This window comes from Coptis chinensis, chromosome 1 (genome assembly GCF_015680905.1).
Source record: "Coptis chinensis isolate HL-2020 chromosome 1, ASM1568090v1, whole genome shotgun sequence".
NCBI classification, from domain to species: domain Eukaryota; kingdom Viridiplantae; phylum Streptophyta; class Magnoliopsida; order Ranunculales; family Ranunculaceae; genus Coptis; species Coptis chinensis.
In genome coordinates, this window is record NC_141456.1 from 18,495,895 (window position 1) to 18,567,370 (window position 71,476).

Genomic DNA, 71,476 nt, shown 5'->3' on the forward strand with positions numbered 1-71,476 from the left:
ATTGTAGACCGTTCATTTTCACCATTTTTGATACTATATTTGGCAAGTTTAGATTTTTTTTTTTTTTTTTTTTTAATTTGTGACAATGTTTAGAATAGTTATAAAATCATATATGCAAAAAATTAGTCTAATCTAAAACTTACAAATGCCCTAATGATTTTGAGTTTGTTTATGTATTAAGATAAGATATGTCCCTAGCTAGAACCCTCCCTAATATCTAACCTCATTTGGTTTTGCATCAAATGAGAGATGAGCAAAGCTGAAGTGGAATTACAAAAGATTAATTCTTGAGATACAAGAGCAAACTAATAATATCAAATAGAAATAGCAAAAAATTCCTTAGCAACAAGTATAAATAATGCTTTGGTAACAATATAATACTGCCACCCACAATTATATAATTACACTTGGCAAACCCCCATTAAGTGAGCAGAGCATTTTGGGCCGAGGGGAATATGTGGGCAAAATGTGTATGTGATTTGGTTGGTTTATGTATGTTTGTCCCTCGTTTTTCTTCTCTCCCTCTCCCTCTCCACTCTCCACTCTCCACACCCTCCTCCCTCTCCCTCTCCATCTCCAATTCTCAATCTCCAATCCTTTGTTTCCAGTTCTCCGATTCTTCGCTCACGCCTCCACTGCTATACAGTATATTGTTAGAAAAATGGATTTGCACAAATCCATTGAGATATAAATGAATAATTTGTCTTCCAAATTATCCCACTTGAGATAAAATTGGTTTCTCTTGAAACATTACGTAAAGTGAGAAAAACCTTTTCGAAATTGTGCACTGGTTCGAAATAGTGTATTATGCCGAAAAGGTGCGACCTTTTGAAATGTGCACTGGTTCGAAACAGTGCATCTTGCCGAAAAGGTGCGACATTTCGAAATAGGCACTGGTTCGAAACAGTGCTTTATGTCGAAATGGTGTGTCATTTTGAAACATGTGGCTTTTCAAATAGTTGTTTATTTTTTCCCACGAGTCACTGTATTATTTCGAAAAGGCATCACTCACTTATAAATAGTGGATGAATTTGGAGAGAGAGACACTAGATCACACAAAGTTCTAATCTTTCTATTCTCTCTCTGTTCTTAGTCAAATACTATATTATGTTCGCTGATTCTATAGAACTGAAGTGCTAACTTTCTATAAAAGGAAATCTATTATATCTTGGGAGACAGTTTCCCGTCAACCTTCAAGCACCGTGAGGGGGAAAATATGTCTTAAGGACATAGTGTATCTACACTAGACTCGAATTTAACTAAGAAGTACAAGATACTTATAAGACAAAATATTTGTATAGTTTGGTAATTGGTAAAGAGTAAGTACAATTAAGTTGTATATTCCTAACATATATTAGTTTAACCAAACATGACCACCAATAAACATTCCACCGTTTTTAGGAACAAATGCCACTAGCAAATTCGGTAAAACCTTTGGGTGATAATAACAGAGGTCTGGGTTCTAACCCGCCGTCATCAAAGAGTTACTCAACAGGCTTACCAATAAAAAAATGCCACTAACAAGCTTACTGCAGTTGTCAATTCATATTCAATCCAAAGATCGACCCATCTCTCTATAACTGCTATCTCAACACCTTCGACAATACATGGCGTGGCATTCTGCCTCTGCCATAAAACTTTGTTGTTGGATGAAGTCCTTTACTAATAGCACCAAGAATGTTAGCAACACCATCTCTAATACCCCAATTCCTACAGGACCAAGGTTCCCTCTTACCTAGCCATCCATGTTCATTTTAATGAAATGCAAAGGGTGGGGGAGCAAAAACACATTATATCACATGAGCACAAAAAACTCTCCCACCACCTCCACCCAACTCTCCACCTCTCACCCAACTCTCCACCTCTCACCACCCCTCTCCCTAAGCCCATACCCAAACATCTAAGCCCAGATCCAGCCCAGAGAGCCAGCTACTGTTTTATTTCTTTGTCTGGGGACTTGTTTTTAAAGATGCGCTAAGTAGATTTTGTTTCATACAAGTGTTTGTTTTTTCATTGGTTTTGAGTTTAATCTAATAGGACTGACGCTAATCATGATTAGCCTAGTAAAGCACGAGCATAGCAGAACGGCGGAAGATGCGTTTTCTTGATGCAGTTTTGTGTTGGAACTCTAAGTTTCTGGTGTTTTTCCTTGCTTGATTTGGTTTTTTGTGTTTTTGTATGATGAGTTTTTACCACGCGAGCTGGAGTCGGAAGCTGATGAGACAATGGAAGTTCTATATAAACAATCCTTCACTATTTCTTCATCATCTCAACCCCAACTTTGCACTATCTATCAAAATAACCATGCCCAGTTCCAAAGATCAAAACACTTTTACCCAAGACCACTCAAACAACATGGAAAACCTTTCTTTTGATTTTGCCCAAAAAGTTCGTTTGCCTTATAAATCAGCCCCTACTATTGTTTACTCAGACCGTATGAAATCAAAACTGTTGGATCATAATAAACTAAGCATTTTTATTCGTGTCTTGGATGGAAAAATAGTAGCTGGAAATCTAGCGTCTTTGGTCGGAAAAACTTTGGCCTTTCAAGATTGTTAAGATGGAGCTTTATAGAAATGAAGTCTTTCAGTGCGGCTTGAGAACCAACACCAACTGAACTGATCCTCAAAAGGCAACCTTGGATTGTGTCGCAAACATATCTTGCGATTGAACCTTGGATAGATGTGAAGGAAAACAAGGAACTTGATTTCAATAAGTTCCTTATATGGGTTCAATTACTAAACTTTCCCGAGATTTTTGGGACAAGGAAATAGTTGAGAACAACCTACTTGAATCTGGTTGTTTGGACCAACCCAACCGATGCACTTAGAACTATACCCAAAACATAAAGAAATGGTGAACTAACAAGAGTCAAGGTGTTGCTTGATGTTAACGACCCCATTCCACCGGTTTTAAGCTTCGAGGAATTGATTAATGGGCGGAATGGATCCAATTTGCTTATGAGTATCTACCAATATTCTGCTTTCGGTGTGGTTTCATTGGACATATTCAGGCCTCTTGCAATTACAACAATGCTGATTTCTGTGCTGAACCTCAATTCACCTCAACTGGTTTGAAGTTTGAATTCTACAACGCCAAGAACCGCATTTTCCCAAAACCAATTGCTGAGCGCCCCCTCCAAGAATCTCAAGTGATATCGCCAACTGAACCACCTTGAGGACATTACCCTTTTCTCACCAGGAACTCTTTTAATGAAGAAGGGCTGTATACTTCAATGAAAGGACCAAATGACGATGGTTACAACCCAGGACCACCAGGTAAAGGTAAAGGTAAAGGACCGATGATTCTGGAATTAAACACCCCTGACTCTAATCTGGGCACAGGTCAACATTTTAATGAAGACTGGATGATCAATGACAACCCTGTCAACTCTGAAGTCATTTTTCCTGATCAACTTGTTTTTAACCATCAACTCCCTGCCATTCATTTTAATACACTTCCACAACAGACTTTCTATGCAGGCGCATCACAGATAGAACCATCTAATCCTAATGTGGTTCCTTTGGTTGATCTTACTACGCAGTTGGATGGCAAGAAAGCGAAACAGATGAACCAGTTCAAAAGGCAAGAAATTAGTCAAGGAAAAGCTGCTGATACTGATGGAAACTTTACCCAAGTCCAGACTGAAGTGGTGGATAGCTATAACATGGACAGAGAGCAGCGACGAAAGACTCCTCTTCATGTAATTATGGAGGATCATGAAAAATCCATGTCTTCAAATAGTAATACTTTGTGCCTATCTAGCGTAAAGAGAAAGCCGACGGGTGAAGGCAAATGCAGAAGCAGACTCCACCCCAAGCAATGAATTGCTTCAGCTGGAATTGTCGAGGATGTGGCCGTCCCTCGACTTTGGAGGAGCTTAAAAAGAAGATTTCTTTTATTAGGCCTTTGTTGATTTTTGTAATGGAAACTAAATGTAGTAATCTAAATAAAGCTACTAGTATGATACGTAGATTGGGTGACTATAGTTCTTATATGGTGCCAAGTATATGGGTTTGTCAGGAGGTATGTGGTTGTTGTGGGAAAGTTTTGTGAAGGTTGAAGTGTTGGGAGCTGACAGTTGGTTTATCCATTGTAATGTCGACTTATCTATGAATGGAAAGGAAGAGAGTTTTGTTTTGTCTTGTGTATATGGAAATCCAAAACTGGCAATTTGAAAGATGCAATGGGCTGTTTTACCTCTGCTAAAGCCACAAAATGATGAAAAATGGATTGTGATGGGGGATTTTAATGAAGTAACAACCCAGACTGAAAAGAGGGGTGGTCGACCTTTCAACTTTGTACAAGCCATACTTTTTCTGGATATGATTGCTGCCTGTGAATTGATCGACTTGGGCTTCATTGGGAACATTTTCACATGGACAAATAAACAAGTTGGACGACGACGAATATGGGAACGACTCGATAGAACTCTGGTTAATGCTGCTTGGATTCTTCATTTTGTGAACACAAAGGTTTACTATCAAATGTCTATGACCTCTGATCATAAGCTCTTGGTCATCAAAGTTTGTAATGAATCAAATCACCTTCCAAGACCTTTCCATTTTGAAGCCATGTGGTTACAAGATAGGAGTCAGATCTTGAACAAGTTCGGTTGGCCTTCGAAGTTGACACTGCGGGCTCTCCCTCTTTTATCTTGTGTAATAAGCTAAAGCAATGCCAGAAGAACCTCAAATGGTGGAATAAGAACATTTTCGGTCTTTTGGACACCAAAATGCAAGATGCACAGCATAGACTTGAGCAGATTCAATATGAAATCCTTTCTCAAACCAACCCTGGGGATGATTTGTTTGCGGCTGAGCACACTCAAATTCAAAGATACAATGATCTTCTTGTCCAACAGGCTACTCACTGGGGTCAGAAATTTTGCTCTGACTGGTATAAGTTCGGTGACCTGAATACCAAGTATTTTCATGCTCTAGTCAAATGTCATCGGCAAAGATCTTTCATTCACCAGATTAGTGATCCTACAGGGGCTATACTCACTGAAAGGCGCCAGATTGGAGATAGATTGACGGAATTCTTTGCAACTTTAATGACAACTTCTGAACCTTCTTTTGATTCGGAGATTCTAAATGTAGAGACACCAGTTTTGTCCACTGAGGATCTTCTTTGTCTCGCGAAGCCAATTGACAATAAGGAGATCTTGTTTGCTTTAAAACAAATGCACCCTTTCAAAGCTCCAGGGCCAGACGGTTTCCAAGCAATTTTCTTCCATCATTTCTGGCACCTCGTCGGACCACAGGTGTGTGATGCGGTAAACAGATTTTTTACCCAAGGATCTTTTTCACTACAACTCAATCATTCTTTCATTGCTTTAATCCCAAAAATTTCACATCCTACACCCCTGAACGTTATCGCCCAATCAGCTTAACTAATGTCGTGTACAAATTAATCTAAAAAATTATTGTAAATAGGTTACGCCCTATTCTGAGGAAAATAATCAGCCCTTATCAAACCGCTTTTCTTCCACATAGAAGTATCCATGACAATGCTCTTCTAGCCAATGAGTTTTATCATAAAATTAGAGGTCGTGGAAATAGGAAATCCAAGTTCTTTGCTTTAAAGATTGACATGCAAAAAGCTTTTGATAAACTTGAATGGTCTTTCCTTAGAATTGTTCTTTCCAAATTTGGATTTCCTATTGATTTGGATTAACCGTGATTATGTTTTGTGTGGAGAAGTTTCGTACTCTATTCTCTTAAATGGAGCTGCTCATGGTTTCTTCAAACCAACAAGGGGTCTCAGGCAAGGAGACCCTTTATCTCCGTATCTATTCATTATATGCACTGAGATTCTATCTTTGAATTTTCTGAAGTTACAAAGACAAGGTTTAATTCATGGCTGCCGTCTTGCAAGACATTGTGCTGCTGTTTCCCACCTTATGTATGCCGATGATCTCTTTGTATTTGGGAAATGTGGTGTGCCGGAGCAATATCACTTGAACAACTTGTTATCAGAATACTGCAGAGTATCTGGCCAGACAACTAACAGAGACAAGTCTCAGATTCTTCATCATCCAAAGCTACACAGGAGGCTTGTTTATTTTATCCGCAAATCCTTCAGAATGCCTTCCACTAGCTGTATGCCGACCTATTTGGGAATACCAAATCTTACTGGCAGAGGCCGCATTCATAAATTTGCTCCGTTACTCCAGCGTTTTCAAAATAAGCTTGCTGGCTGGAAGTCGAAGATTCTATCTAAAGCAGGCCGTTTGACCTTGGTAAATTCCGTTTTATCTTCAATACCGACTCACACTATGTCTTGCACTTTACTACCGGCAAAAATTGTTGACACTATGGATGTAATAAGAAGGTCTTTTCTCTGGGGGCACTCTCCTTCTGAACGCAAGATGCATTATTTTTCTTGGAGGCTTGCATGTACTGCCAAGGGTAATGGAGGACTTGGCATCAAAGACCTACAACTTCAAAATTATGCACTGTTTGCCAAAAAAGCTTGGGATTTGCTACAACAAAATTCCATGTGGGCGATACAAATGAAGGGCAAGTACTTCCATTCAACAAGTTTTCTCAATGCAAAAATTCGAAGCAATGACTCCATCATATGGAAGCAACTTTGTGCGGTACGAAAGGTGATTAGAGCTGGTTGTTTTTGGAACATTGCGACTGGTTCATCAATTAAAGCATGGGAGGATTCTTGGATTTTAAATGCCAATGAACCTCTGTCGATGCCTCCAAAACCACAGGCATGTGATTTGGAGTTAGTTGCTGATTTTATAAACCATTCAAATAACACATGGAATTTGGAATTGCTTCGTCAATTTTGGCCGACTGATTTTGTTCATAAAATCACTTCCATTCCATTATTTCACACGACTGATAGTGATAAACTTGAATGGAAGTGGACCAGTTCGGGATGTTTTTCTGTCAAGTCAAGATATATAATGGATGTCTACATTTGGTGAATTCTAGGTAGTAGTTTGGTGTGCGAACAAAGGTTTTGTTCAAATTTGTATGGAGACTCAAGTCACCTTTTGAATTAGATTTTTCTTGTGGCAATGTTTGCGTGGTGTCATCCCCACGGTGGATCATTTGGCATCCCTTCATTTTCAAGTTTATCGCGATTATGTACTCTATGTGAGACTACTTCGAGAGACTCCATTTCATGTTTTTTGAATGCGACTTTGCAAAGGTCGTATGGTGTGGTACAAATTGCATGACAATGATCGACGACGCCCTCTACTCTTCGTTCGGGATTTTAAACAAAGAATTTTCCAAATGTTTAATACAAAGAAGGAAGCGACTGAAGGGGATATTCAAGTTTGCCCGCTAGGATTTGGGTTTGTGGTTCATTTGGCTTGCAAGAAATGATTCACGTTTCAACCGCTTGATCCGGATCCTATTTTTACATCGTAAAGATTTATGGACAACCTGCATATTCTTTAAGACATCCTAGATGGAAAAGAACACAAGGAGCTCATCACTATATATATTAAGTGGCATCCACCTATTGAAGGATGGGCAAAACTCAACACATGGCGAATTTGCCCTTGCGAATCCGGGATTCGGAGGTGTCTTTGGTTGTGTTTTACTTAATGGCTAATGGTCGGTTTATCATGGGTCTTTGCGATCCCAATACTTCACACCTCCAACAATTTGGCTGAGTTTTTGGCTATGTTATATGGTATCCACTTGGGGGAGAGACTCGATCCCATAAAATTGAACTGAAACTGATTCTCAATTACTGTACAAATACATGACTGCTACAACCGTCGATACAAATTGGCTGTTGGCGAAAATAAACAGGGAAATCATGTCCTTGTTACAAAATTTTGAGGAATTCAGAATTCTTTGGTGCTACAGGGAGGGAAATTCAAGTGCTGACTGTTTTGCTTCTCATGCTGTTAGTTTGGCATCGTCAGATACGTGGAGGGCACACCCAGTTGTAGAAAACACTTCTTGGTCTTTAGATGACTTAAGTTTTTTACCTCCTTTCTCTTCAGTTTGGTTACATCGCTCACCTGTTCTTGCTGCTTCAGTCCTAGCTTTTGATGCTTGGGGTTTTTGTAAATATAGAATTATAAATAAATAAATAAGATTTTAGCTTTCGAACAAAAAAAAAAAAACATTACTAAACAGTGAAATACTTACACAGTTACACCTCATCTTTTATCAAAAAATTTGTAAACCTTCACCAGTTATTTGATCAAGCTCCTGAACCAGACTCAAAACCGTACTTAACAGTCCACAGTCCACACATTCTTTTCGATGGCACGAAACCACAAGTTGAGTGGTTTCTACGAATTGTGATCATGGTTTCCATGCATGGGAAATCAGCTTCTAGTTTCATAGCTTAGACTGATGCTTTGCTTCGAAAAAACCTCACTCTCCAGGTCTCTTTCTCATTGCCCATAGACCATGTGTTTCCATGGGTAACATGGCCATCGCATAAATATTCAGGTTGGTTTTTATAGCAAAGGGAAAAATTTTCATTAGGCTAATATCAAAGCGGGGAGGGTTGCTGACGTTGATATTATCTTTTTGTTTTTTCATTCTTTACAAATAAATGAAATTTACCTGCTTTATGCATAAGATACGCATAATAAAACAACAAAGCACTTATTTTCAAAGACTAGTGTTCGTGCACTCTTAAGACTATATGTCGAAATTATGCGATTATTTGAGGGGCCTATGTATTTTACTTTGATGGAGGTGGATAAAATAGGAACACTGTATCAACTGTTTAGTTGTCATTAATTAAAATGTTGGGGTCTCCTTCCCTAGCTTATTAAAAAAAGGTTACACAGATGGCATACCAATTTTGTAGTAGTACAAACCGTGAACTGGGAGAGCGACGGGTTGAGGATTGAGAAGGATATGGGTTTGGTCGCCTTTTCTCTTCTCCTAGAACTTTATTACTTGACAATCCCAATTAATTGATTTATTATTTGTTCATTTCTCTTCGATGATCATAATATGTACGGAGAACAGATTGATAAAACTATAGTGTATGCGATATTATTTGATTTTTTTCTTTGAATTGTGTCTTGATATTCAATACTGGCTCTAGTGCCTGCTTATGTACCATTTGTACTTCCTTTCATTTCGTAGATTGCCCTAGTGTTCCTCGTGAAGGGTGAAATCTCTGTCTGTCTGTCTCCCTCTCTCCTCTGTGATTATTTACGTTATGCGTACTGAAACTTTACTTTTCTGGAGTTAGAGGCAAGATGCTTGCCAGTGTTGGGTTTGTTGGAACCGTTCTTTGCTCCGGTGTGATAAATTTGGAGTTCGATTTAGGGGAATAGGGGTTACATCGTTGAAGAAATGCTCGAGGAGAAAAAGCTCTAATGAGAGGCGCCAAGGCACACCTATGAAGCGCCAGCGCTCAAGCTCGAGAATTGCGGCCCAAGCCCATTTATCTTCCCCTTTGTCTATGTACACCTATATGCTCAAAATAGATTAGGGTTTTAAAGAACAACTTTGATGAGATTCATTTTAGGGTATTGTGGGAGCTCTGTTGAGCTAGTGGATGAGGCCTCTTCTTATTGATTCTTGATCTCTTTAAACTCTCCAATCTTTGTTATAAAGGAAACTTCGGCTCTTGTTGTGGATGTAGGTAACATTTACCGAACCACCTAAATCTTTGTGTCTCTTTGCATATTTACTTCCATTATTATTGTTGCTATGAAGGGTGATGATAAGTTAGTGGTTTTGCATTGTTGAGGTTGTTGTGATAACTACCAAAGTCTTGGGTGGGTGATTTCCTTGGTGTGATCTCAAGTTGAAATCATTTGGGATAGAAAGTAGCTAGATTGAGGTGTGACTTTTAGTGAAATCTTAACAAGTGGTATCGAGTACGGTTTTGAATCATTTGAACAAGGTAGGAAAGACTCCACTTTTGTGAGAGAGCTAGGTGTTTGAAGAAATTCCTCCGAGAAGTTCTCCACCGTTGTTTTGGTTCAGAAGTCATGTGGAAAAGGAAGCTCGAGTTGATTCATGCACAGGATGTCCGGGAACCTAATGTCTCTTCATGGGCAGAAAGTTATATTTTGTGACTTTCATTGATGACCATACTAGGAAGGTGTGGGTCTATTTCTTGAGACACAAGTCCGAGGTATTGGAAGTGTTCAAGACGTGGAAGGCCATGGTTGAGAATGAGATATGCTTCAAGGTGAAGAAGCCGAGATCCGATAATTATGGAGAGTATGTTGATTCAGGTTTGGGAAGTATTGGCTGCTATGGGGCATCAAGATGGAAAAGACTTTAGGGACACCTCGGGGAGAAGGGATATTCAGCGGATGATTAGAACTCTTGACATATAGGGCTAGGTGTATACTCCACACACCAGCGGACTGCCCCTGGCAATATCGGGGCAGAAAGTGTTATACAATGAGCTTTTTTCGATCAACCAGGGACCGATATACCTTTGGATTTCAGAATTCCGGAGGAAGTGTGGTTGGGAAGGATGTGAACCTTTCCCATTTGAGAGTGTTTGGGTGTGAGTCCCTATGTGCACACTAGTGACCAAGCTAGGAGTAAGCTTGATGTCAAGTGTACCTTCATTGGATATGGCGATGATGATCTTGGTTATCGTTTTGGGATGACCAAAACCGGAAAATTATTCGAAGTAGAAATGCCTTGTTCAGGTGAGATGGTTTTTCTACAAGACGAGAGAAAAGAAGCCGCGACCGTGGAGCGGTTCTGAGATAGTGACATTTAAGTATGTTGAGTTGGAAGGCTCTTATATGAGTCGTGGTGTTGTGGAAGTTCCACGGTCGGATGATGATAGTAGTGACTTCGGGTGAAGAGATACGCCACCAAGTCCATCTCCACCTCGTGCACTAAAGGAGGTTATCGGGCAAACCATCGAGAGCATGAAGTATCCTCCCTCCACCTATTTATTTATCGATGATGGTGAACCTCATTGCTATGAGCGGCATTGGAGGTTGGTGATATAGCAAGTGGGAGCTTGTTATGCATGATGAGGGGAGTCCCTCACCTTTAGTGTCACTGGGAGTTGGCCAAAGTATAAGGACATGACTCTCTGAGCAAATGGGTGTATCGAGTTAAGGAGGAACATGATGGTTCCAAGAAATATTTGGCAATGATATTCTCCCCAAATACTTTTCGGTGGTGTTTAGTATTGTTGTAGCGGAAGGTTTAAATCTTAAAGCGGTTAAATGTAAAAACCGCTTCACCTCCATTGTGACCATGTTGAGGAGATTTACACGACAACCTCTAGATTTGGGTTTCCTACCGGAAGGATAGAGAGAATATGGTGTGCAAAGTGAGAAAGAGCTTGCATGGTTCCCGACAAACCCAAGGCGGTGGTACATGGTTTGCACGCGACCGGATATATCCCATCGATTGGGAGTTGCTTGGAGGTTTATGGCTAACCTTGGCAAACATCATTGGGAAGCGGTGAAATGGATATTGTATTATTCATGGAGTATCACCGGAGACATGTCTATGTCATGGTAGGGGTGTTGTGAAGAGCGAAGTTGAAGTGTTCAACCCGGTTGGGTTTTGCTTGAGAGACCATGATGAATGAGCCGAAAGTGTTTCTTTAGTTTTTGGATTTGGATTGAGTTGTTACAATTGAGATGTGATATGCATGAAGAATCTCGAAGGTTCAAGTGGGAGATTGTTGGGTTTGTTGGAACCGCCGATTTGCTGTAGGTGTCCATGTTCGATGAAGAAGGTTCTATAAATCAATAGATCGTTGGTTTTGGCAACCTGTAATGGGACAAACACCATTCAGTAGATCAAAAGATGTCAACCACTGTTGATGCCTGGCTCTCAAGCTCCAGAATTGCGGCCCAAGCCCATTTATCTTCCCTTTGTCTATGTACATGTACACCTATATAAAGAAAATAGATTAGGGTTTTGAAGAACAACTTGAGAGATTCATTTCTAGGGTATTGTGGGAGCTCTGTTGAGCTAGGGTTTGAGTGAGGCCTCTTCTTATTGATTCTTGATCTCTTGTAAACTCTCCAATCTTTGTTATAAAGGAAACTCGGCTCTTGTGTGTGGATGTAGGTAACATTTACCGAACCACCTAAATCTTTGTGTCTCTTTGCATATTTACTTCCATTATTATTGTTGCTATGAAGGGTGATGATAAGTTAGTGGTTTTGCTTTGTTGAGGTTGTTGTGATAACTACCAAAGTCTTGGGTGGGTGATTTCCTTGGTGTGATCTCCAAGTTGAAATCATTTGGGATAGAAAGTAGCTAGATTGAGGTGTGACTTTCTAGTGAAATCTCCTAACAGCCAGACTTACTTCTGTGGCGCAAAAGTTCTTCAGTGATAAATTTGGAGGTCTTTAGGGGAATAGGGGTTACATTGATAGAAATGCGGAGAAAAAAGTTAATGAGATTGTCACAGGTTGGTCTATACATCTGGACCTTACATGCTCAACATGTCGGTTTTTAATAGAAATTTCTTTGATGAATACATGTTAGTTTGACTTAAGTGGATGATTCTTTGCAGCTTATGATTTTTAAATTCTGACAAGAATAACTTCAACGTGAATATTTGGATTAACTCGACTTATAGAAAGAAGGAGGAGATCACACGGCTGCATGCTCCACGCTTAGTGAATGTGGTATATCTTGAACTTCATGATTGCACTCTTTGTTTTGTTAAATTTTTGTTTATGCTCGAGGGCCAGACCTTACCTCATAAAACTTTGAAAAGTTAGCAGCTGATCATGGTTCTAATATTAAGGTAGTAATTGACACACTGTTGTGTCGCATCATGTGCTAATGATATTTCCTAGTTTCCTTGGGCAGAAATTTGTGGAACAGGGGTTAGGAGTCTGCCTGAGAACCAGGAGTCCAGGATGGACCAGACCAGAATCTGAACTTTTCGTAGAGCTCCTGATATCCGTATTGGGACCTGAAACCAAGTTGGGTTATATTAGCTGTACTGTATGTGAAAAAGAAAAATTAGTGTCTTCTCGAAACCGGATTTTTGCCCCAGATCCGTCTTAAATGCAGGTTTGGGATGTATTATATGGGACTAAAGGTGTTCTTTTATGAATAAGTAGGGATATTCAGATTTGAAATGGAAAAACTCAGACATATCGGAGCTATCTAGATTTATACTCCATGTGTGAAGCCTGATATGGCTGTATCTGTATCCGTATTTCATCGAACCAAAAACCGATAGCAAGCCGTTCTTCTCTCCTGGATTTGGATAGTTATTTAATCCAAACACGGCCTGTTTTAAGCCGTGGTAACAACGCGTAGGGGAACATGTTTTTGAAGAACACCCCTCTGTGCTTGCACTGTAAGTAGACTTATCAGTTAAGTCATAAAATTTCAGAATATATTGCTCTGAGACCTGACACCATCTTAACATATACTTGCTAAAAGGTCTTTATGTCTCTAGTTGTTGGAGATGTATATTAAGAGGATATCGGATCTAACATGGGGGCTGTCACCTAGGCTAAGTACCATAATGAGTTTTCAATAGAGTGTCACATTGTTATCACTTTTACAGTTATTCTTTGTGTTAAACGCCTTACATTGTCTTGGAAACTGAGTAAGTGTGTTAAGCTGTTTCTAAACCTACTTTCAGTTGGCCCGGACGAATCGAGACTGACACTCACTTTCATTACCTCTAGATTTTAAGTGAGTAAGACTCATTTATTACAGATGTCATGGGGACCAGATTTTTGATAATAACAAATCTTCAGCTATAGTACACACTTCATCATCTTCAAGTATGCACACCATCTGAGGGGTTAAACAACCTCATATCGAGGCTCTAAGATGTTTTTTTAGATTTTGGAGAGATGCACATGCATTTGACAGGAAAAATAAGCCTATTCATGGCTGCAGCTTTTAGGATGATCAGGTTGTAAAGCCTGGATTATGTAGGTTCCCATGGATTAAGAATGGGTTCAAATCAATAGATATTGGTTTTTGGTTCTGTAATGCTCAAACACCATTCAGTAGATCAAAAGATGTCAACCACTGTTGATGTCTGGAGTCAGTTACTTTGGATCTACAATGTTTCTCCTTTTTTTTATTGGGTATTTGTATCTCTTTTTAACACCAACTACAAATATCTGACTCCTTGATGTCTGAACTTTGACTATTGACTACACACTGGTTTTGTTTCTTCCCTCTTAGTTTACTTATCAATTTATCTAGCAAATATGTACACACGTATGTCAGTTTCTGGTATGAGTGGAACGTGTCAGGCTGTCAGCTTGTTACGAAACAATGTTATTTATTTTTGTTTTTGTTTTTTGTTGTTGTTGTTTTAGTCTTTGGTGTGTATGTGGCATCTTGTTTGGCTATTGAGCTAAAAGGAACAAGAAATAGTTATTTGAGAACTGATGCTCCTTGAGATGCACATTATTTATATGATTCATATCCACACATTTTGTTTCGAGTTCATTGTACTGATAGTGTAGTCTTTTTAAGTTGTTTACTTTACCACCACTATTTAGCATTCTGTAAAAGAGAAAACATGCTGTTGTTTTATATTCATGTGCAGGTTTCCAATGCTTATCTCGACTTTTTGAGAGGGGCTGGTGTGATGACACTATTTGATTTTGTCAAAGAAATGCCTCAAGATCCACCGAAAGAATTAGTAGATCCTGCTTCTTTTGTTGGTGCACTCTTTTACACATGGTTCATCTTGAACCTTTTCCCGGTAAGGATTATAAATTTTAAATTCCTATAGCAGTATAGCACCTTGTCCTGAATTCAATGTCTGAGAAGTTGGCGCTTTATGTTAGTATGAAGTTGATTTTGAATGTGCTTATTTATATATCTACAGTTTGGTTCCCTATATAATATATCAATTAAAATCTATTATTTGAAAATTTAGATTGCATGCTTCCAACATTAGAGACCAGAATTCTGTTATCTAGTCTCACATGCATGGACCCAATAGGTCTGAGTCTCTAGAGATTCTTCCTTATCAAATATTCAGCAATTTTGGGGTAAAAGTGTTCCTTAATATCTTGCATAAAGTGATGCCATCTATAGCCTGCCTTGCTTTAAGCTTGTCTTACACATGTACCACCAAAATAGGAATGTGTCTTTGAGACATGGTCATTCCACGAATCCACCAAAGTGAAGTTTTCTTTTTGGGGTTCCTGTGAGGGACTTGCTCACTTGTCCAAGAGCTGGACTTTGGAGCAAGTTTCACTTTCTGTGTACAACATTGTGACCACTTACTACCCCCCATGGTGATGGTAGATTACCTGTCACACTGTAGAATTTTATCTTTCTTGATGGTTAACTCCATGAGATATCTATATATTCATATGGACGGAAGAGTAATTTAATTTGTTTTTGTATATTCCAGAGGAAGAAAGTTGAACAGTTACTTCTCAGTCCCAGTACGAGCTATGCAGTCATATGTGATAATCTCGAAAAGATATATCCTGGAAAGGATGGAAATCCCGAGAAGTACGAAAGGGTTCTCTCTTGCTTTGCCTCAAGGGGAATGCTTTGGTATGCTTGGTCCTAATGGCGCTGGAAAGTCCACTTCTATCAGTATGGTAAGTCAGAACTGCATGTAACAAATAATATGTAGAGGTGGTGTTTCAAATAATTGCGTGTCTTAAACATCAGGGGATCCAACTCAAAACCAATTGGCGATGAGTGGAGACGCCAGCAACGTTTAAACTATACTGCAAGGCTTTAAACATGCCATCTGGGACGAAACTAAACATCTCAACAACATGAGTACTGGAAGAGAAGTCCTCTTATATTTGAATTTGTGTACATCCTTGTAATCTGTTCTGAAACAGATCGCTTGATCTTTGTCCGTATTAACTATAAGCAGTCCTTTTAAACACACACCACGTCAGCTAAAAAAATTGATGGGTGTCTTTAGACGGACCGATGATCAGTTGATCTTTGTTCATCCAGACTTTTAATTCATCTACTTGTTAAGAAACTGAGAAATGGGGTAAAAAAAGGACAAGCTGATGCTTCACAGAATCACATAAATCTTCATTTGTGCTTTCAGATGATTGGCCTCACTTTACCAACATCTGGCACAGCATTCATTCAGGGCTTGGACATAAGAACCGAAATGAACAGAATATATACCAGTATGGGTGTATGCCCTCAGCACAAGTAAGCAGCTAATATAAATTTTTTCGTCCAATGAAGTTCATGGGTTATTGGTCTTAAATGCCTAGCTACAACATTTTTTTCCGATGATTCTATTTCGCTTCCCACTTCTCCATTTGCTTTGAATATATCCAGCCTTCTTTGGGAAAGGCTGACAGGGAGGGAGCATCTACTCTTCTATGGAAGACTGAAGAATCTGAAGGGCGCGGCTTTAACAGAAGTTAGTTTCTTCAATCTCATTTATCTCTGGGAAAATATAATAAGGATGAACTTAAGTGAACCTCTTAACCTTGATATCTCTAGAACTCTGTACCTTTTGAGTTATATCAGTGGCATAAGATAAATATGGCACATTATAAGTCTGATTATCTGCTAAAAACAGTTACTTAACTGGTTGAATGTGAAGGGTGTTGGATCGTATAGTACGGCACAGTATGTCAGGTGTTCTCTAAGTGACATTGACAAGGGTATGTGTGGGGGTGTTCCACACGCCATTCTGAAAGCACTTGGATATGTATCTAACATTAAATATGTTTATCATTAGTATGAATGGTAATCTTTTTTTTCTAAGATGGTTTCAGCACATTCAATGGAAGAGGCGGAGGTACTCTGCAACTGGTTGGGTATTTTTGTTGTTGGAAGGTTTTAGTGCATTGGGAAATCCAAAAGAGGTATAAATATGTCTAATCCATGAATTTATTCATTTTAAACCGATTCCCATTTTTATGAAAGATCCCTGCCTAGATCATATATATCATCACCTTGAACACGGTCCTGAGGCACCATTATATAACAAGAGTTGAAAATGCAGAATGAGAGACTTTCAGTTCAGATTCAAGAGGTAATACACGGTATAGACAGAGAGGGAGCCTAAAGATGGTATAATATTTTGATTAAATCAACTCTAGTGTTTTTTGGTGGTTGAACCTTTTCCCAAGAGATGAAAACACTTGCAAGAGCTGGGTTCTTTCCCTCTCCATTTGAAAATCGTTCTCTGTATCAGAGGCATTAACTATGTGTCTAATTACTGGAGGTCCCTCTCAATGTAAATTAGGCGTAGTCATGTATTATTATACAAGTCTCCAGTTGAAGCGAAAAATTTCAATTGCCAAGTAAAAACTCACAATCTTGATATAGAAGGACAATTTCAGATTACACAGGCCAGTAAGATAAAAAAAAACTTCGTTTATTCTGTTACATTAGAATGAAGTCTGTAATCGAATATAGTGCTACTGATTTATAAAATATATAGTTTTATACGATGAGAACATAGTGTGACAGTGTGACTATCTATTTTTGGTATTGGAATCCACAACTATGTTTTGTTTATTATCATCTGTGCTTTGAAACCAAACCGCTGAAATCTAATTTAGTAATTTACAATATTTAAATGTACTGGATTCATGATGTTTTCTGTACATGTTATGACAGCTCATAGCTAGATATCAATGACAACATCTTCGGGTCTGGAGGGTGAGGTGGAAAACTTGGTGCGCTGATCTGTCCTAGTGCCAAGAAGTTGAACTGCCCAAGGATGAAGTGAGAATAGCAGATGTTTTCCAAGCAGTTGAGAATGCAAAGACAAAATGGGTCTAAACGATACCAGCCTAGAGAATGTCTTTATCAAGGTTGCATTGCCAAGGCACAAGTCAACTAATAATTTTTTACGTTAGGTGCTCAGTTGATTAATCCGTAGTATATAGTATTCCTTTTATCTTTCGAAGTGTTACAGAGCCTCTTTGGTAATCTTCATTTTGAAGTAAGTTCAGTTTCACTTAAAACATCTTTGAGCAGTCCTCTGAGAATACAAAAATTGTTAGCAGTAATTTCATCAATTTTCACAACATGGAACAAAAACTCATAAACCTTCTTCAATCATCACTACACCAAAGCCACTTGAAACAAATACACACCCTCATAATCACAAAACACGTTAATCTCACCCCACTTTTTCTCAAAAAACTGTTAAACCCACCCATCATTAACTACGCGCGCAAAGTGTTTGATCATATTGCTGACCCAGACTCATTTCTCTATGTTTCCATGATATCCACCTACTCAAAACTCTATTTAAACCATGAAGCTATACAGACATTCTTTTCCATGCATGGGAATAAAGTTGGCTTCACTTGTTTTGCCTTTCCACCTGTTTTTAAGTCTTGTGCTTTGTTGTTGAAGAGTAAGGAAGGTAGACAAGTACATTGTGTTGTGATAAAGAATGGGTTTGGTTGTTATATGTATGTTCAAAGTGGGTTGATTGATTTTTACGCTAAGAGTGGGGATTTGGATTCTGCCAACCGGGTTTTTGATGGGATTTTAGTTAAGGATGTTGTTTGTTATAACTGTTTGATAACTGGGTATTCCAAGTTAGGGGATGTTTCCAAGGCGGAGGAGTTGTTTAATGAGATGAGTGAGACAAGTATTGTTACTTGGAATACTATGATTTCTTGTTATTTGCATAATGGAGATTTGCATGCAGGGTTGAAAGTTTTTAAAAGAATGCAGGAAGAGAAGTGTCGGCCGAATGAGATTACTTTGGTGACTTTGTTGTCTATTTGTGCTAAGTTGGGGGATTTGGAGAAGGGGTTGGGGGTAATTAGGTTTATTGAGGATAACCATTTTTGTAGGAATATGATTGTTTCGACTGCAATATTGGAAATGTATGTGAAATGTGGAGCGGTAGATGAGGCACGTCAAGAATTTGATCAGATGACTCGAAGAGATGTTGTTACTTGGAGTTCCATGATTGCTGGTTATGCGCAAAATGGAAAATCGAATGAGGCTTTAGAGCTTTTTGATGAGATGATAAATGCAAACTTTAAGCCTAATGATGTCACATTTGTTAGTGTTGTATCTGCTTGTAGTCAACTTGGCTCAGTAGAAGCTGCTGAGCACATAGGCAACTATATTGAGAGTCTAGGTTTTGTTTCAAATGTTTATGTGGCCTCCGCTTTGTTGGACATGTATTCAAAGTGTGGAAACGTTAGAAAAGCTCGTCAACTCTTTGATCAGATGAATCACAGGGATGTTGTTTCTTGGAATTCAATGATTGGAGGGCTTGCAGTTAATGGATTTGCTAGAGAAGCTATTGATTTATTTATGGAAATGAAGGTTTCTGAGGTGAAACCCAATGATATAACTTTTGTAGGGCTGTTAACTGCCTGCACCCATGCTGGCCTTATTGAACTGGGATGTGGGTTCTTCAAAAGTATGACAACTGATTATAACATTGTACCAAAAGTTGAACACTGTGCTTGTATCGTTGCTCTGTATTGCAAGTCAGGACGGTTAAAAGAAGCGTACTGGTTTATAACTAAGATGGAGATAGAGCCCAATGTTGTTATTTGGGGCACGCTATTGAGTGCTTGCAGGATTCATTTGAATGTAGAGCTTGCTGAGCACTCAGTTCAGAAACTACTAGTGTTAGAACCTGAGAACTCAGGCAATTATGTCCTCCTTTCTAACATATATTCTAGCGTGGGGAGATGTGAGGATGCCTTAAACATGAGGAACTTGATGAGAGACAAGGGATTGCAGAAGACAGCTGCATATAGCTGGATAGAATTGGATGACTTAGTACACAAGTTTCTCGTTGGAGACATGTCACATCCAATGTGTGAAGAGATATACAATGTTGTTGATGGGTGGGGATTGCAGTTGCAGTTGACTAGTCATGTTCCAGATTTAGACTTAGAGCTCTCGTGATATAGGACTGAAAACCAAGTCCCATTTTCCTCGTACATCCTTCGCATATGGCATGTCACAATTTATTATGCATGAAGCAATAATGAGAAGCGAGATGCTCAAATTGCTTACAATCTTAACTTTGGGCTTTGCCCTTCAGTGAACCGCCAGAGGCGGCGAGGCCCCATTAACAACAAAATGAGTGATTTAAGATCAGAGAGTATTATCAAAGAGTTCTGGTACCGGCTTGACAATGGAGACGTATTGACTTCTGGCTAAAAGGAAACTCCCGAAGTCTCTACTTCTGGTGAGACAGGGTACACATCTTTCTTTACAGCATACACTGTTTTTCAATCGGCAACATCCATAGTCGAAATTAAGGATGTGATAAAACCTTGTGCCCAGTTTAATAGGTATGTGTTGTATCTTATATTCAGTTGAATGTATGTATACTAGAGATTAGTTGTCTAATTCATATTCTTAATTACTCAGAGAGAAGTTGGAGACACTCAATCACTTTCGTATATTCATCAGATGGCAGTCTCTTGTGTCAAACATACACCATTCAACCAGTCTATAGGATCCAGTGCTGCAGAACATTTGATTGATCCATTCTAGAAGAGGTTTGTCACATATTTGTCAAGTTCTTAATTAATTAAAGGATGGCATTGCTTAAACTTATACTTTTAGCTGATGGTCTCATTATCAAGAATATTTTTATGCCCAAAAATCCAAATCATTGCGAATTTTGAATTTTTTGAATTTGTGAAATTTGTAACCATTTTCACTATTCTTTTTTTTCAGACCATTGAAATTTACAAAAATTGCAGTGTACTTTCAACTTCATCTCACATAAATTACACCACTTCGGTTGAATACCTATGGTCCTCTGGCGCCAAGTAGTCAACAATTCTATTTGGAAAGAGCGCATATAAATGGTGCAAAGCTCTAAATGGCGATCCTTGAAATTTCGATCATTAAAGAGTACATATAAATAGGGATGACAACCTGGATTTATTTTCTATTTTCCTTTTCCTTTTTGTTTATGAACAAACTGTTGGCAAGTACAATAAATGTAAGGCAATTAAAACATAATTATGGAAACAAAATATTCTCCTAATAAGTCAACCAATTTTGTTTTGGAATGTAAACAAAATGGTTTAAAGTTTAAACAACTTCTGTACTATAGGGAATTAAAGTTTTATACACATATTTAGGAAACGAATCTTTTGCAAGGAAACCTTTTTCATAAAGTGAATGGAATATTTGAAAAAATGCAACCATTAAATATGGTGAAGAGTATTTGTATGGAGAAATTAATGAGGGAAAGTCTAAACGTGGAATACCATTGTGGTGATAGAGTAACATTTATGAAAAAATGTGAAAATGTTCAAATTATTAAAGAGAATATTTCCTTTGATAGAAGAGAGAAAGGCTTATGGTCTTGTAAATGTGATGATCAGATTAGAAATTTAGAACCACACGGTTTTGAAACTGAATGCTAGCAGGCAATCTACTAAAAGTACAGTTTTTATTAATTTTGATGATAAAAAGTGTCTTTTAGTAAGGTGGCATGTAAGCGAATGTGATAGCATTATTCTCCACTGTTTCCAATTTTGGTCTGCTGGTATTCTGGTACGTCAAGGTGTCAAACAGGGTCTAAATATGTTTCTCTTACTACACTACTTATGAGACGGTCCATTTCACTGGAGGTGTAACTGCTCTAGACACTGGAATAGCTTTGACACTTTGCCCAAACGTCCAAAAACAATGTCATTTGTTACGAGAATCTGATATATAGGCAGTGTGACTGCATTTCACATTCTGTCAAGATAAAAGAGGAAGAGAGGACTCTTTCTCTCTCACTCTCACAGTCTTATTTGATTCAGAGGACATCATCTTTTTTTTTTTTGGTTTTGTTCATCATGGATTCCATGCATGGGTCTTCTAGTTTCATGGTTCAAGCTAATGCTTTACTTAGAAAAAGTCTGACTCTCCAGGTCTCTCTACCTCTCTATGTAATTCTTTGTTTTTAAAATTTTCAGTGTTTTTGTTCTTGTAGATATTGGTTAACCGGTTCATGGTGTTCTTATGAGTCTATAGTCCCGTTATGGAATGGATGGAAAAGAGTCAAAAGGCAAAATTTTCATCTGTGAAAATAAGTTGGAAAAGTGAATTGGGATGCAAACTCTACTAGTTTAATATTTTTTTAATTTATCAGCATTTTAGTAAAAAAGAAAAGAAAAAAGTAGTGGATAGTTTTCCCGTTCTTCTTGACAAATTAGGTATCAACTATCAAGACAATGCTTAAGTAGATTAACAGATGAGAAAGGTTGAGGACTAATTCACTGATTATATGTCCATAATTCTGTAAAATGACATGACTAGCGCTAAATCTTGAACTGATTCTCATAAAAATTAAGTGACATTAAGTTTGAATTAATTTGGATGGTCATGATTTGAACTTACTGGTCACATGTTTTAGCCAATGGTGTGACTTTAGATCAGCCATCAGTGCAGTAGGGCGAAATTCCTCAAATTTTATATCCTGATCTTGATGACTGATAATATATTTTTTTCTTGCTCATTGTTTTTGCAGAAACGCAATTTCAAATCATATTGTGCGCTTCTTTTATTCCCCATTTTTCTGTGTGTGCTTCTTGCTATTGTACAAAATGTAATTGCTGGTCAAGCTAAGCAAAAATATAAGGGGGTCCAATGTGACTGCACTTGTATTCACACAAATGGTGATGGTTCATGTAAGAAAGTGTGCACACCTGTTTCTGGAGATGATAAGGATGCTGATCCCTGTGCAATACCTAGCCCTCAGGCATGGCGTCCTCTGCTGCAGTTACCCGTTGAATCTTGCAGGAGGACGTGCCAAGCAAAAATTCTACTGACTGGTGGTAATCAATCTTTTGGAGAAAGTACGGCCCCTTGTCCCCTTCTACGTGAAAACTTTATTTACATTTTTGTTATTCTTATTGTTCATGATGTTTAAAGTAATGAAGGTTTCTATAGACACAACTACAAAAATCTAAGTGCTATTTTCTAATATGATAACAGGCTTGTCGGCTAATTTCTTTAGAAGGGACTTGCTCACTGCTGTCGTGGTTAGTTGATGTCCTTTTGTTTCGTTTTACTCTCTCTCTTCATTAGGACACATCTGACTTGACAAATGTAAAATCTTTAGCGTCTAGAATGTATTTACTTTTTAGTCTTGAGATTTCTATAGGCTCTGGTGCTAATGCTCTCCATTGAAATCTTTCAGGGGTATGGCGGTCCTCCTGAAATGCGTCCGAAAGTTGATTCGTTAGTATATTACATCATTCAATCTCAGTGTCAACCAAACTCTACTGTACTTATTCCTATGGAGATAGGATCAAATAGACAGTCGAGTTAATCATCTCTGCCTATTAGTCAATTTCAGAACTTCGTTTACTATTTTTTAGTAGTATTTTTTTTTTCTAATTTCTCTCCTGCACTTGTGTACATGGGTAGGATTAGCTTTACAATATGCTGCTTTTGATAGTAGAGGCATTTTCATGAGATCGGAAATTTTTACACACTTATGAAAATTTCATTACACTAAAGATCGGGGTGGGGGAGTTTGCAGAGATATAACCTCTTGCTTAGAAGAAAATATTTTATGGCCATGGAAAACGAAATCAAATCTGATACAACAATTTCTTTATATTTTCATGAAAATTCTCGACAACTTTCCAATGAACTTTTCCTGCGCTAGCAGAGAAAGTGTTATTTTCTCGTTGCTGAAATGTAGTGTATAATCATGCATAACCTACAAAGATGGCTCACAAAGTGTCCTAGAAAATGTAGCGAGGGGTGAGGATTGGAAGGATTTAGGGGTAATCATGTTTTCTCTTCTCGCTGGAGCCAAAGACTTAGTACTCGACAATTCCAACTAATTGATCTATCATTGATTTATGTATCTTTAGAAGATCTGGAGATGTATGGAAAGCGGATTGATAAAAGTGTAGGTGGTTATATGCAATTAGGAGATATTATTTGATTTTCCTTTATATATTCAAACATGGCTTGACATTGTATACTGGCTCTTGTACCTGCTTATGAGTTATTGCAAACTATCCTCTTTGTCTGCCTTAACGGTCAAGTCTCTCTGTCTCTCGCCCTATCTTTTCTGTGATTATTTGCTTTATGCACACTGAATTTTTGTTTTTCTGGAGTTAGATGCAACATGCTTGAAAGGCTTATGTCTATGGCGCAAAAGTTCTTCAGTGATAAAGGAGGAGCTCTTTAGTGGTTACGTAGATGGAAATGCAGAGAGAAAAACTAGTGAGATTGTCACAGGTTTGTCAATACATCTGCACCTTATATGCTCAACATGTTGGTTTTGAAATTTATATCTTAATTTGATGCATACATGTTGGTTTGATTTAAGCGGGTGTTTCTTTGCAGCTTATGATTTTTTAAATTCTGACAAGAATAACTTCGACGTGAACATTTGGTATAACTCGACTGATAAGAACCTGGAGGGGGTTGTACCGCTTCGTGTTCCACGCTTAGTGAATGTGGTATATCTTCAACTTCAGGATTGCACTCTTTGTTTGGTTGAATCTTACTATTTGTTTGGTTGAATTAGACCTTGCCTTCTTCGTATCACTTGGATTAAGAGGGGTGTCACATAAGTACATATTTTTTTGGGTTACCCTATTCTTTTTTGGGGTTCTCTCATGCTCCATCACTTGGAGTTAGTTACTTTTTCCTCTAGGTAGTTTCTCCTTATGTGGGTATGATTATATGGGTGTGAAGTTGTATACTCGTTTTTTACCTCTCCTTCTATTCTCTTCTCTTCTTATCACCAACTACAATCCCCTGAGTCCTTGATGGCTTAATTTTTGAGTGATGAGTTTGTGTACACGTAAGTATTAAGTATTTTCATGTAAAACTGACATAACTATTTGTGTAACCACTTTGTTTCTTCCCTCTTAATTGGCTTGTCAAATTATCTAGCAAATATGTAAACATGGGTGTCAGTTTCTGGTACAAGTAGAAAGTGTCAGCCTGATACAAAATCATCTTAAACTGTATACATGCTTATCGGACAATGGGTTGTCACAGGACATGAAGCGCCCTTTTTCCCCCGATAATGAAAACTGGAATGTCTTCAAGAGCTTAGGATCCTTGCGAAGCATATTATTGTATATAGGATTCATATGCTCATATTCTTTTTTGATTTCATGGTACTGGTGGTTTTGTCTTTTCTTTAACAGATAACAAATACTGATATTATCTTTGTATGTGTAGGTTTCTAACGCGTATCTCCAGTTTTTGAGAGGGGCCAGTGTGATGGCACAATTTGATTTTATCAAAGAAATGCCTCAATTTCCACCAAGAGAAATAGTTGATACTTCTGTTTATGTTGGTGCACTCTTTTACTCATGGTTCATCTTGCAACTTTTCCCTGTAAGGATGATAAACTTAAACTTCCTATAGCATCTAGAATTTTGGTTTGCTATTTTTTGTATCAACTAAAAAGTAATACTTGGTAATTACGGATGCAAGCTTCAAACATTAGAGAGGAGAATTCCTTCAGATCCACAAGGACCTGATAGATCTGAGTCTATTGAGATTCTTCTATATTAATTATTCAGCAGTTGGGGTTGAAAATGTTCCTTAAGATATTGCATAATGTGATGCCATGTATAGCTTGCCTTGCTTTATGCTTGTCTTGCACATATACCTCTAAAACTTACTGTCTTTGAGGAGGCACATGGTCATTTCATTAATTGTTTCTTTGTTGTCAAATAACGAACTCCATGCTTAGCTTCATTTTAGTTGGGAATGTGGAAAACATGGGAACATCCTTTAGCCAATCTAGGCCTCTTTTTTGGAGTCTTAATCTTATATTTTTGTTATGAGAAAAGACCTGCCTCTTTCTACAGTGCCCAACTGCCTCTCATTTCCTCAACGTGGGCTCACAGAGATGTTCATGGCCCTATCCAAAAAAAGACTGTAGTGCACCCTAGCTTGCTTCTTACTTGTGAAGCACTCGGGCCTTTTGGAATGTCGAGTTGTCATTCTTGCATGTGCGGACAAGCATTATACTCTGTCGTTCTTGAAAACACAAGTTAGCAGGTGTCTCCGGCACAATTTTCTTACAAGTTACAACATATACCTAGCTTGTGGCTTTCATTGTTCTTATTTATAGAAAACGATTTTAACTCAAAAGTCTGAAAAAATCGTTTTTGATTATACTAATTTTGTTAGTAGTAATACTTTGTAGGTCAAAATTACGAAAATTTATACTTAGTATACTTATGGAAATCTGAAAGGACAACATAGACTACATGCTTTTAAAAAATGGGTGCACTGGGAACACACATATTTTTACACTGCTTATTTTAAAAAAATCTTGACCACTAAAGGTGATTCAGAACTTGGTAACTTAAAAATTTGCCTTTCCTTGCTCTTAGATTCCTTGCCAATTAATGTATGATATGACTTTTAGTGTACTTGTATCGAATACCTGAAGCTCTTCTCTGAGAGTTGTCGTGTCAGTTGCTATTTTTTGAACTTGTTGCGGTTCCATCCTTGTTAACATTGCTACAAGTAGTGAGAAGGTTTCCTCTTCTGTCCGCTCTGCCCCCCTGGGGTTGGCAGTGTTGCCATCATTAGCATTTTGATATTTTAAATTAAATGATATCATGCTCGTCACGTCTTACGGAATCATTATAACCAGGTTTTTATACTGTTGTGAGCATGCATAAATATACCTCTGTAACAATACCATTTACTAATAGCCTTTTGCATCCAACTCTTTCAAATTAACAATAACGCTGAGAGATATTTATTGTCTTCATTTGTCCAACTCTTTCAAATTAACAATAACGCTGAGAGATATTTATTGTCTTCATTTGATGTACTTAGGAGTGTGAGGTGAGCTATATGTAACTTGTGACTGTGAACAATAATTCTTTTGGTTGGTGTGCTATTTTACATTTTCTAGTTAATATTCTTACCACATTCTGCCTTGTGATGTAGATTATATTGTCATCTCTGGTTTATGAGAAGCAAGAAAATCTAAGAATGATGATGAAAATGCATGGGCTCAGCGATGGTCCCTACTGGGTTATATCATATACATATTTCTTTGTCCTATCCTTTACCTACATCCTGTGTTTTGTTGTATTTGGTTCCATCACTGGTAAGTTGATATAAACAGACATGTTTACTATATGTTTAGGAGTTTTTCTGTAACTGAATCTTTTTTGCACAGGATTGACAATTTTCGGAATGAACGATTATGGCATACAATTTCTATTCTATTTCGTCTACATCAACCTACAGATTGCAACAGCTTTCCTTTGGGCAACAATTTTCTCCAGTGTTAAGATTGCTACAGGTTCCGCCGTCACTTGCATGATTTTATATGTTGTCAAGTTTGAAACCCATCCACAAAAGTATTGAATTTTCATTGTTGGATGTGATAACAGTAATGGCGTACATATATACCTTCGGATCAGGGCTCTTGGGGAAATTTCTTTTCCAAGATTTCCTTGAAGATGATTCCTTTCCCAGTGAGTTGATATCTCAAACATGTTAAAATAAATTAACTGTGATCTTGTTCTATATACTTTTATTTATTTATCTTTTTTGATCGGTAAAAGTTAAATTTTACCAGCCTAGAGCGAATAACGTTGATTTTGTTCTATTTATTCATGTGTCTTGCATACCTTCTATTATACCGTTTTGAACTGATGACATAGAAAGCTAGAATGAACCTAATGTATTGATAATTGGCTGATCAATGTCATTGGTTTGGTCTATCCAACAGTGACACCTGTTTGCACTATATTAAAATATATTCTTCTGTGTACTGCATTAATATCAGTCTTCATCTGTTTAAAACTTTTTATGTATAATGTTTTGTACTACATTGTCCTCTGTTTCTTAGGAAGCTTGGTTATTGTTATGGAGATTTTCCCTAGCATTTCTTTATACCGGGGGCTATATGACTTGCAACAATCTTCCAGTACGGGACTTGTTGTGGGTACTGGTGGAATGAGTTGGATTGATATGAATGATAGGTTAAACGGGATGAAAGAAGTCTTAATCATCATGTCTGTGGAATGGTGTCTTTTGCTTCCTGTGGCATACTATCTTGATCAAGTTGTATCAGTAGGAAGTGGTGTCAAAAAGCACCCACTATTTTTCTTGAAAAACTTCCTGAAGAAGCATTTGATAAGATTCCAGAGGAGTAATATGTGTAGACAGGGATCAAATGTATCTGTTCAAATGGAGAGACCTGATGTTTTCGAAGAGGTAATTTCTCTTTCTTGGATTAAAATCAAGTTTTTTTTTTTTTTTTAAATAAAATAAAATGGGTTTTACATGAATATACCCACCAGATAATGTTACAGTTGGTCTCTAATGTGTACTGGGATGCATGGTTTCTATCAGCAGGGATGAGAAAATCTTCTCTCATATTTGATGTATCTCTAATGAAATTTCTGATACTAAATTTGATCAATTAGATATATATTTATCACCAACTTTATATGAAATTTTCTGATTCAAAATTTTATCTGATTACTTTCCATCTTTCATAAATGACATTGATAATATTTAGTCAGCGATCATAACTTCCTGTCACATAATGTGCAACCAACATAGAATGTGCAACCAATTTTACTTTATTTTATTTTTATTTTTATTGGGGTGGGGTTTCCTGGAATGGATTTACTCACTTTTCAAAGACTGGACTGAGCAGTAAGTTCTACTCTTAGTGTACAGACTGTAGTATTTTCTCTTTTTGTTTTTGAGAATGAACTATATGAGATGTCGACATGTATGGAAATATAATTCAGTTTTCTCTTTGTACATATCAGAGGAGGAAAGTCGGACAGTTACTTCTCAGTCCCAGTATGAGCTATGCCGTCGTATGTGATAATCTCAAAAAGGCATATCCTGGAAAGGATGGAAACCCTGAGACTCAAGCTGTTAAAGGGTTTTCTCTTGCGTTGCCTCGAGGGGAATGCTTCGGTATGCTGGGTCCTAATGGCGCTGGAAAGACCACTTCTATCAGTATGGTGAGTCAAAAGTCACAACTGATTGAAAAGATTGTAATACAGGTGGTGATTAGATAATTGCATGGATGCAGGAAGAAAAGTTCTCTTATGTCTTAATGTGTTTACATCCTTGTACTCTGTTTTGAACACACTACGCAGTTCCCTTGGTCCTTGCCCATGTTAATTATAGGCAGTCGTTTTTAAGCACACCGCACCAGCAATATCTGAATTCGGTGTGTTTAGATGAACCAGTGATCAGACTTTAAGTCCATCTCTTGTTAAAAAGTTGAGAATCTGAAAATGAAAATGAATTATATAAGACAAGGTGTTGCCCTGCAAAAGCATGTCTAATCTCCATCCCTGCTCACAGATGATTGGGCTCACTACACCTACCTCTGGCACAGCATTCATTCAGGGCTTGGACATAAGAACCGACATGAACCAAATATATACCAGTATGGGTGTATGCCCTCAGCATGAGTAAGCAACTTGAAGGCCGTGAATCATAGGTCCCAAATTATCACATTAGCAATGGTCAATCTTTTTTCTGATGATACTCTTTTTCTTCTCACTTCTCTATTTATTTTAACTCTATCCAGCCTTCTCTGGGAAAAACTGACGGGGAGGGAGCATCTACTATTCTATGGAAGACTGAAGAATCTTAAGGGTGCTGCCTTAACACAAGTAAGTTTCTTCAATGTCTTTCCCTTTGTTGATGAAGTTACAATGTTTGGTAGCAAAACATATGTTTTTCAAGTTTGTACTTCTGAATTTTGTATGTCTTCTCTTCCTTTTCTCTCTGTTGCTTCAGGCAGTGGAAGAATCTCTAAAAGCCGTTAATCTGTTTCATGGAGGTGTGGGTGACAAACAAACTTACCAGTACAGTGGAGGTATGAAGAGGAGGCTTAGTGTTGCCATTTCTCTGATTGGAGATCCCAAAGTATGTTAGCTTCACACTCTCTAAACCAAATGATCTCGAAGGAGTCGAAGCTATTCTTGATATTTGAATGCTTAGTCACCTTTAACATTTCTTATGGTATGTCCCTTTAACATCTTGATCAAGGTTGTCTACATGGATGAGCCTAGTACTGGACTAGATCCAGCTTCGCGAAAACTCTTGTGGAATGTCGTGAAGCGAGCAAAGCAGAATAGTGCAATTATATTGACCAGTAAGTCTTCCTTATCTGCGCCACAGTTTGCATCACTTAAAGGAACTGGATAAATCTGGATTATAAATCTATCATCCCTTTTAGTTGCAAATAGGCATTTTAGGCTTGCTATCTGCATTTCATGTTTTTATATTTCTGTATGATTATATTCTTATAATCTTTTTCGAATACCTCTTTGATAAATGCTTATTGATGGTTCCAGCACATTCAATGGAAGAGGCGGAGGTACTATGCGACCGGTTGGGAATCTTTGTTGATGGAAGATTTGAGTGCATTGGAAATCCAAAAGAGGTATAATTATGTCTAATCCTTTACTTTTTTGTTAAACCGGTTTACCTTCTTTTTTTTATGGGAAAGTTTCTGGATATGATATAGATAAAATTCGGGCTGAAATCAATAAAGGGTCTGTTCTCTCTTCTTTTCTCCGTCTCTCTGTTTTCTTTATATCCCCGCCTATATCAAATTTAACCTTGCCCTTGAAGATTGTCTTTCGGCACCATTATATGAAAGAGTTGAGGATGCAGAATGAGACACTGCAGTTCAGATGAAAGAACGATCAAGTTGTATACGGTACAGACCTCACAGGGAGCCAAAGAAGGTGCAATATTTAGATAAATTCCACTTCAATGATTTTTGAGGTTGAACCTTTTCGAAACAGATGAAAACACGTCAAAGATCCGGATTCGTTATTACTGCATATGAATATATATAGTTTTTTTTTTTGGTAAGAATAAAACACCTGCCTTACAATGGAAGTACACTCTGAGTAGTCTATAAACCAAACAAAGCTTTTTTTTCCTTTTAATGGAAAAGGCATTGCCTCAGGTAAATCAGTACTGATGGGGATACAAATGTTATTGAAGCAACAACTTAGAATTCCTTGGTACATGATATTTTCTGCAACCCTGCTATAGCTGGACGATTTTAGATTATATAATATAGGGGAGTAAAGTAAACATTATGTTTATGCTATTACATTGGATGAAATACTGTAGAAGGAAATGAAGCTGCTGATTCCAATGCTTAATATGGTTAGACTAGTGTAAACTATGCATTTGTCATAATTCATTTACGGCTGGTTTTCCGTTTAGTAGCTTCTGAGCTGTGAAATCAAACCACTGAAGTCTAATATAGGATATGTTAATCCATTATATTGATAAAATTTTCTGAGGTCTGTACATGTTATTGTAGCTCATAGCTAGATATGGAGGATCTTATGTGTTTACAATGACAACATCATCGGGTCTGGAGGGTGAGGTGGAGAAGTTGGTACGCAGAATCTGTCCCAGTGCCAAGAAGATATATCACATATCGGGAACCCAGAAGTTTGAACTGCCGAAGAAAGTAGTGAGAATAGCAGATGTTTTCCAAGCAGTTGAGAATGCAAAGACAAAGTTCCCTGTACATGCTTGGGGTCTAGCCGATACCAGCCTAGAGGATGTCTTTATCAAGGTTGCTGGAAGGGAATAAGCATTTAAAAAATATACTCCTCTTCATTCTTGTTTATGGACGAGGTCTATACTTTATTTTTAAACGGTGTTTTATAGCTGTTTAATTTTATTATATGGTTTCATACATACATTTCTAAAATGTGGTTTATCCCAAAACTTATAAACTTGTAATAATAATATTCTCTTATTCCATCTCCTTCCTCTCTTTCATCTATTCTTCTTCCATCAGTTTCCATGAAAGAAAATAGTGGATGGTGTCCGCCTCGAAGTCCCAGCACACCAATTAGATTTAGAATGCCAACACTAAAACGGCGTAGCCAATCTATAATCTCAATTCTCAAGTCTCAACATTGTCCATTGTTCAAATTTCGGCAGATTTAGTGAGAGCAATTTGACACTTGCAGGACCCACACGGTTCAGAAACACTGGGGCACTGAAAACAACAAATCTTTGAAATGTAAGAGTGTAGTTGATATTTAAAAGGTCAAAATTCACCGTGTGCCGCCCTTGTACGTAACATGAACGTATATTTTTCTTAGTTATTTAACGAGGCAGTCCACCAGTCCACTTCAAAAAGACTGGATAACTGGACTTGTTTTGACACTTGGCTACAAGCTCAAAACCATTGTCAATTCTTATGAGAAACTAATCACTTTGCATTCTGTCAAGAACAAGAAAGAAAGAGGAAGAGATAACTCTCTTTCCCTCTCTCTCTCTCTGGCATTTGATTTTGATCATGGATTCCATGCATGGCCCTTCTAGTTTCAAGGCTCAGTCTAATGCTTTGCTTAGAAAAAACCTTACTATACAGGTCTCTCTCTCTCTCTGGTGTTGTTCTTCATGTATATATTCTTTAATATGTTTATGGATTCTTAATATATTAGTTGGTCTAATTTTGTTTTTTTGTTAAATATTTGAATCTTATAAGCAGCCAATGTATATTAGGATTTTGTTTAATGGATGGAAAGGACATGTCCTTTTTCGTTCAAGTAAATTTACATGTACAATTAACTAGTTTGATTTTTCTTACTTGCTTTACTGTAACTGCTTCTAGTAAAAGACAGTGGACTTGCTTTTCCAGCTGTTTAGGAAAACTTATGTATCAAGTCAATGCGTAAGTGGATTAAGAGATGAGAAAATTGACGACTTTATGAGTATTGGTATTCGAAAATTTTCGTTTCATTTTTCCTCCCAGATTATGAAGTCTAAAATTTTGTAAAATGACTTGCTTTGCATTCATTGGATCAAATTGAGTGACAGTAAATTTTGACTGATTTTTGCAAATGGGATGGTCTTGAATTGAACGTTTAAACTTGTGGTTGGTAAGTTGGTTACATGTTTTAACCAAAGGTGTTTCTTTAGATTAGCTGTGGGTACAGTAGTGGAAAGATCTTCAATTTTTATATTGTAATTTTGATAGGAAAAGATATATTTTTTCTTTGCTCTTTGGTTTTGCAGAAACGTAATTTCAAATCACAATGCGTGTTTTTTGTATTCCCCATTCTTCTCTGTGTGCTTCTTGCTGTTCTACAAAAAGTGGTTGATCATGAACTGAAGAAAGATTTTAAAGTGGTCATATGTGACTGCACTTGCATTCGCACGAATAGTGATGGTTCATGTAAGAAGCAGTGCACACCTGTTTCTCAAGATCCTGATGATGCTGGTTCTGATGGTTCTAATTCTTGTCCAATACCTAGCCCTCCGGAATGGCGTCCTGTTCTGCAGTTACCTCGTCCTATATATCTTGCGGTAAGAACTGATGCTATTGCATTTCCAGGCTTGCCAGTTGAATCTTGCAGGAAATCAAAGTCCTGCCCAGCAACAATACTACTGACTGGTAGTGATCAAGCTTTTGGAGAAAGTATGGCCCCATCATTCCCTCTCTTCATGAAAACTCAATTTGTGTTAAAATAAGTAATGCACTCCAACAATTTGCATTCTTGTAATTCTAATGATTCCTGTTCTTTGCTGTAATTAATGTTTTCATAGTCAGAACCGCAGGAATCTGAATGTTATTCTTTAATATGTTAATAGGCGTGTCAGCTAATTTCTTTAGAAGTGGCTTTTCTCTGAATTCCACTGAAAGTTTGGATGATTTATCCACTGCTGTTCTGGTTAGTTGCTCATAAAATCTTGTTTGTGTTTGCTTTAGTCTTGATATTTCTGTAGGCTTTGATACTAATATTCCCTGCGCAAATCTTTCAGGGGTCTGACTACTATCCTCCTGATAATGGCTACAAAGTAGATGACCCTGCTCAATACTCTCTATACATCATTCAGTCTCAGTGTCAACCGAACTCTACGATACCTATTCCCTTCGAGATAGGCTCCACTACACAAACAAGTTAACCATCTTTGCTCATAAATCAACATCAAGATTTTTTTTTTTTTACTTTTCCTAGTTGAATTAGTTTTCCTAATTTTCTCTGTTGCAGGTGTGTAGATAAGTAGGAGTAGTGTGACATAGATACTTGCGCTGCTTTTGATAGAAATTTATGCCCTTACAAATTATTCATTACACTAATATCAGTGAGAGAGAGGGGGGGTGTGGTTTAGTTGAGCAACATCTCTTGTTTTAAAGAAGAAATTTTTAAAGTCGGAAAACAAATCTAACACAGGTATGTTTTTTATATTTTCTTTCTCCACAAGTAAATGGAATGTTCCCGTGAACCTTTCCTGCGCTATTAAAGATAGTCTTTTTTTCTAGTGACTGAAATGTAGTATGCATAAACTACATATTAAGATATCTTACAAACTGTCCTAGAACTGTGAGAGCCAGGGGTGAGGATTGGGAATGGTTTAAGGGTGGTTGCCTTCTCTTCTCAATTGTGTCAAATACGATATTACTTGACAATGTCGACTAATTGATCTATCCTTGCTTCATTTCTCTTTAGAAGATCAAAAAATTTATGGAAAACAAATTGATAAAGTGAGGTGGATATGCAGTATTAGGTGATATGTAAAATGTGACTTGACATTGTACACCTGCTCTTGTGCCTGCTTAATGCTTATGCACCATTTGCACTGCCATGCATTTTGTAAACTGTCATCAAGGTCTGTTGAAGGGTGAAGTCTCTCTATCTGTTTCCTTCTCTGTTTTGTGATTATTTACGGTATGCACGTACACTGAACTTTTACTTTTTTGGAGTTAGACGCAACATGCTTGAGTGGCTTATGTCTATGGCGCAAAAGTTCTTCAGCGATAAATGAGGAGCTCTTTAGTGGTTACATAGATGGAAATGAGATAGTCTCAGGTTGGTCTATACATATGCACCTTATGTGCTCAACATGTTGGTTTTGAAAGTATATTTCTATGGTAAATACTACTGGTTTGATTTATGTGGGTGACTCTCTGTAGCTTATGATTTTTTAAATTCGGACAAGAATAACTTCAAAGTGAATATTTGGTATAATTCGAGTTATAAGAGCCAGGGAGAGGTCGTACGGCTGCGTGTTCCACGCTTAGTGAATCTGGTATGTCTTCAACTTCATGATTGCGCTCTTTTGTTTGGTTGAATTTTAGGTTTTTTTTGTTGAATTAGACCTTACTTGCACCGTAGTACTTGCATTAAGAGAGGTGCTCACATTAATATTATTTTTTGATTCTCTCATGCTCAATCGCTAGATCAGAAGATGTCAATCAATGATGATCTGTGGAGTCATCAGTTACTTTGTATCTAAATTATTTATTCTAATTTTTTTTAAAGTGGGTGTGTTTATATGGGTGTGAAGCTGTATTCCTCTCCATCTATTCTCGTCTCTCTGTCACGAACTATCTACAATCCTCTGATTCCTTGATGTCTGAAAATTTGACTGATAACTTGTGTACACATTGCTATTTTCATGTGACACACCGACCTAACTGTTTTTCGGAAGCGTTTTTGTTTCTTCCCTCTTAGTTAACCTGTCAATTTATCTTGCAAATATGTAAACAAGGGTGCTAGTTTCTGGTACGAGTAGAAAGTGTCAGTCTGATACAAATCATTTTAAACTTTGTTCATATGTTTCAGTTAATGGGTCTGACACGACATATTTTCAGAAATAGAGTGCCCTTTTTTCGATAACGGAAATTGGAATGTCCTGAGAAATAGCATTAATTTTCTTTTGATGAATATTCTGACTGGAAATTGAGCTAAGAGGAAAAAGAAAAAGTTATTCGAGAGCTTAGGCTCCTTGACGTGCACATTATTTTATATATGATTCATATCCTAATATTTTGTTCCGAGTTCATTGTACTGGTGGTTTTATCCCCCACTTCCTGTTTTTTACTTATTTATTTATTCTAGTTACTTCACCACCATTATTTAGCATTCTGTGATAGAGAACACATGCTGATATTTTCTATGTATGTGTAGGTCTCTAGCGCTTATCTCCAATTTTTGAGAGGGGCTGGTGTGATGGCACAATTTGATTTTATCAAAGAAATGCCTCAATTTCCACCAACTTCTGGAGGGCTAGATCCTTCTTCTTATTTTGGTGTACTGATTTACACATGGTTCATTTTGCAACTTTTCCCGGTAAGGATGATAAATTATAACTTCCTGTAGCATTCTGGCTGACCGAGTTGAGTGTTAAGAGTAGTTGGGACTTTTATTTTATTAAGAAGTTGATTTTGGAAGTGGTTATTATATAATCATATCTAAATGTACGGTTTGCCGTTTAACAGATCAATTTTAAGTAAATGAAAATAAGGAGTACATTCTTCCAAAATTAGAGGCGACAATTTCTTCTAATAGTCTCAAGTCTCAACTCTAAAATGGACCCGATGTAAAGATCATAGTCTCTAAAGATTCTCTTCAAATTAGTGAATAATGCTGACAGTTTTTTTTCCGTCGTCATTTGATGTATTTATAAAAATGAAGATCAGCCATAGGTAAGTTATGACTGTAAATTTGGTTGTTGTGTTATTTGACTCCTGTTTTAGTAAATATTCTCACCACAGTCTGCCTTATGATGTAGGTTATGCTGACATCTCTGGTTTATGAGAAGCAAGAAAATCTAAGAATGATGATGAAAATGCATGGGCTCAGTGATGGTGCCTATTGGGCTATATCATATGCATATTTTTTTGTCCTATCCTTTACCTACATCCTCTGTCTTGTGGTATTTGGTTCCATTACTGGTAAGTTACTATAAACAGACGTCTTTACTATAAGCTCCGTAGTTAACTCCTATTGAATCTCTTGCGCACAGGATTGAAAATTTTCACAATGAACGATTACAGCATACAATTCCTGTTCTATTTCATCTACATCAACCTACAGATAACAACAGCTTTCCTTTTGGCAACAATTTTCTCCAGAGTCAAGATTGCTACAGGTTCCATTGTCACTTGCATGAATTTATATACTGCCGAAGTGTGAAACCCATCCACAAAAGTATTTACTTTTCTTTGTTGGATATGATGACAGTAATTGCATACATATATGCATTCGGATCAGGGCTCATAGGAAAATTCCTTTTCCAGGATTTCCTTGAAGATGAATCCTTTCCCAGTGAGTTGATATCTTAAACTTATAAAATTATATTTATTGAGATCTTGTTCTATCTATTAGAGTTTCTTGCGTAAACGTTTTTTGATGTTACATGGACACATCATATTTTAGAAATAATCCGTGTCAGATACGTGTCTACCTATCCGTGTCGTACACGACACATGCACATATAGTATGTGATATACCTCACTTTTTGGTATTTCAGCATGTCTTACACTTTGTACTGTGCTGGATTCGGAAACATGTATCTGTGTCAATGTAACTTAGCCTTTTGTAATACCAATTTGGATTGATGGATTGATGATTGGTTGGTTAATCTCATTTGGTTTGGTCTAACCAACGGAAACACCTTCTTTTCACTTCATTTTAATTTATTCTTATGCTTACCACACGTGCAGCTTTAAAATCAAATTATGATATATCAGTTTTCGTTAGGTTTAAAAGCATTCTCATATATAATGTCATTTACATCTACATTTACCTTTGTTTCGTAGGACGCTGGATTGTTGTTATGGAGTTTTTCCCTAGCCTGTCTCTGTTCCGTGGGCTATATGATTTACAAGATTCTTCCAGTTCAGGACTTGCCGTGGGATCTAGTGGAATGAGGTGGATAGATATGAATGATAGGATAAATGGGATGAAAGAAGTCTTAATCATCATGTTTCTAGAATGGTGTATTCTACTTCCTGTGGCATACTATCTTGATCAAGTTGTATCCGTTGGAAGTGGTGTCAGAAAGCACCCACTATTTTTCTTGAAAAACTTCCAGAAGAAGCATTTGTTAACTTTTCAGAGGACAAATATGCATAAAAAGGGATCAAATGTTTCTGTTGAAATGGAGAAACCTGATGTTACTGAAGAGGTAAATCTCTTTCTCTGTCACAAATCAAGGTTTTTTTTTTTATGTAGTTGAATCTTTTAATGAGTTACAATGTGACAGTTGGTCTACCATGTCTACTGATGATGCATAGGACTTACCTCTCTAACACTCGATGTTGCTCTTATGAAATTTCTGATACTTAACTTGATTAATTAGAATTATGTTCATCGACAATGTTATAAGTAACTTAACCAGTTCAAATTTGACCTCATTGCTTTCCTTCTTCATCAAAATGATATCGATATTTTTCCTGTGATCACAGCTTCCTGTGATTATATTCCTTCCTGGTGGGTTCCTAAGTTTTCTTTTCCCAACGCAATAAAATGTGCAACCAATTGATTTTTTTTTCATTGGAATTTCCTGTGAGAGATTTCCTCACTTTGAAAGGCTGGACGGATCAGCAAGTTCTACTCTCCATGTACAGCATAATGGGTATGGCCACTTGCAACCACCATGCTGACGGTAGATCACCTGTCACACCGTAGAATACTCTCTGTTTGTTTTCGAGGATGAAAGTTATGAGATGTCTATTCTTTGATAGGTATGGAAAAGTTATTAAATTTTCTCTTTGTGTATTTCAGAGGAAGAAAGTCAAAAAGTTACTTCTCAGTCCCAATACGAGCTATGCCGTCATATGTGATAATCTCGAAAAGATGTATCATGGAAAGGATGGAAACCCTGAGATACACGCAGTTAAAGGGTTTTCCCTTGCGTTGCCTCAAGGGGAATGCTTTGGTATGCTTGGTCCTAATGGCGCTGGAAAGACCACCTCTATCAGTATGGTGAGACAAAACTTCTTGTAAAGATTATAAATAATATGTAGAGATGCTGTTTAAGATAATTGCATAGATGCAGGAAAAAGAGTCCTCTTATATCTTAATTTATTTACACCCTTGTTTATTGTTCTGAACACCCTACACAGATCACTTGATCATTGTCAGCACTAACTGAAATGGGTATGTTTAGAGGGACCAGTGATCAGCTGCTCTTTGTTCATCTAGAGTTTAGTCCGCATTTCCTGTTAGCCCTTCAATACGCTTCGTCTTGTTAAAAAGTTGAACAATTGAAAAAAAAAAAAAAAAAAAAACTGATGCTTCACAGAATCTCATCCAATCCCCCTCTCTACTCACAGATGATTGGGCTCACAATACCAACCTCTGGCACAGCATTCATTCAGGGCATGGACATAAGAACTGACATGAACAAAATATATACCAGTATGGGTGTATGCCCTCAGCACGAGTAAGCAACTACTATTGATATTTTTCTTCAAAGAACTTCATGAATCTTAGTTCTCAAATAATGACATTATTACAGCCTTTTTTTTTCTGATGAAACTCTTTTCTAATTATATCCAGCCTTCTCTGGGAAAAGCTAACCGGAAGGGAGCATCTGCTCTTCTATGGAAGACTGAAGAATCTCAAGGGTTCTGCCTTGACACAAGTAAGTTTTTGCCATGTCATCCCTGTTTTGCTTGCTCACCTCTGGCTTATGATTTTGAAGATGGCACATTACACATATGGTTATCTGCTGAGAACAGTTAATTATTAAGTAATTAACTGAGTAAATTTGACAAAATGCATGGGTGTCGGATCTTTATCTCAAGAAATTTATTGTTGTAAATGACCACATTGAGCCGCTCGTTTTGTTTTGTTCTGTCAAGAATAGGATGAGAGGGAAATGCGTACACACAAGTTCTGTATATGTTGCCTTTTAGGTACTTCTTTTGACTGCAACATTCATCGAGGGAATTCACTTATGCTCATTTACTTACTCATCTATTCTTGGTATTCCTTTTGCATGAAGCACTTCCTCTGCAATGCGTTTATTTGAATAGAAAATAACTGAATGATCCAACACCAGTGTACATAAAATCCATCTACACTAAGGATTTGTGAAGCCAGGTTTTGTACTCATGTTCTGTTGGCCCTTCACAATCTCATGAAAACTTTTTGGGAGGGCTGTGAACTGTAATAGTTTATACTATTAGTATATTGGTAATAGGGTTCTACAATAATTTACAATTGAAATAGTAAAATCGTAATGGCACTTAGGTGGCGCCTATGTGGAGGTGTAATTTTACACCCCCATTGGAGATGCCCTAAGGTATTCTGTTATTTTGTTCCTCACTTTCTGGGAAAGTGGAAAGTGTGAGTTGTGTCCCACCACCGCTCGATCAAAACGTATATCAAACTACGGTCGGCGTTTAGATAACCACATCGAAACAATGACCCAAATAGAGATTGTAAATTTTCATTTTTTATGCCTTCAAAACAATCTCCTTTGGCAACTATTATCTTCCACCAATTGTTCACGGATACCCAACAACACCGCCAATTTCATCGCCCCTCTCTAAACATTTATTTATTAAAATTAAAGAAAATACAAATTATGATGTTAAAGAAATCAAATTTAACGATAAAATGCTTACCATATTTACACGATGAGAGATGTGAGTTTATGGGTTTCTAGCCAACCATTATCTTCCACCAATTGTTCACGGATGCCCAACAACACCACAATTTCATCCCCTCCCTAAACATTTATTCATTAAAATTAAAGAAAATACAAATTATGATGTTAAAGAAATCAAATTTAACGATGAAATTATTACTATATTTACACAATGAGAGATGTGAGTTTCCGGGTTTCTAGCCAATGTAGCATGTGTTAGTGGATCGACTGGGTCTGGAAATTGAATTACTAGAGGGTTTTGCAAATTATAGACTTCATCGACGTTTTCATTCTTATCGACGTTTAGCGTTGACGTTGACTCTTGTGTCAATCTACTAACTGATTTTCGACCGAAAAATCGTTTACCCTTGTTACTCATTTTGCGTGACACCTGCAATTCAATCAACAATATCCTCTTTATAACTTCAATTTAAACAAAATGTACAATTTCAAACTAACATTCATCAATTCCAACATTCTAATTCAATCATAATTTAATTTAATTCAATCACAATTCAATTCAATTCTAAAATCGAATTTGCAATTCTAATTCAATCACAATTTAATTCAATTCACAATTTAATTCAATTTTAAAATCAACATTCAATTCAATTTTAAAATCGAATTTGCAATTCTAATTCTAATTCAATTCAATTTTAAAATCAATTCAATCACAATTCAATTCAATTATAAAATCAACATTAAATTCAATTCTAAAATTGTATTTGCAATTCTAATTCAATTCAATTCAATATAAAAATCAATTCAATCACAATTCAATTCAATCATAATTAACATTTCTAAAATTGAATTTCAATAGGAGAGAGTGAAACTTACGAGTATTAAACACAAAAACAGGGATTGAGGAATGAGGAATGAAGGAGTGAGGAGAGAAAAGGAGTTTCTCGAGTTTGTTTTTGGTAGTGAGGTATTGAGGTATTGAGGAATGAAGGAGTGAATTGTTTTTGTTTTTGGTTTTTAGTTTTTGGGAGTGAAGAGGAGTGAGGGATTGAGGAATTGAAGAAGTGAATTGAGAAGAAGAGATTCGTGCGTTATAGTGTCTGGAGTGTACCCACGTCTGTTGCAATTTAACGTACAGACGGCATAAACTCTACCATCTGTATCCCGAACTTAACAGCTGCTAAAAGTCCCCATTAGATTGGTTTTTCAAATTTGGGCTGCCAAATTTGGCCGGGGCTGCTAAAAGGCCTATATGACACCTTTTAGTAGCCCATTATAGCTGCTCCCCATTGGATTTGCTCTGAAACACTTCCTCTGCAATGCGTTTATTTGAATAGAAAATAACTGAATGATCTAACACCAGTGTACATAAAATCCATCTACACAGAGGATTTGTGAAGCTAGGCTTTGTACTCATGTTCTGTTGCCCCTTCACAATCTCATGAAAACTTTTTAGGAGGGCTGTAAACTATAATAGTTTATACCATTAGTATGTTGGTAATAGGGTTTGTTCAACTTTAAGAATTATTCAAAAAATAAAATTTATAATGGCATCTCCAATGGGGGGTGTAAACCGTATAGAGTGGAAATTTTACATCCCAAATGTCAAAAAACTCTTTCCAATGAGAGTGTTATACCGTAGGTAATAGAGTATGAGTTGATGGAGAGGGTGAGGAATTTTCTCTCTCGCTATCAGCTAATAAAAAAACAGGCATCGCCCGAGTAAAAAAACAAATTCGGACGTCACTTGGAGTGTCGTCCCTATCTATTTCTAAAGTCAAGATTTGAAAATTTTAAACTCGGACGTCACTTGAAATGACGTTCGAGTTTAAAGTTGAACTTTTTTACACTTTTTCATTGGAAACAATAGAAAGTGGATATTTATAGACTCTACAATAATTTATAATTGAAATAGTAAAATCCTAATGACACTTAGGTGGTGGCCTATGTGGAGGTGTAATTTTACACCCCTATTGGAGATGCCCTAAGGCATTCTGTTATTTTGTTCCTCACTTTCTGGGCAAGTGAGACACCTCCTGTATCTATTTTATTATTTTATTTAGTGACGAAGCATCTATTTACAAAATAACAAAAAACCTAATATGTTGTAGCGCCGTGTTTCTGCCCCTGAGCTGGCATGCTGGGCGTCTGTCTTGGCCCCTTGTTAGACCCTAGGTACCTTTGTTGTGCTGTCCTGGTCAGCTCACTGGACAGAATAATAAAGGGGACTTCGTAAGCTGAAAACTATATATTCAGTGTGGAATAGAAGGAAGCTAGCAGAAACAAGTTAATACTTGTTGAAGTTACAATGTTTGCTAGCGAAGCTTAAGTTTTTAAAGTCTGAACCTCTGAATTTTGCATTTGTTTTCTGTTTATTTGCTTCAGGCAGTGGAAGAATCGCTAAAAAACTTTAATCTGTTTCATGGAGGTGTGGGAGACAAACGAACTCACAAGTACAGTGGAGGGATGAAGAGGAGGCTTAGTGTTGCCATTTCTCTGATTGGGGATCCCAAAGTATGTTAGCCTCACTCTCCATTCCAAGTCATCTCAAAGCTAAGCCTCATGCTTAAATAGTTACTCTCCTATAACTTTTCTTACGGTATATTCCATGATATTTTTGCAAGGTTGTCTACATGGATGAGCCCAGTAGTGGACTAGATCCAGCTTCACGAAACCTCTTGTGGAATGTCGTAAAGCGAGCAAAGCAGAACCGTGCAATTATTCTGACCAGTAAGCCTATTCGTTCTGTATGACATAATTGCATAATTGAAAAGGAAGTGGATACTTGAGGATTATATATCTGTCATGTCTTTACTTGCAACTACGCTTTTCAAGTTTTCAGGCATTTGTATCTGCACTTCATGTTTTAATGTTTAGTATATTTGTGTGACTGTGTTAGTTAGAACTTAGAATGGCTCTTTGATAGATGCATTCTGATGGTTTCAGCACATTCAATGCAAGAGGCAGAGGTACTATGCGACCGATTGGGTATTTTTGTTGATGGAAAATTTGAGTGCATTGGAAATCCAAAAGAGGTATAAATATGTCTAGTCCATTACTTTATTAAAGTGTTGACATCAAACATGTTAATCTCTAATTCTCTACTACATTGATCATTGATGAAGTTTTATGTCCTATGTAATGACAGCTCATAGCTAGATACGGAGGATCATATGTGTTTACGATGACAACATCTTCAGCTCAGGACGATGAGGTGGAGAAGTTGGTACGCGGACTGTGTCCCAATGCCAAGAAGATATATAACATATCGGGAACCCAGAAGTTTGAACTGCCCAAAGAAGAAGTGAGAATAGCAGATGTTTTCCAAGCAGTTGAGAATGCAAAGACAAAGTTCACTGTACATGCTTGGGGTCTTGCCGATACCAGTCTAGAGGATGTCTTTGTCAAAGTTGCTGGAAATGCGTAACCAGATACTGTAAATTTTTGCTTAATTTGAACGTGTTAATAAATATCGGCCTAATTTTCTTAATTATGGAAACGTAAAATTTCCAAACTTTGAACGTTCAACTTTGAAGTTTGAACTTTTGAAGCCGTGGTCGAATCTGGAATTCCGACAAATATAAAAACCGGAATTCCTGGTCTTATTCCGCTCTATAGTGCTATAATTTATATTTTTTCGACTCTTGATCTGGAATTCCGAATTTAAAAAAACGAAATATTCAGCGGAATTCCGTCGAAATCATGAACTATGCGTCGTCGAATATGATTCTCATTCATGCTAATTGAATGGGTCAATTGAACTGGAGATTACGTTTATATATTGCCTATAAATAGAGTGGCCGGCCTTAAAAAAAACAACACACGTCAAACTTTTGTCTCTCTTTTCCGTACAAAGCAAAACAAAAAGGCGCTAATACTTTTCGAGAGAAAAAGCGTGGAGGATTTTTTGGTTGGCATTAATTGAAGAATGGCAGGTAGTAGTTCATCACAAGGGCCTGCAAGTTTCTTGATTCAAGCCAATGCTCTACTCAGAAAGAATCTCACGTTTCAGGTTTATTATCTCTCTTCTGTCTTCTCTTTTCGTATCAACTCTGCCAGAATTATTATGACATCGTTAACTTAATAATAATATAATATTCACTGCCTCTTTTTTATATTATTATTTTACTAACGTATATATTTTTTGCAGAAACGTAATTACAAAACAAACGCAGGGCTAGTAACATTCCCGCTTTTTCTCTGTATATTAATGGTTGTGATACAAAATATAGCCAACAAGGAATTTAACAGGGCTGGACTCAAATGTGGCTGCATATGTACTGATACAAGTCGGGATGGTAAATGTGCCAAGACAGAATGCGGGATACAGTATTCTGATTCAGTACAAGCAGTGTTTTGTCCCATTTCTAAACCACCAACATGGCCCGTCTTGTCGACTGTACCCCAACATGAGAATCGTGCAGTCAGAACTGAGTCTATTCCGTTTTCAGACTTGCCCGACGAGTCATGCAGGTCTATAGGTTCCTGCCCAGCTACTACATTATTCACGGGTGGTAATCAATCTTTTGGACAAAGTAAGACCACGTCTCCTCCTTATTATATGTTGGTTCCATTTTTTTTTGTCTTACATAAAGTTGCATTTCTTATGTTGTGATAGGCCTGGCCGAGAATTTTTATGCAAGTGGCTTTGATTTCAACTCCTCTGACATTTTGAATACTTTAGCCGATTTCTACCTGGTATGTTTGCGCATTTGTAGACATTATTGGTGGTAACATAACATAACAACATGGTTGTTGGAAATCTTTCAGGGAACTTACACAGACGCTGGATATACCAATTTTGTTGAACCAGGTTTCACCTCAGATAGTCCTGTTTATGTACTTCAACCACAGTGCCTGTTTTTCCCTCCATTTTCTGTTCCTATCCAGATATCATCTATGACACTGGAAAAAGGTGATACTTTTGTTTCCCTAGTCCTCTTCATGATTGCTTTTCTAGGCACACTCACGGCTTTACTATTTTGTAGTTAGAAGTAAGATGCTTAAGGAACTTACAACTGTGGCGCGGAAGTTCGTCGTTGGTAAATGACGAAATTTTTAAGGGATACATTGGTGGAAATTCAGACGGAAACATTAACGAGATTGTCGCAGGTTTGTCTGCTTTCAGTTCTATTTCATATGCTCAATGTGTTGGTTTTGATTTCAAACTTAAATTTGAAAAAACTTTATATTTTTTGCAGCCTATGATTTCTTGAACTCTGACAAAAATAACTTCAATGTCACTATTTGGTATAATTCCACCAATAACAATGGCAACGGTCAGGGTGTTCGGCCACTGGTGCGGGCTCCACGCTTAGCTAATGTGGTATGAATACTATACTTCATCATTTCGAATTTTATGTTGCTAAATAGTATTCTTACTTTTGATCAAAATGTGGTGACTGTGAAAGTAGATTCTGGCTGGGTTAAAGAGATAGGCACTATATGATCGTCTTTTGTCCCAGTTTCACTTTACTGGAATTTTTCTTTTTATTTCAAGATTTACAAGTGTCTGCTCTGACAAGTTGGCATATTTTCAAATTAACTCGCATTAATATACGAAGAGACGAAGAACTTTCCTTGCGTGTTCCACTCCCTCTTTAAGCTAGTTTAGGTATCCATGTAACAAATAAGTGTTAACCTGATACTTTTTTTTTTTTTTTTTTTTTTTTTTTTTGACATTATTCCTTAGCCCCTTAAATGCCCTTTTCCCCTGGGAAGGTGGGAATCAAACCCAAGACTTTGAACTGACCTCCCAAGGCTTGACCAGTAGGCCACAGTACAATTACAAAGCGTCAGGCTGCTATTCTTAACATGGAAAATTTATAAAAGATGAAGTATCTTTTTGTTTAGATACTGTGCAGAGTTTAGACATTTGATTCGTATAGTCTGGGAAAAGAAAAACACATTACTCTAGCTCTGTGGCTTGCCTCAGATGAACAATTTGTTTTTTTCTATTTGCTTCCGTGTTTTGTATTTTTTAGTTTCTTTCTTTGGCAGATTGATGCGTCTTTGGAAGATTTTTTTTTTTTTTTTTAAAGTTTTGTTGCTTCTCATATATAGGTCTCCAATGCCTACCTCCGATTCTTGAGGGGCTCTGGTGTGAAAATGCTATTTGATTTTGTCAAAGAAATGCCTAAACTTGAAACAAGACTCACGCTGGACTTCACTAGTGTTCTTGGTCCACTCTTTTTCACATGGGTTGTTTTGCAACTTTTTCCAGTAAGTGTGACAATTATTATTGTTATTATTATTATTTTTTTGTTGTTGTGCTTCTTTCCAAATTATTAGTTTAATATTTTACTCTATGTAGTTTTGCTCTTACTACACCCTGCCTCTTGATGTAGGTTGTAATGACATCTCTGGTTTATGAGAAGCAACAAAACTTAAGAATCATGATGAAAATGCATGGGCTTGGCGATGGTCCTTATTGGATGATTTCATATGCGTACTTCTTCTTTCTGTCTTTGACATACATGTTATGTTTTGTGGTATTTGGCTCAATCATTGGTAAGATACCACTATAAACTGCACTTCTTTGCACAATGCAGTAAGTTAACTACTATCATTTTTCTTAAATGCAGGATTAAAATTTTTCACATCGAATGATTATAGCATACAATTCGTGTTCTATTTCATCTATGCCAACTTACAAATTGCACTCGCCTTTCTTGTGTCTACGCTGTTTTCCAACTTTAAGATTGCAACAGGTTGGTTAGCCTTCATATGCATGATAATTGTATGGAATGTGAAACCATCCATGAATGGAGAAGCTTGTTTACGTTTTATGATTTGAATTTGATGATGGCAGTAATGGGGCACATATATGTATTCGGATCAGGACTCCTAGGAGCCTTTCTTTTCCAGTTCTTTGTTCAAGAGACATCCTTTCCAAGTGAGTACAAACCCAAAATTACATTCATATGGGCGTGCATACTTACATTTATTGCGCACATAGTACATGTAACATGTCTATACATAGGATAATTTGGTCTTAATGGTATAGTTGGTCACCTGGTCCTGTCAGATTTTATTGAATCTGAAGTTCCTGTAGAGTAATTATTCAAGGATCACCAAGTGTATTGAAACAAGACGTTAAGTATGGACGGCAGTCGGATTAATCATGCTAAATTTTCCTGAAGTGATTCAAGTTGTATAATGTATTGTTATTAACCCAAGCTTCATCAGAATTGAATGTGATGGTCAAATGGGTTCAACCAAGTTAATTATTTGCTAGTTGATCTCCTTGGTTAGATACATTGTACATCTACTGGTGGTATCCTTCTGCACCAAGAAGTAATTTATCCTTACACTCTCACTGAAGTTTAGCATAGTCTTCTTCATATTTATTTAGTAGCAATTATATGTGTTGAGATTTTTCCACCCCATGTTTAGGTGTGTCCCACCTAAATTCCATTTCCGAGCCTCCTCTAGATATTCAAAGCATTTACACCCTCAACAAGTTCGAACTTATGGAGAATTGGCAATTTGACAATTTGTTCTAAACTTTCTTGTACTTCACTTTTTTCGTCCACCAATATTTATGGACTTCTTATTTTTGTAGGAGTATGGATTGTTCTTATGGAGATGTTTCCTGGGTTTTCTCTATATCGTGGGCTCTATGAATTTGGGCAATCTGCTAGGGCTGATGGGATGCGTTGGAGAGACTTGAACGATAGCACGAATGGGATGAGTGAAGTCCTACTGATCATGTTTGTAGAATGGTTTATAATTCTTCCTGTTGCATATTACTTTGATCAAGTTGTGTCAATAGGAAGTGGGGTCAGAAAACACCCCTTGTTTTTCTTGAAAAACTTCCAGAAGAAGCGTTCACTATCATTCAAGTGGTCAAGTTGGGGTGGACAGGGATCCAAAGTTTCTGTTAGAATGGAGAAGTCTGATGTTTCCTTAGAGGTATCTCTTTCTCTTTGAAAATAAAAGCATGCTAGTTATCTAAGTCAGAAAGTATTAGTAGAATACTATGTTAGACGGACACACCATATTTTAGAAATAATCTGTGTCAGATGTGTGTCCAGGTATCCGTGTCTGACTCTACCCACGCACATATTGTATGTGATATACCTCATTTTTTGGTATTTCACCTTGTCGGATATTCTGTCTCCTTGTCGGATATAGACACACGTATCCGTGTCACTGAAACTTAGGCAGAATATGAGATTTCCTACCATTTGTATGGATGGTGCATGTTATCTACCTGTGGGAGTGTGTCCCATTAGCAGATTGGAATGTGATGATGTTTATGGTAGGGTCGTATACTTATTCATTTTCTATGATCTTCTGTTTCTAGTTAATTTAATATGTATTCCAACTTTTGGTCCTAAATAAAGTTGGTTGGGTCGACTAGCATGGCATTCGATGCCCTATGGCACTACTATCACAATGCCAGTGGTAGATCATCCTTGCTCAATAGATTAATTTTTTGTTCCAAAACTTTAGGCCTTTTATTTGTTCTATGCTCCAGTTTGTCTAAGACATTTATTTTTAAAATGATGGAAATGTCTACTTTCTTATGAATATTGAAAAAAATTTATTTCTATACTTTTGTGTATCAGAGGGAGAAGGTGAAACAATTACTACTCGAATCCAGTATGAATTATGCCATTATCAGTGATGATCTCAAAAAGATGTATCCAGGGGAGGATGGAAACCCAGGAACGTTTGCAGTTAAAGGGATGTCTCTTGCTTTGCCTCAAGGGGAATGTTTTGGTATGCTTGGTCCTAATGGTGCTGGAAAAACATCTTTTATTAATATGGTGAGTAGAATTTTTTAACTTATTTAGCTTGTAAACCATGCACAGCTCACATCATAACATGCCATTCAGATATAATAACTTAATAAGTATATTGGAGAAAGAGAGTCATGTCATCTGTTGTCTCATCTATTTATATAGATTTCTTTTTCGCAGACAACGAGTCAGCTCCCTGTTTCAAAACATAAGAAAAATATAAATCCATGAGTTTGTAAATACATGAAAGAATTTCCATCACTTGTCACAGATGATTGGACTTGTACCTCCTTCCTCCGGCACAGCATTCATTCACGGAATGGACATAAGAACTGACATGGACAAAATATATACCAGCATGGGTGTATGTCCTCAGCACGAGTAAGCAACAACTTTCAAGTCATTCCATTGTTGTTTTGATTACAAAATCCATCAACCATAGACCCCAAATTACATAAGTCCGCTTGCTTTTATCTGACAAAATTGTTTCTTTTGCTTTCTTTTTGGACTGCCACAGCCTGTTATGGGAAACACTGACAGGGAGGGAGCATTTACTTTTTTATGGAAGATTGAAGAACCTCAAAGGTGTTGCCCTAGCTCAAGTAAGTAGAGATTGCCATCAATTTCATATTGATGATCAATCGTGCTATTAAGTTTATACGTCCATGAATGTTTTCTTTGTAGATATATTTTGGCGGGTTTTGAGGCAGCTCTGTCATAAACCCTCTCAAATTTTGTGGGTGCGGTAGGGGAAAACTCCAATTTTAGAGGTTGCAGTAGGCCAACCATGATCCACATATTTATACTGGGTCCCAGATTGAAACTTTTATAGGCATAATATTTTGGCTATAAAAGTGCGCTTGTCACCTTAATCAGAAAAGAACTTTCCTTGCCAATTGTTATTTTTGTGAAACATATTTCATGTGAAGACCAGAAATAATAATAATCGACTACTGAAAAAGAGGCCCCTTCTTTTCATATCATGTGGACCCACCTTCTTTTGATCTTGAATTTGAGGTATGATCACATAATTGTGGTCTTTTTGTACGAGACTATGAGGGTATTTGCCTATTTGATGGTGCAAGATATACTATTTATATTTTTAGAGAGTTGCTCGTTCATGAAAGTTTCTCTTTTGCTTGATCAGTGGAATTCTGATAATATTTCAAATATTTGGTTAAATTATAAGTAATCATAAGAATTTTTTTTTTGGGTGGTTATGAACAGTGTTAAGCAGCCTAGTGAAAATTAAAAAAAAATCCTGTGTCTGGGGGAGTGGGAAGGGGTTGTGCATAAAAAAGAATATAAAAAAAAATGTTTCTTATAGTGGACCTTTACTCTATCTGAAATTGTAGACCTTTTGCGAGTGGGTAGTGGAACTGGTGGCACGAGTAATATCCTTTTCGGACTCTTTTAATATGATGAAATGGGTGCCCCTATAAGTCTTACTTTGCTTAGCTGATTTTAGATGTGGATTTCTGAGATTTGAAATTTTCTCTTACGTTTCTTCTCCATTCTGTTCCTTCAGGCAGTGGAAGAATCTCTCAGGAGTGTCAATCTGTTTCATGGAGGTGTCGGTGATAAACGAGTTGGGAAATACAGTGGAGGTATGAAGAGGAGGCTTAGTGTTGCCACATCGTTAATTGGTGATCCCAAAGTATGTCAGTCACTTAATCTATAAATGAACTAACATATTAAGCTAGTTGTCATCTCTGGACATGTAGTATTACAAAAGGCCTTTCTTATGGCACATCTCTTTGAACTCTTGCAAGGTCGTCTACATGGATGAACCTAGTACGGGATTAGATCCAGCCTCAAGAAATAATTTGTGGAATGTCGTGAAGCGTGCAAAACAAGACCGTGCAATTATTCTAACGAGTAATACTCATCCATTCTGTAATTTACGATGTGTTGCATCATTTGAAGAAACTGGATATTTCACCCCATAATATTCTGTAGCATAGTGTACAGGCTTTCCAGGCATTTTTGTTCTGCATTTGATGTTGTAGCTTGTGCATAATTATAGTGGCATACATTTTCCTTGAAACCCCTCCAATGTCTTTATAATATGATTTCAGCGCATTCAATGGAGGAGGCGGAAGTACTATGTGATCGATTGGGAATTTTTGTTGATGGAAGTTTGCAGTGCATTGGAAATCCAAAAGAGGTAGATTCCTGAGTAATTTATGTGAAAGTAGTTGATCCCATAAAATCTCCAATGCAATACTGTGAGATGAACTTTTTATTGATGGTAAATAAAGCCTAGGTGGACTCCTTGGGCCACTCATACTGTGTCTGCCCACACGGCCTCGGTGAAATTATAAGTCAAGGAAAGTTTCAGTCTGATGCCCCAAGAAGTAATTGCCCTGAACTATTTGGGTACTAGGGGATGTGTCTGCTGTTTAAGCATTTCAATTTCAATATAAATAGCATAGTTATTGACTCTTAACTCCGATCCATTGTGTTGGAATCAGGAGTTTATTTCTTTTTAGTATGCCACATCATTGATGCAACATTATTAACTACTACAGTGATTTCTCATGTATGTGTACTTGTGGTGACAGCTCAAGGCTAGATATGGAGGATCTTATGTGTTTACAATGACAACATCTGTAAGCCAGGAGAAGGAAGTAGAGAAATTGGTAAAACAGCTCTCTTCCAGTGCCAACAGGATATACCATATATCAGGAACCCAGAAGTTTGAATTGCGGAAGGATGAGGTCAGGATAGCAGATATTTTCCAGGCAGTTGCTAATGCAAAGGAGAAGTTCATTATACATGCTTGGGGTCTAGCTGATACTACCCTGGAGGATGTGTTCATCAAGGTTGCTCAAGTGGATCAAGCATTTAATCAGCTTTCATGATCAGTACGGATGAGGTGTATACTACATTACTACTATATATTCTTTAGTTTTATTATTGTTACTTTTTTCTAGATTTGCCCAGACGGTACGTTGAAGTTAAACAATATGCAAAACCCTTTAAATCCAAATAGTTTCATATCTCAATAGATTGTCTGAAGATAAAACGGAATTAGTCGTAATAAGTAGAGTTCAGATCATTTTCACCGGAATAGAACTCAGTGAAGAACTCAATACTTTCCCTGCACTTGGGACTGCCCATGCAATTTCCACCCAGTGGACTACTGACACCTCTTGGTAAAAAATGAGAATACAAAAGATAACTGCGACTTTTGCTTGAAGAAAATGCAACTAATTCGATATGTTTTCCACACTCGTGGGAGTGGAGCTGTGTTTTTGCTTCACGGATATGATATTTTATGTTCCTGGTAAACTAAAAGCATTTATGAAATGCAGAAAGCGTAGAGTGATGTCCCGGCTGTGAATGTTGGTATAGCAGCTCCAAGACTCACCTTATACCCGTTTCCCACATAGACACAACCATCGCTAACGGACATTCCACCATATACAGTGGCACCTGTATCATGGGTCCATAGTATCTTTCCAGTACTAACGTCCATCGCAAATATTGATCCGTTTGGATCACTTGATCCAGCAAAGAGGACGTTATTAGCAACTGTAACAGGGCCACTAGCTGCAAGGTTTGTTGGGTTGGCTGTAGACCACAGGATCTTGCCAGTGTGAGCATGCAGTGCAACCCATCCACCTCCAGTGGTCTTATTATTTGATGGTGCAAGTGTGAAATTCATCCTCCCAATGTTAGCAATGTTCGTGTAAACTCTAAGCCCATCTGTGGCAGCTCCCCACGTACCTCCTCCAGCAGGGCCTCCAGGTCCTGCTAGCTGCACATTAAACTCAAGTGAGTAACGTTTTGAGGGAGCTGGTATCGGAAGCCAACATCATAACTAATTAAAGACCAAGTTTCCAACAGAGGGACACTCTTCACTCATGCTGTGAACATCAAGCCTGTATCTCTTATATACTTACAGTAGACCAGATGGTATTGCCATTGTCGCGATCGAGAGCCCATGCATATCCACTTTTCTGTACTGCAGCTACTATATCACGCTTGGTCCCATTAACAAATATGGTAAGCATCATGGGCGCTTCACCAAAGTCAGCATCTGGGTTTGGACCAGGAGGGCAACCAGGGGTAGACACATTATTGCAAGCAAAAAACCATACATCATAACCTCCAAGCTGTCTATACCATCTGATGTTCCCATGATCCATGTTGAATGCCAGTATTGAGTTTTCGTGGTTTTCGGGTTCAATGCATTGATCAGGATGAGTAGGGACCGTTTGATTGTTCTCCATTTCTTGGCATTCGGTTACATGGCTAGGAGCTGAGTAGAGATTACCTGTTGCTACGTAGACAAGGTTCCTCTTGATGTCAATGGAAGGACTGCTACCCCATATGGCGGCTCCTGCATATTCCCCCCTTTTACCGAAGTTGTCTGGAAGGGTGAAGGTTTGCCACAAGACTGCACCAGTTTCGATGTCTAGCTTGGCCATGCTACCACGAAACGTGCAGCATTGTTCAAAACTTAAGGTTTCTTCTACTGATGAAGTCCCCACATAAAAACCTCTGCAATCAAACATCCAATTCACAGCTCACTAAGTATTAAGTGTTTAACTACTTACTGAGCCACCAATACAGTTCCATCAGTCTGTTTTATTGGTCTTTTTCTTTTAGTATACGCTAATTTAGTCTTTTATATTTAGAGCTTACAACGCAGTCCTACATGCAAATAAAAAAAGTTACAGAACTTGTGGTATCACTTTGAACCCACTATGTTTTACCTTATCACCTGATGACCATTACTCAAACAAGACAAACAGTGCCATGGAGTTTTTTCTCAAAGTAGGAAACGCAAATCACATAAGAATAAGAAGAGTGGTTCTTGAATACAAACCCTTTATAGACAGTTCCAGACATAGTAATAAGAGATGAATCATGGCTATCAAGCCGAGTCGACCATAGTAGCTGCCCTGTTGCTCTTCGAACCGCGATAACTATTGCAGGGCCATAAAGACCTATTATGAGAATGTCTCCAGCTACTGTTGGGGTGGCTCTTGCTACGGTCACATTAATACCAAATATGAGTCCAGGTGACTTCAGTCCAGTAAGCTCTTCTAAGTTTTTCTCCCACACAAGAGATCCATCATCAGCTTTTACTGCATAAACATGCCCATTCCAACTAGGAAAATAAATTGTTCCATCGAATATCGCTGGTGTTGCAGTTATGTCCTTCCCTGCAACAAATTCCCACTTCAGCTTCAGCTTTGAAACAGTGTATGGGCTGATCTTTACCTCTCTTTCTGCGTATCTCCTGTTATACATATCGCCGCCATGGTTTACCCACTGGGCAGAGAAACACGTCAAAACAAACTTAGACTGATTGTACTTGAGAATCTACGAAGGATTAATCGAGTAGGAGGAACATCACTTACATTTGAAGATTTGCTTGCATTAGAATGAATTACACACCATGCAGAGAAAATGAAGAGAACATGGTATTGTCTTAGGCTTCCTGAAGGAAACACCATTATAGCTGGAAATTAATCTTACAAGAAGGGAACATGAGATCTAGTTCAATATATAATGTGATGAGCCATTCAACTTTATGAATTTGACTTCCCTTAAAATGGTTACGTCGCGTGCCTTCTTGCCTAGCTTAGACTTTAGAGTTTAGACATATCTATAGTTGTCCATGTGGGGGAACTCATCTTTCATTAATTGTCCACTCTTCCATGAATAGATAATTAGATATATGGTATTAAATTATTATGTTCTTTCTTGTTTCTGTTGTCTCTTGTTCTACACGTGGATGCACGATTTCTTGCAGCAAAAAAATTCTGTTGAGTTTCTAATTGTATACTTTAGCAGCACTGCCTTTTTGAATTGACCCAAAACACTCTATTGCTTAATTGACTGGATAAAATTAGAAGATGATAAGTTATATTACGCGGATTAACACACTAAGGTCAACTTTCTTCTTAGTGATGCAATTGTGGCCTGTTGAAGCAAGAGTATCTAACAACCATTGCTTCAATGTATACAGATTAGACGCTATATGTCTATATGTACGTTTCTTCCTCCAAGTAAGAGTCGGTTTTGGGAGTCTACCTATAATACTGTTTTCTTAAAATAGCAGATTATTTAAAAATATAAGCATCTCTTTGTCGCCTCAATTTATTATCATCGAGTGGTTGAAATCAACAACATTGAGTCATTAAGAAGATTTTGAGCACTAGCATAGTATCACTACTAGTCTACTAACCAAAATACAATAATATTATGAGAACCAGCTACGTTACAAAGTTCGTATTTATTTTTATTCTGTATGTGCGAACAACACGATGATATGCAGAAGGGCAGAAGGCATAGAGTGAAGTTTCTGCGGTGAATGTGGGAATACCTACTCCAAAACTCACTTTACATCCATTCCCCAAGTAGATACACCCATCGCTTAAAGACACACCACCATACACTGTGGTGCCTGTCTCATAAGTCCATAGTATCTCTCCCCAGTATTGACGTCCATTGCATATATGGCGCCTTTTGGATCTGTAGATCCAGCAAACAGGACATTATTTGCCACTGTAACAGGACCATTAGCAGTGAGGTTTGTTGGGTTAGCCGTAGACCATAAGATTTTTCCAGTTTGAGCATGCATTGCTACCTGTTCCCCTCCAGTTGTTGTTTTCTTTGATGGTGCAAATGTGAAGTTCATCTTCCCACTGTTTGTGATGTTCGTGTAAATCCTCTGCCTGTCTGTCGTAGCTCCCCACGTACCCCCTCCTGTAATGCCTCCGGTCCTGTTAACTGCACAAGAACCTTAGGCATGAGCTCTTCATGGAGTTTTATTGAAATCCAACATCAGAAAATTTAAACAAAAAGCGATTGACAAAAACAGTTAAGTTCTCACTACAAGAAAACAGGTTTTTGCCCACGGTCCAAAACTGTGGAAAAAGGGCTTTTCCCACAGTTTTGGACCATCGCAGGACCGTGGGCTTTCGCCGGAAATAGTCTACCCACAGTCATGACCGTGGGTAAAGCCTACTAATAACGACGGTCTTTGCGTCAGCTTTTGCCGTCGGTATGGCCACGGTAGAAACCGTTGGAAAATCCGTGGCAAAAGGTCACTTTTACCGACGGTTGTTGGCTGTGGACAAAGGTAACTTGTTCCGACGCTTTTGGGCCGTGGCAAAAGGTCACTTTTACCTACAGTGTTGTACCGTGGGAAAAGGGCATTTTGCTTACGGTTTTGATGCGTGGGATATGATTTTTTGCTACGGCTATAGACCGTGGGAGAGCTATTTTAAAAAAAAAAAAAAAAATAATTGATATTTCAATTCTTAATCTTTTCACCTGCAATCCACAAATAACCACCAATCACCTAGCAAAGGTCTTACACCTCCAAATAACCATCATACACCTCATTAATTATCTCGAAAGATATATATAAAAAAGCTCATAAAGCCAAGGATTAAATTAACCAAGATCTTGAAAACAAATATACATGTATATAAAAGATAAATCATCCGGCAAAGTGTTTCGCCATTTCCAACCTTATTAGCTATCTAGACTCATCATCACAAGTTCACTAATAAACCTTACATTTGCAGCTTAAAAAAATAAACTAACCATGTCGGCCAGCATTTGCGGAAACACTTTAACCACCTGGGCTCCTGCCTAATGTCCAACAAAATGAATGAGTAGTGCCCTGCATTGAGATCAAATACACCAACACAGAATATGAAATTCAACAGATATACAACTTCTACAAAAAAAATGTAACAATCTCGCCAATAACAATCTTCTATCCTTCTTCATATATCGTCCCAAACTGCGAATGACCAAATATTTTGCTATGTTCTTCTCCATAATATACTTGTCCACCTTTCAAATAATAAAACAATTCATGAGCCCTGACAAATGCCATAACGACATAAGTAATCCAACTAATATAGAACAAAAAATCACACAAACTAAAGTAGCCTACCTATTATGTATGCTTGTTAAAGAGCCCAAGTCATGAACTAGTACCCTTTCATCTTTCTCCTCTGCTCCAACGAAATATGACAAGTTTTCCAATCTCTACAAATAAGGTAAATCCCAAAACTCAATCGATATTAACAATACAGAGCAGTATGGGGACCGCAGGGCCCCCATCCTACGGCTCTAACAAAGTTTTCTCACTTATGACGTGGACCATCTAACTCATACCAGACCGTCGGCTGCTTTACACATTAACATCCGACCTCATTAGATTCAATTTAATCTAACTCTCCCGACCGTCTCTCTCTTCTCGCTCTCTTCAAAATCATCCGAACCCTTTAAAATCAAACAGATCTAGGGTTCAATTACCTTTCAAACAAAGTTACCTTTCAATTAGAATCTTTACTCTTTGCCATCCCCATGTTCTACACCATACACATAGTAAGTCTTATTGAACATTTTACTCATTCTTTAATTTCGTGTGGTTTTCAACTCGCTAGAAATCTGTGGAGTTCTTCGTGCTTTTTTGGTTAGCAACTTTTCTATTAGCAAACAACCATATGAAATACTTTTTTTTTTCTCTTATAATACCCAATTTATTTTACGTAAGAGGGAGACTGGGGTTACTTCTTTGCATGGGGTAGATTAAAGTTTGCTGACAAGTCAGTATATTGTTAAATGGTTATCACATTGTTATTTCATGGAATATCGTACGGTTCATATTTAAGAAATGCATCTTCAAAATCTATACTTCTTTGCATGGGGTTGTGTCTTTGCCGAGTTGCTGTCCTTCCCCATTGGGTTTCTTCAAGGGTAGTCGGTTCCTAAGTTAAGCTCGAAGGTGCCTTTGGTTCGCTTTCTTGCTCTAGCTTGTCTTAATTTGAGGAGACCGACAAATCTCTTTAGTTGCATTCTTTTAGTGGCTACAAAATCTGGTCACTGTATTGGTTGGCTCTATGAGTCATCAGTTGCTTTAAGTATGTTAAGTCATCATTACTACTTTAACATTGATTTAACGTAATGTTTTTCGACAGGTTTTTCCTTGGGTCCCTTTCTTTGTTTAAGGCAATAACCACCTACAAATAAAAAGCGTGATAGTCTGTCAATACTATATTAACAATACAGAGCATTATGGGGCCCATAGGGCCCCCATCCTACGACTCTAACAAAGTTTTCTCACTTATGACGTGGACCATCTAACTCATACCGGACCGTCGGCTGCTTTACACATTAACATCCGACCTTATTAGATTCAATTTAATCTAACTCTCCTGACCGTCTCTCTCTTCTCGCTCTCTTCAAAATCATCCGAATCCTTTAAAATCAAACAGATCTAGGGTTCAATTACCTTTCAAACAAAGTTACCCTTCAATTAGAATCTTTACTCTTCGCCATCCCCATGTTCTACACCATACACATAGTAAGTCTTATTAAACATTTTACTCATTCTTTAATTTCGTGTGGTTTTCAACTCGCTAGAAATCTGTGGAGTTCTTCGTGCTTTTTTGGTTAGCAACTTTTCTATTAGCAAACAACCATACGAAATACTTTTTTTTTTCTCTAATAATACCCAATTTATTTTATGTAAGAGGGAGACTGGGGTTACTTCTTTGCATGGGGTAGATTAAAGTTTGCTGACAAGTCAGTATATTGTTAAATGGTTATCACATTGTTATTTCATGGAATATCGTACGGTTCATATTTAAGAAATGCATCTTCAAAATCTATACTTCTTTGCATGGGGTTGTGTCTTCTTTGAGTTGCTGTCCTTCCCCATTGGGTTTCTTCAAGGGTAGTCAGTTCCTAAGTTAAGCTCTGAAGGTGCACTGGTTCGCTTTCTTGCTCTAGCTTGTCTTAGCTGAGGAGACTGACAGTCTCTTTAGTTGCATTCTTTTAGTGGCTACAAAATCTGGTCACTGTATTGGTTGGCTCTATGAGTCATCAGTTGCTTTAAGTATGTTAAGTCATCATTACTACTTTAACATTGATTTAACGTAATGTTTTTCGACAGGTTTTTCCTTGGGTCCCTTTCTTTGTTTAAGGCAATAACCACCCACAAATAAAAAGCGTGATAGTCTGTCAATACTATATTAACAATACAGAGCAGTATGGGGCCCGTAGGGCCCCCATCCTACGACTCTAACAAAGTTTTCTCACTTATGACGTGGACCATCTAACTCATACCGGACCGTCGGCTGCTTTACACATTAACATCCGACCTCATTAGATTCAATTTAATCTAACTCTCCCGACCGTCTCTCTCTTCTCGCTCTCTTCAAAATCATCCGAATCCTTTAAAATCAAACAGATCTAGGGTTCAATTACCTTTCAAACAAAGTTACCTTTCAATTAGAATCTTTACTCTTCGCCATCCCCATGTTCTACACCATACACATAGTAAGTCTTATTGAACATTTTACTCATTCTTTAATTTCGTGTGGTTTTCAACTCGCTAGAAATCTGTGGAGTTCTTCGTGCTTTTTTGGTTAGCAACTTTTCTATTAGCAAACAACCATATGAAATACCTTTTTTTTTCTCTTATAATACCCAATTTATTTTATGTAAGAGGGAGACTGGGGTTACTTCTTTGCATGGGGTAGATTAAAGTTTGCTGACAAGTCAGTATATTGTTAAATGGTTATCACATTGTTATTTCATGGAATATCGTATGGTTCATATTTAAGAAATGCATCTTCAAAATCTATACTTCTTTGCATGGGGTTGTGTCTTGTTGAGTTGCTGTCCTTCCCCATTGGGTTTCTTCAAGGGTAGTCAGTTCCTAAGTTAAGCTCTGAAGGTGAACTGGTTCGCTTTCTTGCTCTAGCTTGTCTTAGCTGAGGAGACTGACAGTCTCTTTAGTTGCATTCTTTTAGTGGCTACAAAATCTGGTCCTTTGTATTGGTTGGCTCTATGAGTCATCGGTTGCTTTTAAGTATGTTAAGTCATCATTACTACTTTAACATTGATTTAACGTAATGTTTTTCGACGAGGTTTTCCTTGGGTCCCTTTCTTTGTTTAAGGCACTAACCACCCACAAACAAAAGCGTGATAGTCCGTCAATACTATATTAACAATCTGAGAGCAGATATGGGGCCCCCATCCTACGACTCTCTAACAAAGTTTTCTCACTTATGGCGTGGACCATCTAACTCATACGGACCGTCGGCTGCTTTTACATTAACATCCGACCTCATTAGATTCAATTTAATCTAACTCTCCCGACCGTCTCTCTCTTCTCGCTCTCTTCAAAATCATCCGAATCCTTTAAAATCAAACAGATCTAGGGTTCAATTACCTTTCAAACAAAGTTACCTTTCAATTAGAATCTTTACTCTTCGCCATCCCCATGTTCTACACCATACACATAGTAAGTCTTATTGAACATTTTACTCATTCTTTAATTTCGGTGTGGTTTTCAACTCGCTAGAAATCGTGGAGTTCTTCGTGCTTTTTTGGTTAGCAACTTTTCTATTAGCAAACAACCATATGAAATACTTTTTTTTTTCTCTTATAATACCCAATTTATTTTATGTAAGAGGGAGACTGGGGTTACTTCTTTGCATGGGGTAGATTAAAGTTTGCTGACAAGTCAGTATATTGTTAAATGGTTATCACATTGTTATTTCATGGAATATCGTATGGTTCATATTTAAGAAATGCATCTTCAAAATCTATACTTCTTTGCATGGGGTTGTGTCTTGCTGAGTTGCTGTCCTTCCCCATTGGGTTTCTTCAAGGGTAGTCAGCTCCTAAGTTAAGCTCTGAAGGTGCACTGGTTCGCTTTCTTGCTCTAGCTTGTCTTAGCTGAGGAGCCCCGATCTCTTTAGTTGCATTCTTTTAGTGGCTACAAAATCTGGTCACTTTGTATTGGTTGGCTCTATGAGTCATCGGTTGCTTTTAAGTATGTTAAGTCATCATTACTACTTTAACATTGATTTAACGTAATGTTTTTGAATTGTGTTTTTCCTTGGGTCCCTTTCTTTGTTTAAGGCACTAACCACCCACAAACAAAAGCGTGATAGTCCGCCAATACTATATTAACAACAATACAGCAGTATGGGGATATGGGGCCCCCATCCTACGCTCTAACAAAGTTTTCTCACTTATGACGTGGACCATCTACTTTCATACCGGACCGTCGGCTGCTTTACACATTAACATCCGACCTCATTAGATTCAATTTAATCTAACTCTCCCGACCGTCTCTCTCTTCTCGCTCTCTTCAAAATCATCCGAATCCTTTAAAATCAAACAGATCTAGGGTTCAATTACCTTTCAAACAAAGTTACCTTTCAATTAGAATCTTTACTCTTCGCCATCCCCATGTTCTACACCATACACATAGTAAGTCTTATTGAACATTTTACTCATTCTTTAATTTCGTGTGGTTTTCAACTCGCTAGAAATCTGTGGAGTTCTTCGTGCTTTTTTGGTTAGCAACTTTTCTATTAGCAAACAACCATATGAAATACTTTTTTTTTTCTCTTATAATACCCAATTTATTTTATGTAAGAGGGAGACTGGGGTTACTTCTTTGCATGGGGTAGATTAAAGTTTGCTGACAAGTCAGTATATTGTTAAATGGTTATCACATTGTTATTTCATGGAATATCGTACGGTTCATATTTAAGAAATGCATCTTCAAAATCTATACTTCTTTGCATGGGGTTGTGTCTTGCTGAGTTGCTGTCCTTCCCCATTGGGTTTCTTCAAGGGTAGTCAGTTCCTAAGTTAAGCTCTGAAGGTGCACTGGTTCGCTTTCTTGCTCTAGCTTGTCTTAGCTGAGGAGACTGACAGTCTCTTTAGTTGCATTCTTTTAGTGGCTACAAAATCTGGTCACTGTATTGGTTGGCTCTATGAGTCATCAGTTGCTTTAAGTATGTTAAGTCATCATTACTACTTTAACATTGATTTAACGTAATGTTTTTCGACAGGTTTTTCCTTGGGTCCCTTTCTTTGTTTAAGGCACTAACCACCCACAAACAAAAAGCGTGATAGTCTGTCAATACTATATTAACAATACAGAGCAGTATGGGGCCCGCAGGGCCCCCATCCTACGGCTCTAACAAAGTTTTCTCACTTATGACGTGGACCATCTAACTCATACCGGACCGTCGGCTGCTTTACACATTAACATCCGACCTCATTAGATTCAATTTAATCTAACTCTCCCGACCGTCTCTCTCTTCTCGCTCTTTTCAAAATCATCCGAATCCTTTAAAATCAAACAGATCTAGGGTTCAATTACCTTCCAAACAAAGTTACCTTTCAATTAGAATCTTTACTCTTCGCCATCCCCATGTTCTACACCATACACATAGTAAGTCTTATTGAACATTTTACTCATTCTTTAATTTCGTGTGGTTTTCAACTCGCTAGAAATCTGTGGAGTTCTTCGTGCTTTTTTGGTTAGCAACTTTTCTATTAGCAAACAACCATATGAAATACTTTTTTTTTTCTCTTATAATACCCAATTTATTTTATGTAAGAGGGAGACTGGGGTTACTTCTTTGCATAGGGTAGATTGAAGTTTGCTGACAAGTCAGTATATTGTTAAATGGTTATCACATTGTTATTTCATGGAATATCGTACGGTTCATATTTAAGAAATGCATCTTCAAAATCTATACTTCTTTGCATGGGGTTGTGTCTTGCCGAGTTCTTGCTGTCCTTCCCATTGGGTTTCTTCAAAGGGTAGTCGGGTTCCTAAGTTATGCTCACGAAGGTGCAATCGGTTCGCTTTCTTGCTCTAGCTTGTCTTAGGAGAGGAGACCGGATGACAGTCTCTTTAGTTGCATTCTTTTAGTGGCTACAAAATCTGGTCACTATATTGGTTGGCTCTATGAGTCATCAATTGCTTTAAGTATGTTAAGTCATCATTACTACTTTAACATTGATTTAACGTAATGTTTTTCGACAGGTTTTTCCTTGGGTCCCTTTCTTTGTTTAAGGCACTAACCACCCACAAACAAAAAGCGTGATAGTCTGTCAATACTATATTAACAATACTGAGGAATGCAGTATGGCCCCATCCTAATCCGACGACTCTAATAAAGTTTTCTCACTTATGACGTGGACCATCTAACATATACCGGACCGTCGGCTGCTTTACACATTAACATCCGACCTCATTAGATTCAATTTAATCTAAATCTCCCGACCGTCTCTCTCTTCTCGCTCTCTTCAAAATCATCCGAATCCTTTAAAATCAAAACGGATCTAGGGTTCAATTACCTTTCAAACAAAGTTACCTTTCAATTAGAATCTTTACTCTTCGCCATCTCCATGTTCTACACCATACACATAGTAAGTCTTATTGAACATTTTACTCATTCTTTAATTTCTTGTGGTTTTCAACTCGCTAGAAATGTGGAGTTCTTCGTGCTTTTTGGTTAGCAACTTTTCTATTAGCAAACAACCATATGAAATACTTTTTTTTTTCTCTTATAATACCCAATTTATTTTATGTAAGAGGGAGACTGGGGTTACTTCTTTTCATGGGGTAGATTAAAGTTTGCTGACAAGTCAGTATATTGTTAAATGGTTATCACATTGTTATTTCATGGAATATCGTATGGTTCATATTTAAGAAATGCATCTTCAAAATCTATACTTCTTTGCATGGGGTTGTGTCTTGCTGAGTTGCTGTCCTTCCCCATTGGGTTTCTTCAAGGGTAGTCAGTTCCTAAGTTAAGCTCTGAAGGTGCACTGGTTCGCTTTCTTGCTCTAGCTTGTCTTAGCTGAGGAGACTGATCTCTTTAGTTGCATTCTTTTAGTGGCTACAAAATCTGGTCACTGTATTGGTTGGCTCTATGAGTCATCAGTTGCTTTAAGTATGTTAAGTCATCATTACTACTTTAACATTGATTTAACGTAATGTTTTTCGACAGGTTTTTCCTTGGGTCCCTTTCTTTGTTTAAGGCACTAACCACCCACAAACAAAAAGCGTGATAGTCTGTCAATAAAAGGTAATGGTGTGCTGATTTCATGTGTTAACTTATACAAATAATATTACTTTAATACTTGCCAATCTACATTTTTCTTTGTTGTGCAGACCCAAACTTCAATAGTGTAGATTACTCAAGTGCATAAACTCAATAGTGCAGATTACCACTGGTTAGCTAATATTGTCTTTCTTGTATCGAAGCTTGCTCTGCAGAAATAGAAATTCACAAGGGAAAAGTTGTAGTTAAGGAGCCACCAAGAGCTGTGAGTGTCAACTTTCGTCCATTTTATTGCACTACGTTTGAGCCTGTTTTTTCTCATTTCTTCTTCTCAACCCAGTACCTTCATTTCAGCTTATTTTGGGCCTTGCGGCTTATTTACCCAAGAAAATGTAATATTGCTGTGTTTGGTCACACATGAGAAAATTCGGAAATTTTACTTGTTAGTGTTGAATCTTTACCATGTTTAGTTTAGTTTCTGGGAATAGAAAAGATAATTTGGCTTTGAATGTGGCGTCTATTGTTGTGTCGCAATAGTGGAAGCAAGCAGGGCCTACTTTGATACATCATACTTTTTTTTTTTTGTATTAAAACCTGCCAGATGCAAATCCTTAAAGAAACCTGCCATACTTTTTATTATTCACGGTAACTTGACAGTTTTGTGCAACTTTGTAACTTAATTCTTACTGGAGTGACTTACACTTTCTTCATATCGAACAGTTTGTAATTGACAAAGAAAGCAAAGTGAAAAACAGTACATGTTAGTTCAAACGCCTAATTGTCACCAACTCATTATGCTCTATGGATGTCTGAGAAACTTTTCTGATTTTCTTCTTCTGACTGAATTTCGTGCCATTGTCATGTGCTTCTACGTATAGTTCAGGAGTGGATTGAGCGTGTAGCAAGATATTTGGAACTCGCTTCCGTAGTTCCACGAGTATACTGGGACTTCACTCTTACATCCAAGTACTTGTAAGAATGCTTCTCTTATTGTGTACCTTAATTTGAATTATGTGATGTAAGCTAGACATATTCATGCGTTCTACATTCATGCCTTCTTCTTCACAGCCTCCCAAATGGTGGACAGGGGCAAGCGCCCTGTGAATCCACGCGAGGATCCTTCGAACCATGAAAACCATAATTCTGATCCAGCCCAAGATAGGTTGACCCTTCAACCACCACCTGCCTTTCGGGTACTACTTCAACTTCTCACACTTTTCTATTATTTTGTTATGAATTTTACTACCCTTCGTACTTGTGCGATGTCCGTTGCTCACTTGCTCCTACTTATTAAATTTTTTTTCCTTCTTCTATATTGCTTAGTATTAACTTAATCTTTTCTGATTTATCTTTATTAAGCAACCCAACCGACCAAATGTATAAGGGCAAGCGCCCAATGCACCCGTCTGAGGAACCTTCAAACAAAAAAAAACGTATTTACATTCCCCCTCAAGATAGGTTGAATCTTCAGCCACCTCGTGCCTTCCAGGTCTTACTTCAGTCACCTTGTGACTTACTATCTATACATCATTGCTTTGATGCATTGCAATTAAGTCTATTATTTATTTGTTTATTTTATATTTCTTAATTGTTCAGCGCCCAACGGCTGACATTCCTCCCTCTCTTCAACCGTCGTCTGGTGCTCAGGTCAGCTTCGAATTGAACTTCCCATATTATTAATATTGTCGATGTGTTTTATTCTACCATTGTCTACAATTATTTCTCCACCAAACTGTATTATTACTATAGAGCTCTTACTTTCTGTCTTGTTTTTTTTATTGATTTTATTTTTGAAATTTCAAATTGTTGTCACTACTCCAACACATTTATAGCTATTATTATATAGATTTTTATATTGTTTCCTTTGCTATAGATATTAACAAAAAGAATGATGACACAACGTGTTAGAAGGGAACGAGAAAAAAAACTTAAACAAAACAATAACTCGCGTTGTTTGTTCGCACCAATCTACCGCACAAAATATCATTCCTCAAAATCTACGTACTCCGCCTCAAGCTGTGAGACGCCCAACTCACCATAGCCCTATTACACCTATTCCTGGATTCAAGCTACTCACTTCCTCTGAATCTCTTCAACGAGTCGTACGACATCTTAATCCTGTAAGGCTATTTACAGATGTCCTCCCATCACGTGCTCAGACTGATTCTACAATGGGTCATCAAAATGCAAGGTATTTAAATAGGCAATTATTTGTTACTCAGTATGATCTTGACTTTTTATCCAACTCTTACATGTATTCTCTACAGCATTATGCCCCTCGAAGTCTTCAACATCATCATTTCTTCCTGCGATACCACATCCAACAACATCAAATGGTGCTTCAACATCGATCACCAAAATGCGGGGTATCGCTGTTCTTATCGAAAACATTGATCATTATTTGCATTTTCGTCTAATTTGCTGACGCGTTAACCTTCATCTACTTTGCTGACACATTCGCTATTATGTAGACAACAACAATATGATGGAAATGATGACATGACAGACGATGAAGATGATGTACTTCCTTCTAATGTTCTTAACCGTCCAATTGAACAAGGGCGTCACTCCTTAGGGGAAATGAATGTTCAGTGTCCTTTCTGCCATGCACTTCATTGGAAAGACGAACGGTTGAGTAGATCGTCGCTAGCAAATCCTCGGTTTGGGACTTGCTGTTTGCAAGGAAAAATACAAATGCCTCCATTGCAGACATTACCTGCTGCCCTCAAAGCTTTGTACGAGGGAGATGATCACAAGTCAAAGTCTTTTCGAAAGTACAGAAGACAATACAATCAGGCGTTTGCATTTACAAGTCTAGGTGCTGATGAACGTGTCTTTGTTGGTCGAGGTCCACGACCTTTCACTATACATGGAGAACTATGGCAGCGAACAGGAGCTCTTATTCCTGATCCAGGCAGATAGGCAATATACTCTCAACTCTATATTTATGATCCAAGTGCAGCATTGGATATTCGGCAGCTTCGGAATCCTAATTTGGATGTAGATGTTCTTAGAATCCTGCATGAAACTATGCTCCAATATAACTGTTTCTCTTACACTTTTCTACATGCATATGAGGTTCTTAGATCGGCTTCTGTTGGGAATGATGAAAATCTCAACATCCATGCTTATTTACATCTGGTCGCGACCCATCGATGACGCCGCTACAACTTGCCATCGGTGATGAAATTGCGGTTATTTTACCTGGGAGATGGCGGTGAAGCGGACAAGATGCGAGACATTGTGATTTATCTTAAAGGGGGAAATGAATTTGTTCATATCAGTGAATGTCATCCAGCATATTTACCTTTGCACTATGTGTTAATGTTTCCTTGTGGAGAGCTTGGGTGGTCACGGATCGAGGCGCTCGGACCCTCAACTTCAACCACCACTGGCGCCGCCTCACACAAATGGACTTCTATTCTTACCGCCGCTTTGTTTCAGCGCCCCAACAAATATTCTTCTATTTTGCGAGGGAAAAAACTGTTTCAAGAATTCTTAGTTGATGCATGGGCGCCACTAAACGTAGCGGATACGGTACTACAGATTTAGGCAAGATGTGCCGTCTTTGAATTATATCAAAATCTCACTGATGTCCCAGCTGAAACCTTAAATCCAAATCAAGTTGGAAGCCGCGTAGTTCTACCAGCATCATACGTCGGCAGTCCAAGGCATATGTTTGAGATATTCCAGGACTCAATGGCTATAACTCGGTTCAACAACCATCCAGATATATTCCTCACCATGACTGCGAACCCACATTGGGAGGAAGTTATTAAGGCCTTGCGTAAGAAGAGCTTAAAGCGCTCTTGATCGACCGGAAGTGGTAGCCCGTGTGTTTGAACTAAAGCGAAGTGCCTTAATGAGAGAGATCAGAGACAAGGGTGTGCTTGGTATTGCTGTTGCACATGTTTACACAATTGAATTTCAGAAACGTGGTCTACCACATATGCACGCCTTATATATCTTCGACATCAAGACAAGATTAGGTATTGCCCCTTTCGGGTTGACCGCATTGTTTGTCTTTGAATTTCACGATCCGGATCTTGAACCTGAATTGTTTCGCAGATCTGTTATCAAATGTATGGTTCATGGGCCATGTGGCTTAAAAATCCAAGTTGTCCATGTATGGTAAATAGGCGTTGCAAAAGTCAATATCCCCGTGCTTTCGAAAATGTTACGACCATGGATAATACTGGATATCCTATCTACCGTCGTCGTGACACTGGCAAGAAATATAATGTTAGAGGGCATGAAGTTGATAATAGAGATGTTGTTCCATACAATCCTTATCTTTCTAAGATGTTCGATTGCCATATTAATGTTGAAGTTTGTGCCGGGATACGTTGTGTCAAATACATTCACAAGTACACATTCAAAGGACACGACAGGACAACAGTGGTGTTCAATGACTTGGATGAGATACAACAATATTTAGATGCACGATATATCGGGCCACCTGAAGCGGTTTGGAGGTTGTTCGGGTTTTCTCTTCACCAAGAGAAGCCGGCTGTTGTGAGATTGGCACTTCATCTCCCTGGAATGCACCGAGTAGTTTACAATCCTAATGAATCAACGGATGCTATTCTCTTAAGGGCTCAGCAACAAAAGTCAACTCTAACTGCATTTTTTGAGCGGTGTGCTTCAGATCCTGATGCACGAGGGCTTACATATCAAGAATTTCCAGAACATTATGTTTGGAGCAAAAGGTGGCATAGATGGACAAAAAGGACTCAAGCACCTGCTATTGGTAGAATGTACTTTGCAAGTTCTAACTCTGGTGAGCGGTTTTATTTGCGGTTACTTTTAACTGTTGTAAAAGGTCCGCAATCCTTTGATGATCTAAAGAGAATTGGAAATGGTCCTCCGCCAGACTTTCAAAAAGCGTGTGTTATCGTGGACTTCTTGAAGGCGGCGGACGAATGGGTGCAATGTTTACAAGAGCTGCAATCATGCAAACTGGGTATCAACTTCGTCGACTTTTCTGTACTATTCTCACGGAGTGCAATCCGGTGCAACCTGAAGCCTTATGGGATGAATTTTGCGAAAACATTTGTGATGACCTCCCATACAAGCTGTTTCGACCCCCACATACGTGGCAAACGTCCATTATTAGGGGTCTCCATTTTATTCGTTTAATCGACAGGGCTAAAGCCCAATTCGCAATATCATGGATCAATGTACAGGCCCATTAACTCATGTGTCTAAGGGTGAACCTTAGCCACATGGCTTGCCACTAATGTACATTGATTTATGTCAGATTCATTTCTTATCAAAAGATAATTATCGGTTGAGAGTTATATTCTATCACAATTGCTCAAGCAACAAGATTACTTGAGCTACAAGGACTTTCTACTCTACTTATATAAATACCACATTATTTTTCATAAGGAACTACGTTGAAACTTGATCCCTAGATAATAGATCTTGGGTGCGGGGCGCCATTATTTGGTTCGGTTTCATCTCCCCAATATCAAATTCCTCTGTTTCTTAGTGCGTTCTTTACCATTACTCGTTGTGTTGAAGCGGTTTTTGCCAAAACATATTTGGGCCGCCTGTGGTTTTTGAATCCATTATCACGTAAAACAATCAAGATGGTAAGCACAAGAAGCAGACCGAACAGACAACATATTCCTCCTGCCAATAGAAATCGCAACCCTCGAAATTCAAGTCAGGCAATGCAAGAACCGTTGAACAATCGAATTGCTCCTAGTGGTAGGATCAATTCTCAACATCCAACTGCAGCAGCACCGCTGCCGCCGCTACCGCAAAAGGCGATACAAACGCCTCCGAAAGAAGGCATCACATAAGAAAGTAGAAGGAAAACCTTCATCCCAGACTGGACCGACCTGACAGGGAAGGCCGACCTCGCAGATTTGAGGAAAATTGCCATCCTAGACAGGTTCGACCAGATAGAAAAAGAAGGCGTCACGGAAGAAAGTATAAGGAAAACCTTCATCCCAGACTGGACCGACATGACAGGAAAGGCCAACCTCGCAGATTTGAGGAAAATCGCCATCCTAGACAGGTCCGACCAGGCAGGGAAAGAAGGCGTCACGGAAGAAAGTATAAGGAAAACCTTCATCCTAGACTTAACCGACCTGACAGGGAAGGCCAACCTCGCAAATTTGAGAAAAATTGCCATCCCAGACAGGGAAAGAAGGTGTCACAGAAGAAAATATAAGGAATACCAATATCCCAAACGACCGACCGGCGGGGAAGACCATAATCCTGTGCAAACTACCGACCTAGATAGGTTGGTTACACGAAAAGAAAAGACAATCCAATCGGACCGAAAGTGTGTACCGCTTAAAATCTTTAACTCTTGTAAGAGGTAATGGCGGTGTCATCTTCCACATAGGCTCGACCGGGCGCCTGCATGCTGTTTAAATCTTCCGGGTGAAATGGATTTCACTCTTCAATACAATTTTTTTCCAATCACTTTGGGAAAAATAATGGAGGCTTATATCGATGATATAGTCGTTAAATCGAAGGATACGGGTGATCATCTTTCCGATCTTTAACTTGTTTTTATATCGCTTTAACAATTATAACATGTGACTCAATCCGCCAAATGTTCTTTTGGGCCTCTCTTCGGAAAATTTCGGGATACCTCATGACTCGTAGAGGTATTGAGGCTAATCCCGATCGATCTGGCGCCGTTATTGATATGCTATCACCCAAAAATAAGAAGGAAATTCAACGACGACTCGGGTGGGCTTGTAAATTTCTTCATAGATTTATTTCTAAATATTTCAATCGTTGTCATCCCTTCTTCTAGACTTTAAAGAAGGAAGAACTTGGAACATTGATTGTGAGATGACATTGCAAACAACCGAAGAAATACTTGGTCGATCCTCCTATATTGACAAGTCCTTCAACGGGTCAACCTAAGTGGCATATACCGGCAGCTACAACTCAATTTGTTAGTCGTTAGTTCTGTTCTTTTCATTGATGATGGAAAAATCTATGGAAGACATTCGCGCGCTAATTGGGGCAACGAAGACCAAGATGAAAACGCAATTCCTAATTCCATTGACATATGGATTGTTTACTCGGATGGCTCCCATAGTAAATCCGGATGCGGAATGGATGTGTTTTTGTTAAACCCGGCGGAGAAAAGATTGGGAAATGTGCGACTTGGCTTCACTTCAAAATAACGGCCGAAGTATGAGGTCGCCATTTGTGCCTTGAGAGACGGCTTTTAACACTTCGTAGCCGAAAGCTCCGGTTATACACGGATTCGCCTTGTTGCAAAATCAGTTTGGTGGGTCTTTTGAAGCAAGAGATGAGCGTATGACGGCTTATCTTAGTTTGATACATAGTCTTGCTCGACAATTTGATAGTATCTCTATCACTCAAAGACCCCGAAATGACTTACATTATGCAGATTCATTGGCTTATCTCTCCGCCGCCGTTAGAAACGAAGGGTTTGACACATCACTTTTGCAGTCATTTTTTCGTCAGTCTAAGTTTGAACGTTTTAACGCTCACTTAGTTCATTACTATCATTACGAAAAAATCTGACGAAGTTACCACATTTACCTTTGTCAGTCTAAGTTTGAACGTTTTAACGCTCACTTAGTTCATTACTATCATTTCGAAAAAATCTGACGAAGTTACCACATTT

General features: G+C 37.9%; 4 protein-coding genes and 1 pseudogene across 6 annotated transcripts; 4 read left to right on the forward strand and 1 right to left on the reverse strand.

The window, feature by feature from the left end:
- Nucleotides 1-17,813: 17,813 nt before the first annotated feature.
- Nucleotides 17,814-20,397, forward strand: LOC147522664 (pentatricopeptide repeat-containing protein At1g08070, chloroplastic pseudogene; annotated as a pseudogene). Its single transcript, XR_015213921.1, has 2 exons — nt 17,814-20,182; nt 20,262-20,397. The product of XR_015213921.1 is annotated as a pentatricopeptide repeat-containing protein At1g08070, chloroplastic pseudogene (transcript).
- A 1,147-nt stretch (nt 20,398-21,544) lies between these two features.
- On the forward strand, nt 21,545-31,635 carry LOC147522665 (ABC transporter A family member 7-like). 2 transcript variants are annotated; one of them, XM_086594685.1, is made up of 18 exons: nt 21,545-21,769; nt 22,369-22,696; nt 22,836-22,882; nt 23,041-23,167; nt 23,979-24,098; nt 24,207-24,322; nt 25,056-25,214; nt 26,793-26,955; nt 27,028-27,153; nt 27,245-27,328; nt 27,706-28,073; nt 28,640-28,840; nt 29,190-29,299; nt 29,419-29,503; nt 29,631-29,759; nt 29,883-29,988; nt 30,191-30,279; nt 31,180-31,635. In XM_086594685.1, the coding sequence occupies exons 1-18, from the start codon at nt 21,695-21,697 to the stop codon at nt 31,456-31,458; spliced, it is 2,712 nt and encodes a 903-aa protein (XP_086450811.1). In that variant the 5' UTR covers nt 21,545-21,694; the 3' UTR covers nt 31,459-31,635. The 2 variants fall into 2 exon arrangements, 1 of the variants encoding a protein (XP_086450811.1); XR_015213900.1 differs by having other exon boundaries at nt 21,652-21,769; nt 29,631-29,709.
- A 380-nt stretch (nt 31,636-32,015) lies between these two features.
- LOC147522666 (ABC transporter A family member 7-like) lies at nt 32,016-43,832 on the forward strand. Its single transcript, XM_086594683.1, has 18 exons — nt 32,016-32,250; nt 32,898-33,300; nt 33,474-33,553; nt 33,645-33,783; nt 34,592-34,693; nt 34,798-34,913; nt 35,795-35,956; nt 36,399-36,561; nt 36,633-36,758; nt 36,851-36,934; nt 37,429-37,796; nt 38,396-38,596; nt 38,947-39,056; nt 39,173-39,257; nt 42,615-42,743; nt 42,854-42,959; nt 43,176-43,264; nt 43,378-43,832. The coding sequence occupies exons 1-18, from the start codon at nt 32,176-32,178 to the stop codon at nt 43,654-43,656; spliced, it is 2,817 nt and encodes a 938-aa protein (XP_086450809.1). The 5' UTR covers nt 32,016-32,175; the 3' UTR covers nt 43,657-43,832.
- A 203-nt stretch (nt 43,833-44,035) lies between these two features.
- LOC147522667 (ABC transporter A family member 7-like) lies at nt 44,036-51,984 on the forward strand. The gene is made up of 18 exons (XM_086594677.1): nt 44,036-44,241; nt 44,380-44,764; nt 44,848-44,927; nt 45,000-45,144; nt 45,222-45,341; nt 45,431-45,555; nt 46,293-46,451; nt 46,577-46,739; nt 46,814-46,939; nt 47,041-47,124; nt 47,794-48,143; nt 48,803-49,003; nt 49,248-49,357; nt 49,494-49,578; nt 50,505-50,633; nt 50,749-50,854; nt 51,055-51,143; nt 51,541-51,984. Exons 1-18 carry the CDS (start codon nt 44,158-44,160, stop codon nt 51,838-51,840), a joined length of 2,841 nt encoding a protein of 946 aa, XP_086450803.1. The 5' UTR covers nt 44,036-44,157; the 3' UTR covers nt 51,841-51,984.
- LOC147522668 (uncharacterized) lies at nt 51,954-54,563 on the reverse strand. The gene is made up of 4 exons (XM_086594687.1): nt 54,352-54,563; nt 53,814-54,262; nt 52,885-53,485; nt 51,954-52,739 (listed from the first exon to the last, which is right to left on the reverse strand). The coding sequence occupies exons 1-4, from the start codon at nt 54,445-54,447 to the stop codon at nt 52,281-52,283; spliced, it is 1,605 nt and encodes a 534-aa protein (XP_086450813.1). The 5' UTR covers nt 54,448-54,563; the 3' UTR covers nt 51,954-52,280.
- Nucleotides 54,564-71,476: the final 16,913 nt, after the last annotated feature.

Excerpts from the sequence above, each read along its gene's own strand:
- LOC147522666 (XM_086594683.1), top strand. The coding sequence starts at position 32,176 with ATGGATTCCATGCATGGCCCTTCTAGTTTCAAGGCTCAGTCTAATGCT. Across the intron at positions 37,797-38,395 it reads AACCTGATGTTACTGAAGAG|AGGAAGAAAGTCAAAAAGTT; the intron begins GTAAATCTCTTT and ends TGTGTATTTCAG. Across the intron at positions 39,057-39,172 it reads GGTGTATGCCCTCAGCACGA|CCTTCTCTGGGAAAAGCTAA; the intron begins GTAAGCAACTAC and ends AATTATATCCAG.
- LOC147522667 (XM_086594677.1), top strand. The coding sequence starts at position 44,158 with ATGGCAGGTAGTAGTTCATCACAAGGGCCTGCAAGTTTCTTGATTCAA. Across the intron at positions 46,940-47,040 it reads CAACTTTAAGATTGCAACAG|TAATGGGGCACATATATGTA; the intron begins GTTGGTTAGCCT and ends TGATGATGGCAG. Across the intron at positions 51,144-51,540 it reads GCATTGGAAATCCAAAAGAG|CTCAAGGCTAGATATGGAGG; the intron begins GTAGATTCCTGA and ends TTGTGGTGACAG.
- LOC147522665 (XM_086594685.1), top strand. The coding sequence starts at position 21,695 with ATGGATTCCATGCATGGGTCTTCTAGTTTCATGGTTCAAGCTAATGCT. Across the intron at positions 21,770-22,368 it reads GAAAAAGTCTGACTCTCCAG|AAACGCAATTTCAAATCATA; the intron begins GTCTCTCTACCT and ends TTGTTTTTGCAG. Across the intron at positions 29,300-29,418 it reads GGTGTATGCCCTCAGCATGA|CCTTCTCTGGGAAAAACTGA; the intron begins GTAAGCAACTTG and ends AACTCTATCCAG.
- LOC147522668 (XM_086594687.1), bottom strand. The coding sequence starts at position 54,447 with ATGGTGTTTCCTTCAGGAAGCCTAAGACAATACCATGTTCTCTTCATT. Across the intron at positions 54,263-54,351 it reads ATGCAAGCAAATCTTCAAAT|TGGGTAAACCATGGCGGCGA; the intron begins GTAAGTGATGTT and ends TTCTCTGCCCAG. Across the intron at positions 52,740-52,884 it reads GCAATACCATCTGGTCTACT|CTAGCAGGACCTGGAGGCCC; the intron begins GTAAGTATATAA and ends TTTAATGTGCAG.